At 30.4% G+C, this 72,089-nt stretch overlaps 1 protein-coding gene across 2 annotated transcripts; it reads left to right on the top strand.

Annotated features, from left to right (window-relative positions):
- The first annotated feature begins 15,857 nt into the window (after positions 1–15,857).
- On the top strand, positions 15,858–71,790 carry LOC129983569 (tudor domain-containing protein 5-like). Of its 2 annotated transcripts, XM_056093095.1 has the most exons (19): positions 15,858–16,134; positions 17,665–18,045; positions 19,291–19,413; positions 23,307–23,455; positions 24,416–24,594; positions 24,778–24,925; positions 26,184–26,245; positions 29,746–29,815; positions 29,919–30,005; positions 37,763–37,990; positions 42,780–42,994; positions 44,101–44,187; positions 45,657–45,780; positions 54,450–54,529; positions 58,913–58,978; positions 61,339–61,441; positions 61,975–62,096; positions 62,761–62,922; positions 65,370–71,790. In XM_056093095.1, the coding sequence occupies exons 4-18, from the start codon at positions 23,366–23,368 to the stop codon at positions 62,891–62,893; spliced, it is 1,794 nt and encodes a 597-aa protein (XP_055949070.1). In that variant the 5' UTR covers positions 15,858–16,134; positions 17,665–18,045; positions 19,291–19,413; positions 23,307–23,365; the 3' UTR covers positions 62,894–62,922; positions 65,370–71,790. The 2 variants fall into 2 exon arrangements, with proteins under 2 accessions (XP_055949070.1, XP_055949069.1); XM_056093094.1 differs by lacking the exon at positions 19,291–19,413.
- The last annotated feature ends 299 nt before the right edge of the window (positions 71,791–72,089 follow it).

Genomic DNA, 72,089 nt, shown 5'->3' with positions numbered 1-72,089 from the left:
TGATAACTAAGTTATTTCTTCTTTCTTTACAAATTGAACCCATTGAACCGAGTGAAGGCAGACAGACTTGAATTTGAAGAAAGGAAATTTATTCTAAAATGCTACTGGAAGTATTAAAATGCAGTAGAAGTGCAAAGACAATTTAAGAGGGAGTTTAACAAAGAACCACCTACACGAGTTACCATCACTCGAATTAGAGATAAGTTTGAAGCTGATGGAACGTTCAGGACGTCCATAAACCTGCAACAGTTGTTCAATTGAGGGCAACCATTGAACATGAATGTACGAATATCCCAAAGGGATCATGTGTGCTATTCCATCGCTTCGCGTTGTCAGCAGTGTCTGGAGCAGAACGGACATCAGTTTGAGAACATGCGATAACAAGACAATAGAATGATATTTGTAGAATCTTTTACATGTTGAAAATTATTCGAATTATAATAAACCCCAAATTTACAATTATTTAAAGTGTGTATACATTTTTTGGGACACCCTGTATATTCTTGATTTTATCTAATTCAGTTATTGTTATCGTTCGGTTAATATTATCAAAATGCGTAGGACCGAAGCTGCAATTAGTGAACTACGAGGAAAAATTGTGTTTCGTGTTGCCATCTATCGGCAATAATATGTACTAATATTAAAAGTTAATGTATGTCTGTTAAAACTCTATAGAATAGAGTATCGGATACAGAGATACATAGATAGATAAATTTTTGAGGAACTATACTGTTCGCTGATTAAATTTTAATTCAGGATTTAATTGATTAAAAATACAATTGAATATTCACATTTTCCTTCGGTAACTTCTAGAAATGTTATTATACAAATATTGTTGCATCATTTTAAAATCTTTACTTTTTTTTTTGGTGATAACATTTTACTTGCCTTGATTTTTTTTCTTTATATTTAATAATTTTTTTCATATTCTAAAGCATAATTTGCAACAATATGGTTCATTACTGCAAGAAAATTAAATCGCTTACATTGTATTTTGTAACATTTAATGCCGTGTTTTTCTTCCATTTTTGAAGGCTAATTATAAAAGATTATATTTATTCTTTAACTAGTTGTCAGGTTGTTCATTGTGCATAATCATGGACATAAAGTTATATTCCATTTCGATTAAAGCGTTTAAATATAACTTTATGTCCATGATTCTTCCATATTTCCAGATCCTAAAGCCGTGTTCTTTTAACTGTCTTTCTTAAGTTCTGTTTATTGTGAATATGCAACTTCCTAATGGAGGCCAGGCTCATAATATCATAATTCTAATTAAAACAAAAATGTCTGGTTCATGTATTTTCTAAATTTCAGTGTATTGTAACTTCACTTTTTCTATTCGACTTGTAAACGACCAAAATATTAAACAGAATCCTTCTCTTTTTCAACAATGGAAGAAATTCATGCGATTAAATATTTTATGAAACAATGATAACAGTTTGAATTTCAGGGCAACAATGTAATCAGTTGTTGAAGTTAGGCAAAAAAAATTAATTAATTACTAAATTTCAGAAAAAATACGCGCGATTCTTTAATTTTTACTATTAAAAAGAAAATTTTTAAATTCTGAAACGGTATAAAATTTATTTTTGTGCAGTAATGTTTCCTGATGTTATCATGGGAAAACGCCAAAATTCAGCATAATTTTTAATTAAATAATAATTTATAAATTTCAATTCTCTCTGAGCTGCGCCTTCCTACTCTCCGATCAAGAAATATGTGCCAAATTTTGTATCTCTATATTAAACAGTCTGGCCTATAGAGTGGCAGCACACATACAGACACACACATACACATATTTGCTCTTATTAGTAGTAAAGATAGAGATATCCTTTTTCAAATTCGAAAAGAATTTTTACTTTCTTGTATTCATATTATGTCAAATCTAATAACAAAGACTTTTGAGTAAATACTTTTCTGTACTTACTATTCATTTTTTTCCAAATATTTAAATACATATAGCATGCTGTTAGACGTGTTTCTACAGCTCGACATTTAACGTTGGAATCAGTAACGATAAAAAAGTGAAATAGCCTCACTGCGCAGGATAAAGGGGAGTTGTATGTTATGTAACACCGATAATTATATTTTTCATACAAATATGATTTCATGTTGCTTAAATCAATTCGGTAGATTCTTGTACACTATGATTTAACAGACATAAAGAGCTAATATATAACAAGGCTCAAATATCCAATTTAATTTAATGTTTATAAATATTACGTAGATAAAGCCACGAATATCAAGTTATATATACGATATTAAACTGAAATCAATTTTGACAATTAATCTTTAACTTTCGGAGTCATCACAAGGATGAAATGTAGATGATAAATGGCTCGATAAAATGAACTGGTTTCTCCTGAGTTGTAGTGATGACGGGACACTGTTAGAACCATTTTCGATGAAAAGACGTATCTCTTAACAGAAATACCTTTGCCGAGACCGTTGATTGTTAATATATCATAGACTTTAGTTTCAGAGTTATTTTAGCAGTGACTCTGCAAATATTTTGCGATTACAGTTCATTCTCGGATTCAAAACATTCTACGCTTCTGCGCATGCGTCAGGATGTATTTATTTAATCAGAATAGGGGTGAGAGGAAAGATGAGAACGGGAGATATTTACTTATAAAGGGAACTCGGATTATAAGCTGACTAAACAAATGTAAAATTCTGCATATAACTCGTAATATTGTCGAAAAAAGATGATAATTCACAATAAAATCTTTCAGAGCCATTTTTATTTACTTTAAGAGGTCTAAACATTAAATTGTAATGAATAAATGGAAGATTTCTGTTCTTAAAATGTACAGTTCACTTTTTCATAAAATAATAATATTTTAGACTAAAACATTTTTTAAACTTTGTTCTTGGATTTTTATAAGATTTTGAATTAACAAAAGTAGATCATCTCAGTTACATTCAATGGTATATAAAATATGTTTGATGCTAGCTCTGAAAGTGTCTTACCATTTGAACTAGCCATATAAGCAATCAGTATACTCAGTTTTGATTTACAGTAAAATACTATGAACAGAAACGACAAGGCACTCACATACACGCAGAGAAAAACAAAACGAAAAAGCATCTGCTGGTATTGAAATCAAAGTCAAAGAAAGAGGAACTCCGGTAAAGCGCTCGTCCTTGCGCCACTCCCCCCTTAGCTATGTAGAAACGTCGAAAAATAGTAGTCTCTAGATATTGAAATGAACAGTAGCTATTATCCCTGGCAAAGCAGACAAATCTTGATCAAATTTTAGAAGAAATCCATTTACACGAAGTATGCTTGTCTATCTGTCTGAGAGCAAGTGAATCTGATAGCCACGAAACATACGAGTTGAATAGCTAAAATGTGGCTTACAATTTTAGTATCTAAATTGTATGTTCATATTAAATTTTGAAAGAAATATGTTAACAAATGATCATCTATCTGTCTATATATTCGCATGCGTACCTCTAGTAACACACATATATTGTACAATATTGTATGTTTATCGTTTGCAATATTTTATAATATTGTTGAATATATAATAATATTATATAATATCGTACAATATTGTGCAATATTGTGTAACAGACGTTGCTACCAGTGATAGATACGTAACTTAAAAATGCTGCAACTTGAATAAATGAAATTTGATGCATAATATTGTGATTAAAATTGTTGTTTTGGGTCAAACTTAATTATGAATAGGACTACAAAAAGGTGCCCAAAGTGCATATTCGGTTTCCTTCAATATACTAAAAAGCATGAAACGCTCATGTGTGGGATTCTCAAAATAAAAATCAAAACATTCGTAGCGTTCATAGTCTTGCTCAAGGTCCACAATTTTTATACTGGGGAGTGGAAACTTCACTGGGTAATGCGAGAAAGATTTGAGAAGACTACCCGCGTTGGTTTATTCGGTCACCACATCAAAACACGAATTCTGCTTCAACATTAAAAATAAGCAGTATATTCTGATACTAAAATAAACTTAAATTACGTTCCTTCGTAACTGTTTCAAAAGTTAAAACAGTTTTTTGATACTTAAAGGGAAAAATATGGTGCCTGAGTAGACTGCTTTTTAAATCTTTTCGTCGGAAACAATATAGTTAGACATTATTTTTGAGTATTTTTTTATATTATTTATAAGAGCATTCGAGTATGCTTTTTTTATTTTGCCATACTTTTTTCCCTCATAAATTGATGAGAATTTATTTCCAAAAGGTATGCTTTTTTTTTCAATTCTATATCTTTCAAGTTTAATAAATTTTAAATGCCCAGTTTTTAAACCAAGCATTTCTTTTCTTATTTATTTTAATTTTTTTGTATTTACAAATTTTCTATATAAGCAGTTTTATAACCATTTTTTAGCAATAAATATTAAGTCAAACTGAAACAACAAATTTAAATGTGGATATTCCTCCATAAAATTTATTCAGCATTTTACGAATAAAAATATTTAGATGGATTATATTTTCAAAATTATTCTGTCAGGGTTTTTCGATGCGTTTATGCCAAATGCATGCATATTTTTTTAGTTTGTTCTAAATGAAATCCATCAAGATTTAAAGACAATATCCAACAAATTCAGCACAAAATTCATAACTGGTGCAATGCCTTACTATCAGACTTGATGAATGTATACGTTTATTTCGTAATAAATTTATTCGAAAAAGAAAACAACTGATAGGTAAACAAGAAGGTCAATCCATTCCTTGGAATTAGATTATTAATTCACATTTATGTAACTCAAAATGTATCTTTTAAACATCATTTCTTATATTTTTAAATAATAATTTTTCTTTTAAGCATCATCAATGAAAGAGGAAATTCTTCGTCAATCAAATGCCATTAAAACAACTCATGGGGAGGGGGGGGGAAGAGATCACATCGTCTTAAGATAGTGAATGTAGCAGTCAAAAATAAATTTGAAGTCACAAGGCAGTCAGAAATAAATTGGATTGTGAGAATCACATTTTCTCTTCAACAAGCAAATCCAGTCTTCTCCTCTGCACTTCCTACCGTCACGCACTTCATCTTTCCGAGGGGCTTACCAAAATGGATCTATCTCACTATTTTACCGTGAATCTGATCAGCCGCCTTTATTTTATAGATACAACATGGTTTTCCAGTTTCCAATCAGGCATATATACGTAGCTTTTGGTGTGAATTCAGTCTTCCTACTTCGACCTTTCTCAGCTGAAGAAGCTCCTTTTATTACAAAATTATTTTGAAGATCTTTGCAGAAATATCGATGCTCTTAATTCATCAATTATTTTTTATATTTCTCTCTAAAATGACCTTTATAAAATCATCTTTCACTTAACAATTTTCCTGTTCAAAGTAAAAAGTTTTCAAATACTTTTTTCAAAATCATGTTGTTGTGTTGTGACTTATGGAACTTTACAAGCCCGCTGACAGTTATCTGTCAGCGATTTAAGCCGAATGAGGGTCTCTTGTTTTCTCAGCAGTGCCAACTACGACCAAGTGTATGATTTAGCTACTTCATGCTTCGCATTCGCTTGCACAATCCTTTTTACAGGAGGAGGGGAGACATTCACACATCTCACAGACAGAACACAGAAGAAGAATAACCATGTTCAAACCGAGACTCCCAGATCACGGGTAAGACACACTATCCCCACGCCAGGACACCAGCATATTGTTACAAATCTGTAATTTTGCTGCCCAGTACGACTAGTGACATCGTAAAAAAGACAGGATGTACGATCTGTCCTGTGCATGCTGAGCGGGTGCCGTTTCAATGACCTCAGAGCTTGGCGGCAAACTTGGCGATCATTTGGCGACTTGGCGATGAACTTCGCTACTTTGGCGACAAAATGGATCATACTGGAAAGTTCAAGAAGTTTCACGATCCATCCAGTAGGAACCGAGATACCCTCAGAGACGTCTTGATTGGTCTGAAGATTCTAGCCCTGCCTCCCAGAACTATAAAAGACGTGCACTCTGAAGCTGAGGGGAAGAAGAAGAAGTGGTGTAAGTGAAGTCGTGTGAGAAGTAGCGAGTCGGAAGCTAAAGCGAGAAGGTCAGCCGTTGGCGAGACGGTAGAGCGAAGCTCCCAGGAACCCTCTCCTACTGGATTCTGTCTATCTGCTTCGTGTGCTGCTGTATACTGAAGTGTGCTACTGTGTTCGTCTCTGCTGTACATAGTTGTCGGCTTTGTGCTGTCCTGTCTTCGTGTAAATAAACGTCGTTGTTTTTTTCTACTGACGCCTGCTGATTGAGCGTTCTCCACACCATATCACTTCCACTATCCAAATGAACCCGGAAATTTCGTAACAATATTTTGCTGTTCAAACATAATTTAAGAGACAAAAACATGTTTAAATTATATCTGTTAATTTTCAATATGATTTTTATTATAATATGATATCAATATGATCTTGGAGACGTGCTATCCCTTTGCCAGGAAGCCGGCTTTCAGGATCACATATCTTTGTTTTGGAACAACAGTTGCAACAGGTATAGAAAAGAACAAAGAAATATATACTCTATCAGCAATCAACACGACTAGAAATCTGCAAACTTCTGGTATGATCTCAAAATAAAAAAAAAATTCAACGGGCTCACCATTATTCTAACAATTTTGGCGACGTCTTACCCACTTGGAGTCTTATTCACCTTAAAGGGATTGCCGATTATGGTAATTGCATTTTGGCTGGATATGAATATTGTGCTTCTACATCTGATTGTATATTGTAACTTAAATTTAATAACTACTTTAAACTATCGTGTTACGATTATGTGATTAAAAGCCAAAGAAGTAATGATTTCACTCGTGACTAAGATTTAATAAATTGCCGAAGTTTGCTTCAATATTAAGAAATTTTAAATATATTGGACATGAAAAAATTTTTCTGTAACTATTTACTACTTTTTTAGTTCATTAAAATTAAAATTTTAATATTGTTAGGAATCTCTGATGCGGCTTCCCAGCATAGTTGGTTCCATAGGAGGTCCCAGAGCTTGGCGACAAACTTGGCGACCATTTGGCGACTTGGCGACGAATTTGGCGACTTTGGAGCCAAAATAGATTATACCCGAAACATCGAAAATTTTCTCGTCCGTCCAGTAGGAACCGAGATACGCCTCGAACGTTCCTGATTGGTTGAGAGGCTTCTAGCTCCGCCTTCTGAGACCTATAAAAGGAGCAGCCTTCAGCTGCCGAGTAGTGGTAGTCGGAATCGGCGGTAAAGAACTGGCCTTCCAGAAATAAGTGGAGCAGCGACGGAGTCAAGCTAGTGCTGAACGAAGCTGTGCGCTACTGTCTGCAGTAGAGTTTTGTATGCTGCTGTGTATGCTGTTGTATGCTGCACGTCTCGACTGAAGATAATCGTCTCCTATGCTGTATATAGTTGTCGTCTTTGTGCTGTCCTGTGTGTCTTCGTGTAAATAAACGTCGTTGTTTTATTTTCTACTGCCGCCTGCTGATTGGCTTTCTCCACACCATATAACTCCTATTATCCAAACGAACCCTGGAAATTCCGTAACAATATTAATAAAAGAATAAAATAAAATTATCTTTAAAACAAGAGTTAAGCACAAAATTTTTCAGGGTTTGAGTAAACACAATGATTTGGGCATGTTTTATTTACAGTAAATATTTAATGAATAATTTTTCAAAATTAAAACTTGTTATATCTGTTGTGTTCGTGCATCAACAAAAATAAAATGCAGACAAACGTACTATAAAACTAAATATTACATATAGATAATATTATCAAATTTACATCAACTTATTTTCATTCAACATTCTAGCATCGTTTTTAAACAACAAGTTCCAAAAGTATCACTGTTGCCAATCTGAATTTTACAACTATTTACAAAATAAAATTTATAATTATTAAAATAATCGTTAGCTACTTTTAAATAAAATATTTACTATTTATGCCGCAACATATACTCCCCTACCAGTAACGAACGTTACGTTAGAAAGTAGGAAGTAAATATTTTAGTAGTAGCATAAAGGAGGAAAAAAAGTCAACATTTAAATTTTGAATCTCAATGGCGTCTTAATGATTCTACCAGTTCGAGATTGTCTTAAGGCTGGTTTAAGATCAGGTTGAGATACAGTTTCCTTGGTTTGAATCTTAGCTGGTTGGGACGCAGGTGTAATCTTCACACAAGTTGTAGTTGCAAGCTGCTCTTCAGGATTTTCTTGTGGTAGTAGATACGCTGGCTTTAATCTGTCTATAGTTACATTCACTTCTTTATTCTTTATCCTCAGAGTAAAATATTTTTGTGTACGGCTGATAACAAAATATGGACCTTCATAAGGGGGTTCGAGTGGCTTTCGTACTCTATTAATGCGAAGGAAAACGTGAGAAGTTGATTCTAAATCTTTGTGCACAAATATTTTTGGATGACTTTTTTGTTGAGTTTCTTTTGGTCTCATCAATTCCATAACATTTTGTAAATCATTTACAAATGTTCCTGGTGATATATGTGGTATATTTGCATCAAAGAATTCTCCGGGAAGTTTGATATTCTCTCCATACACCATTTCTGCTATTGTATAATTAGTATCGTCGTGGATCGCAGTTCGTAAACCCAAAAGTACTGTTGGTAACGTTTCACTCCAAGATATATTATTGTGGGCTTTTAAAGCAGCCTTTATCGATCTATGTAGTCTTTCTACCTTTCCGTTACACTGCGGGTGATAGACTGTAGTATGTGAAAGCTTAATGCCGCAGATTCTTGACAAATTTTGAAATATTTCGGATGAAAATTGGGTTCCACGATCAGTAATAAGTTTCCAAGGTACTCCAAATCTTGCTATCCAGTTGTTATAAAAAGCTTTTGATATTGTTTCCGCAGAGATGTTTTCCAGCGGAATAGCTTCCATCCAATTCGTGTATCTATCTATACATGTTAGACAGTAGGTGTTACCATTTGAAGGTGGTAGTGGACCTACAATATCGATATGTATTTCTCGAAATCTTCCTGATGGTTTTTGAAATTCACCCAATACTGATTTTGTATGGCGGGTTATTTTAGACTTTTGGCAAGGAATACACGACTTCGCCCACTGCTGGACATCTTTCTTAATATTTGGCCATATAAATTTTGAAGAAATTAATTTTACTGTTGATTTAATTCCTGGATGGGACAATCCGTGAAATTGATGAAATATCTTCATGCGAAAATGTTTTGGTATATAAGGTCTAATATGCTGTGTTGAAGTATCACACCATAAATATTTTCCAGATGGAAGGGGATATTTTTTAAATGACAAACTTGTAGATTTTTGACAGGTTCGAAATTCCTCATCTTGTACTTGTTCCTTGGCAATTAGTTCATAATCTATTAAGGCAATTTCCTCAATTCTTAATAAAGTATCCGCTACCACGTTACTTTCTCTGTAATGTATTTAATTTCTGTTGTGAATTCTGAAATATATTGAAGTTGTCTAATTTGGCGTGGAGATGCTTTATCGGATTTTTGCAAAAATGCGTAGATTAATGGCTTGTGGTCAGTATACACTGTGAATTTTCTTCCTTCTAGAATATGTTTGAAATATTTAATGGATAAATAAATTCCGAGAAGTTCCCGATCGTATGCACTGTAATTTTGTTGTGCGTTGTTAAGCTTCTTGGAAAAAAATCCAATTGGTTTCCATCTACCATTTTCAAGTTGTTGTAGAACTGCACCCACTGCTGTATTGGAAGCATCTGTGCACAATGAAAGAGGTAATTCTGGATTTGGGTGAGATAGCACAGCAACATTTGCCAAATTTTTTTTACATTTTTCAAACTGCTCAATGGCTTCCTTGTTCCAAGTTATTTTCCGATTATCTTTTTTCTTTGCTCCTTTTAAGTATTCGTGTAAAATGGCTTGAGTACTAGCGGCGTTCTTCAAAAAACGACGGTAGAAATTAACCATTCCAAGGAAAGTCCGTAGTTGATGAATAGTTTCTGGCAGTTTAATATTGAGAATTGCTTTAACTTTTTCAGGAAGAGGTTTTGATCCTTCACTTGTAATTAAAAATCCTAAAAATTCCATTTCTTTAACTCCAAAAATAGATTTAGAAATATTAAGTCTCAATCCATATTTTTGCAATCTATCAAAAACTAATTTTAAGTGTTTTACGTGTTCTTCTTCTGTAGTCGACGCAATTAAAACATCGTCTAAATATGGGAAAACAAAATTTAGTCCTCTAAATACCTCATTGATAAATCTTTGAAGGGTGGAAGGAGCATTACGCAAACCAAAACTCATTACATTAAATTCATACAAGCCGAAGGGTGTTATAATAGCAGCTTCATTAATCTTTTTTTTTTATCAGCTTCATTAATCGGAATTTGGAAATATGCTTTATGCAAATCAATTTTAGAAAATATTCGAGTATTCTTTAAAATGTGGTTGAAATCTTCAAATCGAGGTATAGGGTAACGATCTGGTATGGTTTGAGCGTTCAAACGTCGATAATCCCCACATGGTCGGAAGGAACCATCTTTCTTAGGCACCATGTGAAGAGGGCTGGACCATTGTGATTTAGATGGTCGAATAATATCATTGTCCAACATGTATTGAAATTCCTGTTTTGCTATATGTAATCGCTTGGAATCCAGTTGTCTAGCTTTGGAATAAGTAGGTTGTCCTTTTGTTGTGATAAAATGCTCAACATCATGTTCAAATTTAGATACTGTTAAATTAGGTTTAGTTAAATTTGGATATTGTTGTAACAAATTAGCATATTTAGAAGTTTTATCCAAAGTACTAATAACATCATCAACAGATATTGTTGTTACGTAGTGTCGAACGGACAGATTAGTTATTCCATCAATAAGTTGTTTGTTATGAATATCTATTAAAAGCTTAAATTTATTCAAAAAGTCAGATCCTATTATTGCTTTATCAACTTTAGCTAATATAAAAGGAAATTTAAATTCTCTTCTAAGTCCTAAATTTAAGTTCAAAATTTTAATTCCATAAGTAGGAATTTCTGTTCCATTCGCCGCATATAGTTTAAAATCATCTGTTGTTTTATTTCGATGAGTTGCAGGAATAAGACTAACATCAGCTCCTGAATCCACTAAGAACCGCAGTCCTGTGTTTTTGTCCTTTACAAATAAACGAAACTTGCGGCTTTCATTAATATCAGCAACAGCGGTAGCCGCTAATCCTGTTGCATCTTGGAGTTTCCCGCCTTTTCGCTCCAAGCACATGGCGAGTAACATTTATCAGGTCGGCAACGATCGCCAAATTTAAAATGATAAAAACAATATTTACCTTTCTGGTTAAATCGCTTAGTTGAACGACTGCGGCTTCGAGATATATTCCGGAGATGATTTATAAATTTGGATCTAGAACGGTCATTTATTTGCAGTGAATCAATTTTTTGTTCTAAAGCAGCTATTCTTGCAAATAAAACATCAGTATAGTTAACATTTGGCGAAATAGCACAAACTTCCTTTTCCGATTTCATCTCATGAATTTTATCAGCCATCGTAGCCAGTTTGTCTAAACCTTCTTCACTTACAAGAAGAATATTTCGAATAAAATCAGGCATTTTATCCAGCCATAAAGATTTCAACACTTTTTCTGAAAAATCGTCCGCTCCTAAATTTTTCATCTTCTGCAGAAGCTGACTTGGCTTGTTATCGCCAAGGTCTATTCCAGTAACTATGAGCTGAATTCTCTTGTTTTCACTTTCTTTGAACATATTTAAAAGTCTTTCTTTCGCCAGGGCATACTTATTAGGCTTAGTGTCCTTAATAATATCCCATATATGCTAAACATATTTCGGTTCAAGCTGGGAAACCAAATAGTTGAATTTAGTTTCTTCAGTAGAAATTTTATTTATTTCAAACTGAGCTTCAACTTGATAAAACCAAATGTCTGGTTTTTCACACCAAAATGGTGGAATTTTTATGCTTACTTTATTTGCTTCGGCATCCATAACAGTAGTTGTTTCAGTCGTAGGATGTTCGCTATCCGTTGTCATCGTAAAACCAGGGTCACCAATTGTTGGGTTCGTGCATCAACAAAAATAAAATGCAGACAAACGTACTATAAAACTAAATATTACATATAGATAATATTATCAAATTTACATCAACTTATTTTCATTCAACATTCTAGTATCGTTTTTAAACAACAAGTTCCAAAAGTATCACTGTTGCCAATCTGAATTTTACAACTATTTACAAAATAAAATTTATAATTATGAAAATAATCGTTAGCTACTTTTAAATAAAATATTTACGATTTATGCCGCAACATATCTATATTAGGGATGACGAATATTTTACGAGCAGTTATTACGCAATCAATATCAAAAAATCACAAATACCAATGATCAATACTTTTCAAAGAGGGGTATGATTCAAATCCTTGATGCGATCTTACTGGTGTTATTTCGATTACAAGTCTTGAATCATTTTCGAAAGTAATAATCGATACAATCTGTTCAATGGAAGCTCTCAAAGAAGATTTCAATCATGCAAAGGAAAAATCCCTTACCCACTGATGCACTTTCCAAGAACAGACCTTCCACAAATACTTGTGGCGGGCGGAGGGACCTATTGATCACATGCAGAGAGCTTCCTATTTCACAAAGAGTCAGATCCGAGCTCTCCCTATTCCTTCACATGATAACTATCATCGCTGGAAGCTATACCCATCTTGTCTCATTGTACGAAAACAAGATTTTCTTTCGCACTCAAGTCTCCACAGGAAAACATTTATTTGTGTTTTTAAACAAGTTTCTGCAGATGTTAATGCGCCAAACAAATTTCATATGTAATATCCTTAACTGAATATAAACACCACAACTACTAAATTTCCATGATTGAAACGATTTGATATTCGTATAATTAAATTTTCTGTGCCTGGTTAGCATAAGAATGCCACTGCTCTGAAATGATTGCTCAATTTTTTAAAAACAGATTTATGGCTTATTTTCAAGCTCTTTTAAAAATAAAAGGAATATTTTAAATAAATTGCCAATGATAAATTTCTTTTCATGGAGTTTTAAAAACATCTTTGGAAAGATGCACAGAAATTCATCCAAATGAAAATAATTTTTTTTAATGTATAACAGAAAATCTAAATGCTGGTATCAAGTATATATCAATACTTTTGTTTCATATCATCAATATTATGGTTGGCAATATGGTAAAGAAAAAAATGTTTCGTTTGTTAAAATTTCGTGGATTTCAGAATTTAGCTGGAAATAAACTATAATGTTCACATTTAAAATATTTATATATTCTTTTTGCTATAAGCTGATTTTCTGATATTGTTAACTGAAATGAAGTTAAATAAATTACCAATTAAAATAAAATTTCTTTTGCTTCCCCCTTTCCTTCTACAAAGTGCTTTAGAGATATATAAAAGAGAACTGAAATCATTAGACTCGAAAATATAATCGCATAAATTTGCAAAAAAGCCATTTCAAGGAAAAAAAAAGTAATGTTTACTGAGTCTCAATCAATCTAAACTAAAGATTTTAAAAAATCTAATCGAAACTTCTGAAAGTAAAGGAAAATAAATTGCTGAAAAAGTGTTGCAACCAGCTTTTCGATTGTCAGTCATGTATATTCTAAATTTTATTGTCTACACATTATTTTTATTGAAATTGTGTTTTATTTTTTCAGAGAAAGTTTTAATAAAAGAAATGCACTGAAGCTATATTAAAAAATCATAAATTCCATTAATTATAAAATATTGACTATCAAAACTAAAATACTTTCAAATTAACATTCTTATACGTTAAATTAAATTCTGCATTTTTTTAAAATATCTATTGTAAAATTTTTATCCATGTTTCATAGAAAACGTTTAAGAAATCGGTATCGTGTATGATACAGATAAATGCATGTTTGTGTCTGGAAAAACTATATATTTTTAGGAATTAAATATATATATATATATATATATATATTGTGCAAATGGAATACTTTGAAATATTATATTCTAAACATATAGGCGATAAAAATGTCTTAAAAATATTTCATAACGAAAATAGAATTTATAATGTAATGATTTAAAATTAGACAATTTCTACTGATTTAAAAAATTGTATACCTGAAACAATTACTGAGCCAAATATCAAATTTTCTGGATATTTTTTATTGAGAATTGCGCTTCTGAAAAAAGAGAAGGGGGTGGGGAATTCGCCTGAAAATTGACTAATATCTTCTCAGCACAAAATTAAGAATAATAGACACTGCTATTCTGTGTTGTGGCTTATTGCACCCGGTCGACAGTAACATCAAACCAGGTCAAAACATCAATTTCTGATGGAATTTATCCTGCTCAGTCTGCTGGCGCCATTTATCGGTAGAATATAGAACTAAAGTAAACTTTTAAAGAAATGACATTTATTTTTAATTCAACTTTTTCAAAAAATGCTTTACTCCAATAAATAAAAAGTTTTGAAAAAAATCAGATTTAAAAAGTAAGCTGAAATAGATAAATTCATTCTATCACACGTTACTTAAATTATTAAATTAAGTATTAGTTATAATTAATAATTTTTATATTTAATACTAACTAATAATTTTTAATTAATAATATGATTGAAATAACATATATTTAAAACAAATATTTAAAAATAACAAGAGCAAAATTATTTTTTATTCAAAAAATCGTAGATTATGCATCTTTAATCTATATTTAAATAATTATTTTTATTTTTTTTTAAATTTCCTTCATTATTTAGCATTTCCTAATATCAATTTATTTTTTCTTTAAATAAATAAAGGGTAAGCTTGAACATTTTATTAAGAATCGGATTTTTTTTTTAATCAGTGCAAAGAATCAAAATCGAGATATGAAAAATATAATGTATCCACGAAATCTGACTATTTCAGGTAAAGCACATAAAAAATAATAATAAGCTATTATATCGTTAAATTCATGATTCACAGTAGTATCCTAACAACCATGATAAATGCAAAATTTATAATATGGTTTTAACATCATTGAACAATATTATAAAATATTCGTTATTCAATAAAAAACTTGTTCCGATTAATTTTTGGTATAATATCTCAAATCAATGAATTATTAAGCTATAACTTATATTTTTGAAATAAAATTTTTCTTTATCAATGCTTTCAGAAATTTCCGTAACTTTTGATTATTGTTTTATATTTACAATATTGAGTACACGGTTTTCAGTATCTACCATTATTCACAATATTGATCAATATTTGTTAAATAGTGTGCAGTATTTTGATGCTTCTGGGAATGGATATGGATAGTATGGATACTTCTTATCTGTTTACCAAAAAATGAAATGGTCGATGATTAAGATATATACAGATAGATAGATGAAATAGAAACCATCCAAAGAAAAAGCGAATGTGGAAATAAAGATTTAAAAAATTATTATTCACATCTAGAAAGTATCAAAGCAAACCATCGTCAATGTCTACTTAGTTTTCAATGTTGTGTCATCACAATTTTTGAGCCTATGACTTTTTCCACTAACGAAAGATTTCATAGACTGATCAACGTAAACTGGAGCGCTGACTTTAAATGCAGCCTGTTCAACTTGTAACAAAGTTTTAAAATTTCAAACATATCCTTTTTTGCTCCAAAAATTTTCTCATGTGCAGAAAACAAAACCTAAAACATTTGAGAATTCTGCTTTCTTTCTCTTAGCTTTTTGATCTCAGAGATTATGCCGTAAAAAATTCTCACATACTTCCAAAAAACTTAAGACACATAAGCAGACCCGTGACACTATATTATTTTTACTCTTTTTTATAGAAAATATATAAATAAATTAAAATTCAAAGAAACTCGAGGTAAACGTGTGGAATGGCATGAATGTGTAAACAAACCTTTCAACTCAACTCAAAAGGAAATCAAAACTAGCATTTAGCTGAAAGAATCGGAGCCAGACGATGCGTAGGAGAACGAAAAATTCGGTCATGGAGCTTTGCGTGATATTTATCAACTCATCTATATTCCTCTTTGATATTATTTATGTTTCTAAAATTATATAGCTATTACAATAATTTATTTATTGCTTGTACAGACTTTTATTCCATTGACAAAGTTCTGAAATTTCGAAAATCGCGGGGAAATTTTCATTATTTTATGCACGTAGGGAGAATTTACTTGTGAATTCTGGACAGATTTGAATTCAAAATTTTTTGTTTAAGGTGTAGTAGTCATATATATAACCTTTCTTTTTAGTTGAAAATTTCTATAGTATATTAATTTAATTCCTGTATTATACTTATTCCTGTATGTATACTTGTCGATTTATTCTGTTACAATCAAACATTTTGCATTACTAGAAATTATTCTTTTTTATGTTTACTTCTTTTATTACAAAGTTTGTAAGATGAAAGCAAGTTTCTAACCCACAGTATATTGTAATATTGAAGTATTCTGTCAAAATGCATGGTTGAGATATCATGATTTTTTTTTTTTTTTCAGACATTGTACCACTTTTTCATTATATGTCTCGCTACTTTAAATTTAGTCTGTATTCATTGCTGTATCTATTATCTCATAGTAAAGGTTAAAATATTGATATACATTGATTGTGTCTTCTTTTATCTTCATACCTATCTTCTGAATTTTAATATTCATAAAAACTATTCATTTCATATAAAATATATGAATTGTAAAGCTTTTTTCAAACAATATTTCTCAAGATATTCTGTAAATATTATTTAATGAATGTGCTCTTGGTTTTAAAAATTTACGGAAATTTTGAAAATGTAATTCCCCCCCCCCCTCTTCTGCTGAATATTTTTCATTTTTTTTTTTTTTTTTCAATGACTTTTACTTTTTTTGGTATAACTTCTAAAACAAGCTTGTAGTATTTTTTGATATTTATTTCCTTTCTGAAAGCATTTATAAAATTTAAACAAATGTAGTATTTAATTAATAAAGAATTTTAATTAAAATTTCATAAGTCTTTACTAAGCAGTAAGTAGAATTTATAAAATAAAATAACTGTTGTTTTTAAAGCAGCTGGATAAAATTTTATTTATTCAAAATTTAAATACATTTATATCTGTATTCCTCTTCATTATATAAAACAATGTCATTAATAACATCTTGTAATATACATCTTGAATAAGTAAAGTTAATTGTATAAATTTACTCTATATATAGCTGTGTACCATTAACTATAACAATATGAATTTCTTTGTTAATGCTTAAGAATTATAAAATTTTATTTTATTGTAAAATACATAATAACCAATTTCGAAATTTGATATGGCAAATGGTAAATTTTGCTAATATAGTTTTTCCATTTTTATTACTTGGATAGTCTTGTACATCTGTGAATTCTGGACCATGATGCATTTTCATAAATTGTTTTAATCTATGCTTATGTATTATTTATTGTATTTATTTTATTATTTTTTTAATTAATTGTAACAAATGTTTGCTGATTAGTACTTTAAAAAGTTATTTGTCTCTGTATTGTATTAGAATTGCCACTTTTTTCTCATTAAAAAAAATTTAACTTTATTTGATAATTCTGCAATCTTTCTGAATCTTCTGATCTATAGTATACTGTCATCTATATTATTTTTAAATTAATGAATCAAGCATTTGTAAATAATACCTTTTAAATTTATTTTTTTCAACCACATAAATTTTAAAAAAAATCAGTTTCATTCATATTTCATGGTATCTTATCATCATGATATCTTATTTCGTTCATTTAGCTATGAATCATCCAGATGAATATGAGACTGTCAAAAAAGAAATCAGAAGTCTACTTATTACATTTAAAAATGGTTGCTCTCTTTTTGAATTCAAGAAACAGTACCAAATGATGATTGGCCAGGAATTACCCTTTATGCAATTTGGATTTAGAAATGAAATTGAATTCTTATATAGCATGCCTGATGTTATACAAATCAGTCCTAAAGGAAAAGACTATCACTTGATGGTTATTGCAGATATCAGCACAAAACATTTACAGAAGCTTGTTAGCAAGCAGAAATCTTTCAAGCATAATCCTGTAAGCCGTCCAAAACCCTTTCAATTAGTGGAAACACCTCCAAGATTCCGTAAGTTGCATTCTGCACAATGGGGAGCCAAAGGTAAATTATCTTCCTTTGTCCTAGATGAATGTGTCAACCTCATTTGCATATGTCATACTAGTTTGAATCTGCAAGAAATATCACTTTTATTATGAAAAAGTGCTCCAGATCTGCAAAATCCATATGTTTTATTATGACAACATGTGGATTTTTCAATTAAAAAGAATTTTTAGGAGAAATTCCACAACTAATCTTTAGGCAAATAAATAATAGCATTCTTGCATTTTGTCCTTCCTAAGAAGATGCTTATCCTAGATTATTAGAAATAGATATTTCAAGAAGTGAGAATTTTATTTTTTTAATTTTATATAATTCCTCTTTTCTTTCTTTCTTTATTTTTATGTTTAATACCTAAATAAAAAATTTTAAATCTGTTTGAAGTTATTACCAAGTTATGAGATTCACAAGAATAGAAGAGGAAGTATTTAACTTTTGCTGGAATCAAGCTAAATTATCAAATTGTCAAAGTAGGCAATTGCCTAAGAGACCTGCAACTTTGGGAGATTCCAAGGCCTTGATATTTTTCTGTTACATTTTTGAAGTATTTTATTTTTCATTTGATTTTAAAAAGGCATTGTACTTATACATATTCAATTTAAAAATCCATTACTATTTAAATTTCAGGCCATTATTTTCCCTTTAGTTGCTTGACTGAATCGCAACTCAACAATTCTGATAAATTTTGTGTTTGAGAAGCTAAAATACTTCAAAAAATTATGTAATTTTTCTTTATTATTTAAAATTGCTTTTAAATATTAGTTTTTATGTATATGGTATTAAAACCTTGAAGGTGACCTGCAATTAAATGTTCTGTAACTTTTTTTGTAATATTTTTATGCAAAAATTACTAAAATGGATATTATATTAATATCAGTAAATAATATGGAAGGAGAAAGGACCTCCCCACCCCTGCACATACAAAGCCTGCATTGCCTAAGGGCTCCTATAAAATTTAATTCTGCTCAAGAGCATGTAAATCTTACCATGTAATTCTATTCTCTTATGCTTTTCTTTTCATTTATCAACAGTGGGTCCTATATTGCCTGAGAGTAATTTTTTTGCTTTTCACCTAAAAAAAAAACCTGTCATTGAAAAAAAATTAAAGTAGTTAATATATTTGACCATAAATATCTAAGCTATTTTAAATTTGTACTGTTTTAATAAAGCATTCTTTTTATAGAGAATTCTAATTATAACTGAAAGAATTCTTTTCTCACTGGTTAATAAAACCCAAATTAATTTCAGAGTTCAGATGTGTTATATTGCTTATTTTTGAAAGCATGTTGGAAATTTAGACGTACTTTCCATCAATAGCATGGGAATAATTATGGAATTCTGATATATATAAATATGGAGCTCTGCTTCAAGGTTAGCATTTTTTTTTTTTTTTTTTCTATTTTAAAGATAAATTATTTTTATTTTACTTTTACCTATCTTGACTACTTTTATTCATTCATTGTTAATGATGTTTTATCTTTCTAAAGCATTAAAAGTTTTTGAATTTGGATTTATCACAAATTTTTTTGTAGTTTGAAAAAATTGCAAGGGGTGGGTAGAAAAAATTTTACTTTTCCTTGCATGACTCCAAAATATGTTTAATATCAAAAGTATACAAGCTACATTTCTTTAACCTTCTAAATGGTATTTGTTGATCTTTTAGTTAAGATCTAAATAGTGAATATTTAAAGTTTATGTATATGTATATACATGTATATAATATTCCATGAAATTGTTATTTTGGAATCTGAAATTTTTCACTATGAAATTTTTTTGATATATAAATAAATGCTGTTTATATTCTTGAATATGCTGGAGGAGGGGAAAGTATGACTTTTGGAAGGATTAATATTTAAAACTCGTCCTATTCCTAAAAGAGAATTTGTTTAGTATATCAAAAGCATATTTCTCATTAAATTTTAGAATCTGATTTATTATTATTATTATTATGATAAGTATTTTTATTCATTATTTTTGATATTTACAAGCCTCCATTATAAAATGGTAACAAATGGAACCATAATGCAATCATTTTGGTAAAATTTCGATAATGAATAATCAAATCTAATCAGAAAATTGCCAAATGAAATTGGAGCCATTTTTATTAATAAATATCTTTTTATTTCTGAAAAAAATATTATCATTCTGTAGAAATTTTAATTGTGAATTTTGTTTTGATTTTAATTTCATCATTTGAATTGGTGTACTAGTATTTCAAACATTTTAAGTTTTAGTTTGTTAGCTTATAAGTTGATTTTTTTTTTTTGGGGGGGGGGGTATTTTGTTTGTATTTGGTAATATATTGTAAAGGTAGAGCTTTTAGAAAGTTTTGGAAATGTCTATAATTCGAAGAAATTAAATTTGCAAATAATACAATTTTATTGATTTCTTAATAAAGCAGAGGATTTAAAAAGTTTGAATCTAAAAAAATAAATTTAAAATCTTAATTTCACTAATAGTTTCTAAATTAGTTAATTTTGAAATGTAAAGGATTTGAAAAATAAAAATTGCTATTCTCTACAGAATTTAACAGATACTTTTAATTTTTTTGTTGAATCTTTATTTCATGTAGTCAAGTTACCACCTAGAATGATAAATATTAAATTTTAGTAAATCTTAACAGTTTTTGGAGAGGTAAATCTTATTTCAATTGTGCATTTACAAATTAACTAGTATAGTTTACTATTTATTATGCCAATTCTCAAAATCTTTTGTACTGCAGCCCATAACAGGCCATAACCATTCCAGTTAGCTTGTGCTATTTTTTCCTATCCAACACCACAGATTTCTGGTCTCTGATACCCAGCAGATTGAGGTCTTTTTAACATTGTCAAGCCACATAAACTATGGCCGACCCTTTTCCTGGCACCTGTAGACGTGCTAAATTTAAATGTTTTTTGCTGGTTTGGTGTCCTCTAATCTTTGTAAGTGTCCAAACCACCTGGTATGATAAGCTTTAATGCTAGTGGGCTCTTTGAATATTTTGTATAGTTTAGGGTTGTAAAGTATTCACCATACAAAATAAGTGATCGAATCAAAGTCTTATAAATGTTGATTTTTTTGTTGTTTAGTTCAGAAATTTTGATTTAAGAATTCTTAGCTGGTAAAAACTTCTGTTTGCCACTGTAATGCAGCTATTGATTTCTGAAATTATTCCATTATTTCCATTAACTGCTCTTCCAAGGCATTTGAATTCTGTGACCTTTTTGAACTTGTAATCATTTATTTCTCAAGACATTTGAGGTTAGTTTTTCTAAACATTTGGTTTTTGCTCCATTTATTGTCAGGCTCATGTCCCTAGCAGCTGACTCAAGAGTTACAAATGTTTAAATTGTGTTCTGTTTTGTTCTGCCAATGATGTCAATACTATATGCATGTGCTAGGATATGATTAGATTAGTAAAAAAAATATATCCATTAGTATCAATCCCTGTATTTCTCATGGCGTTTTTGAGAGCAAAGCACCTTTTTTTTAAAGGTAGGCATGATAGTGCATCACCCTGTCATAATCCTTTATCAGTGTTGAAGGGTTCCGATAGTGCATTCTGTATTTTGATCCTGCATTTTAGTTATTTTAGTTTTGCTAGACCAATATAGTTAATTTTGCAGAATTCCAAGTTTGTTCATTGTATCAGGTAACTGATACTTGTGTTTCTTCTGATGCTATCATACACAGCTTTAAAATCTGTGAAAAGATTACAGGTGACTGTATTAAACTCATTTTTTTAACGATCATTCTGAAGGAATGCATTTTGATCCATAATGGATCTTTCTTGCATGAAATTACTGTGATATGGTGCAATAATTTTTGTTACAAAAGATAGTAAAATGGTTGAATAATATATTGGAAAATATTTTAAATGTGGTATTAAACAAGGTAATACCAACAGGGAATAGTTCCCACATTCCACTTTGTCTCTTTTTTTAAATATTGGGCATATAGAGCCTTTATTCCATTCAATGAACATCCTCTCCTCATCTCATGTAAAACAAATAATTTCATGTATGACTTTTATTAGCTCAGGTTTATTTTTAACGATACTGTTTAGACCTGCAAATCAGTTGCAATTAAGTTTTCCAATCACCTTCCTAATCTCACCTTTGGCAGATTAATCTTCAAGAGTAGATTAGTTAGTAATAACTTCAGGAGGTAAGTACATATTCTCATTATCATTGATGTCTCTGTATCTGTTAATTCTTTAAAGTGTTCTCTCCATCTTTCCAGTATTTCTGGTATCCAGTATGTCAGTTTTCCATCTTTTTTCTACACTTTTCCGTTGAATTCCTTTTTAATGTTAATGATCAATCAATAATACTTTTTATATTCTGTAAATTGAGTGTTTCAATATCGTTAAATTGTTCTTTTATAAACTCTATTTTTCTTCATGTGTATTTGCTTTTCTTGTTTTATCAATTCTCTGTATACATCTTCAGTATGTCTGGTATTGTGATTCTGCATCATGTTCCTATAAACCTTAATCTTTTTCTCTTCAATGGCCTTTCTCAAAATAAAAGGCAGAAAATGTGCAAATATATTGAAACTTCATCACTTTTTGCATATTTGTCTTAAAACAAAACAAAAAAAATCATTATTTATTACTTGTCTTTTTTTTTTCTTTTTTCTATAGAATTTATGTTTTTGTTCTTTTTGTGCATAAATGGAAAAAAAAGTTGAATACCACTTTTGTTTTATTATTTTTGTAGAATACTTAATGTTATTGATGTAATATTTTATAATAATTTAAAATAAACCGCAGGATATATTAGAATATAAAATATTAGGAGACTTATGTTTTTATACATTCAAAATCATTGGAATATATTTGAGTTATTCTAAACTCTTGTGGTATCTGCTTGAGTTATAATAAGTAAGAATCTTTTATTTAAATATAAAAAATTAATATAATGTTAATTTTGAATTTCTATGTTCATTTTTGAGAATCAATACTAATTACCCATTGATGTTTTGGGGAACTTTATCTTGTGATCAGTGCTATTGTATCATTCTCTGTTCATTCATATCCTGAGTAAAAATAGATGTTGCTATTCCTTTTTATGTGTATGTGCATGTTTTTTTTATTATTATTATCTATCTGTTCAAGGATTCAAGAGCTCATTTGCTGATCATGAAAACATAAGATAAAAACATCCTAGCTAATTTAACCTTTTAGCAATGCATTTGATTTTAACCTATAGCTTTTGTGTAGTTTTTACTGTTTTGAAAAAAAGAACAATGAACATAAAATGCTTTTGTGCTTATTTTAGACAAATCAAGACTCAAACAATTGCCTCCAAAAGGAAATTATGGTTGTTTTAAGCAGAAAATGGATTGTTTGGATGACTTTGACTTAAGTAGAAGCAAAAATCCAGAAGCACGCAGAAGCTCTGAAAAAATGAAAAATTATCCAATAGAAGTAAATATATGGATGTTTTTTTTTTTATGGTATGACAATATTACTATTAATTATTGCTATTGGTATATTTCATAACTCAGGTTTTAATAAAATTATGTATAATTGGCATAAAAAAAGTTTTTTACTTGAAATTTAAACTAACTTAAACTTTGCATGTGCTAATTTCCTTTTTTTTTTTTTAAATTTTTTACTGTCCTTATTAGTCAGAATCATTCTGAATAATAAGTCTGTTTTGTTTTGGCATTTATCTTATATTTAAAATATAATTTTGATTTAATGCAGAAAATTGCATACAGCACAGTTCAAATCACAACTTGAAATATGAATGAATTTAGATGTTTACAACTAGGCCATGTAATTTTTTTTTCCTTTGTAGCCATTTAATACTTCAAGTGATATGCCTATTATTCAATAATATAAATGGCAGATAATAATAATATAAATGATAATCATATAAATGACAGAAATATGCTAATGTAATTTGTAATTTATATGCTATATTTATAATAAAATGACACCATTTTTTTTTTTAATTTAATACCATATTATTCTTAGCAACCTACTGAGAATCCTTCCTAATAATTCAGAAGGAAAACTTTGGTTATCTGTTTTATTCTAAACTTTAATTGAGAGTTTATTACTATCAAGCACTAAGTAATTAATTTGCAAATATCTATTTCTTTAAAGAATTTTCACTGCATACATTAAATTAATAATTTAGAAATTTGATTCTGTTTTGCAGTTTGTTCAAACAAAGTCAAAATATGTTCCATGTGAGCTGTGTCTATGGCCCAGCCTATAACTTTCAAAAGATATTTCTCATCAGTATTTATGTTTGGCAATTACTTTTGTGAATCAAAATTTAATAGAAAAATACATTTTAAAAAAACTTTGATTTACTTTAAATAATGACGAAAATAATATTTGTGATCTTGGATTAATTGAAACTATTACTTTCAGTTTTTTCCACCCAAAGCTGTTTCTCCACTTAGTCAGTACAATCAACAGAGACTCCCCGCTCAATTAGTTTTGGGTTCATTTTTTCCTGCATATGTTGCTACAATCCTCAACCCAAGCCATATGTATATTCAATTAGGAGATGTGGAGCAGGCTCTCAGTGATATGAATCATTCCCTTGAGTAAATTGACTTTTTATGTTTTACATAAATTATTTATAAAGCCATTAAGCTGTTTTGTGAAGATGCAAACCTATTTACTCCTCTTGTAACTCTTAAAATAAATTTAACGAAGAAGAATGTATATGAAGCATTTGTATTTGTAGCTTTCTTAATTACATTTTGAATTATTAATTTCTTTTATAGGAAATTTTATTCTGACCCTGAAAGTAGAGTTTTCATGATGAAAAATGTTCATATATTGCCTGGATCTATTGGCGTTGCTCAGTGGCCTTTAGACATGCATTGGTATCGCATAAAAGTGATGTCCTTAGAAACAAATGAATCAGTTAAAGTAAGAGTAAATTGTTAATGGTGATCTTTCTGTTATTTATTACCATTACATGATTTATTGATGAAACTTTGCTATATTATTGATTTCTACTCATCTTTTTAGAAAGGTTAAGTGTTCAATGAAGTATAAAAAATAGATTTCATAAAATACATTTTTATTAGTGTACTTAAAAGAAGAAATATTGTTTGAACTAATTATTTTCCATTTTCTGACCTAAATTTGTAATGTATCATTATATGAATATGTAACATTTTTGCAGATGTCAGGCCTACAAGAAAACAAATTTGGGATTTAACTTCAAATCATTTTTCCGTGAGAGAGAGCATGATTTATACATGGGATAACCATTGAAACACGTCTGTCTGCATTGGACACGAGAAAATGTATGAGAGGTTTTTCTCTCAGCATTTTACTGAGAGATTTTTATGGGAATTTCTTTGGCACATTTCGATTCAGAAAAGGGAATATTGAGTATCATTGGAAGAAATATGCCATGGGCATTAGGGATTTTTGTCCTTTCTCTTGCATTAGGAAAACTGTATAATCCGCATTTTTTTTAAGTGTATGTTAAAATTGATTAAATAAAAAAAAAATGGGATTTGAGACAGGAAAAAAAAAGAAAATTCTAGAATAAATTAGTATGGGTTAATTTAAGATTTTAAAAAAAATAGGAAATTAAATTGGACTTAGATTAAGATATACATGATTGAATCTTCATCAAAAATGCATGATTTTGCAGAATTTCATAACTAAGTACATCAGGAAGTGCATAAAAAATCAATTATTAACTTCCATGCTCACAAACAGAAAATAAGTCAAGTTAGATTAAAAGAAAGTGTGAAAATTTACTGACTGCATTTGTTTCTAAAGTTTTCAATTATCTTGGTCTTGTATACCTATAAAATTCTTCACATGGTATATTATCCCAAACATGAATTCCTTTATTTTCAAGACAAATATTCTTATATGTGTTCTTATATTATTCATTTACTAGTCTATAAATTTTAAAGAGATTTTAATCTTGTAAAAAAGGATTAAATACTGGTCTCTTAGAATAATTGTGTATAAATGCTTAATGTATAAATTAATAAGATATATTGCAATAAGAGCTTTTCCATGGTTATATATTTATAAATATAGGGGAATTTTTAAAGAAAGATAAAATATTTTATAACATATCTAAACATTTTATTAGCTAGTTTTAAATATCAATGCATTTTTTAAGAACTTATTGCTTAATAAGTAATTCATTCTTTAGGTGTTCTTCGTAGATTATGGCACCGTGGATATCATTTCCAAAACTCTTCTGAGATATATCAGGTAAAAATTAGTCTTATAGTTATAGCTTTTTTTTTAATACAGAGATTGATGGTTAAAGCGCATAATCCATTCAAAGCCAATATTTATAACCCATATTAGTTGTTAACTAATCAATATAATTTGTTTAATGAAAACTTACTATTTTGTTCTAGAAACCCATATAATTTCTGAAATTGATAATTTCTTATATAATTATTCATGGAATCAAAAATTGCAAAAGAGAATAAAACTTAAAACTGCATATTGAGTAGTATAAAATTAAACCTCTTCCCCCCCCCCCCCCCAATCAAACGTTTATGAGATTCTTTCCATTAACTGACTATATCTATGCTTTGTAATAATTAAAAATTAGAACTGTTTCTATTTTTCAAAAATATTAGTAATATAATGCATGAAATTTATTTCCATATTACCCTTCACTTTCATTGTCAACCACAGTTGTTACAATAGTTCTTATTAACACTTTATAAAAAAAAGTTTTTTTGTCTTCATGTGTAACACTTACCCTACTTTGAGTCTTGTATTGGAATTTTATCGTTATGGAGCTTTTTTTTTTCCCTTGATGAAATCTAGGGTATTTTTTTATTTGGTTTCTATAATAAAAGTATTTTTTTCACCAAATCATGAATTTACATTATTCCTTAGTTAGATGACCGTTTAGTAAGCAGTATTCTAATTTGCACTTAGAAATTTAAAAAATTGACTTTCCTGGGAAATGGATATTTTATTTACTTTTAAAACAAGCACCTAGCAAAGTTCTTTCACTTTTAAACTTAATCATTCAGAACCTTAAATATTTACAAGAATTACTATTAATATTATTTAACTAAGTGGCCAGTCATACTCCTGAAACCTTTGTAAAAGATTTTTAATCAGTTAATACAAACTTCATGTCAATTCCAACTCAAACTAAACTGAGGACTTATAAATAAAAACTGAATAACAGATATAAATATCAGCTTTTCAAAATTGTGATCACAGTCTTATTATTAAATAATCTGTTTCAATTGGAAGAAACAAAACTGAAATTATTTCCCTTCCTCAAATTAACAGATATTTCTATGTCCAATTACATAGCATGATTAGTCATGCTATGTAATAACTAATCAGTTTTATGTCACTTTTAGCCAAAAATGAACCTATATGTAATTACATAAGCTTAATGCAAAAAGAAAAAAAAATGAAAATTGATATTTTTATACATCCTTCCTTTTCCAAACTGCTTATTCAATTTATATGTTTTATAATGTCTACACTCGCATTGTTGTATTTTTATTTATAATGGATATTTGGCTTTTTCTGTGTTAAATAATTTATCGAATATTTACAGCTTTTCTTACTTATTCCAGATTTCTTTAGAAATCATTGATAATATTATATCATTCTAGAGCAAAGCCAATTCATCTGAATTTGGTCTAGTTCTTATTCTAAACCATTTTTATTATATTCACTCTAAATTTTTAAGAATAATTTGTTTATTGATCCTTTTTACAGTTTTTTGAAAATATTTTTTGGTAATTTTCTTGGTATTTTTCATTTAAATTGGTTCTTTTGTCATAAAATCATTTTCATATTCCATCATGAGTACTTCCCTATTATTTTCATTTACTTCCAATTGTAATTGGCCAGTAATGTCAGTTTCATTCATAATTGCTGGCACATAATCTTCTGCAATTGCTGTCTGTTATCCAGGATGAGCATAGCTTCTTCCCTTAGACAAAATTAAAATGTTGGATGAGCCTGAGCTATTAAAAAATATTGAAAAATATTCTTTCTCTAAGAAAACTTAATATATTCTTTTTAAAAAAATGTTAATGTTTGCCTTAAGGAGAACTTATTTAAATGCACCATTAAAACTGTTTGCAAGTCTGCCATTATTTGAAATATGCTGTAATTTCTTAATGGATTGATTAAATAATAAAGTATTGTCTGCAAGCAAAAATTAGCAATAGATAAAAATCTTATCAGTAACTTATTCCCAATATTTTCATGGTATTTTGTTTAATAGCAGCAATGCTTTCAATAATAATTCATCTTAAACTTAATAATTTATATTATTTTTTTAATATATATATTTGAACCATGCTTTGTCAATCAAACTCCACATTACTAGTCATATTTCTTTAATTGTTTCTTTTGGTGCTAATTGGCATATATTGTTTCTGTAGTATTATCTAGACAATGGTGTTATGTCAAATAATGCTTTTCTAATCTTGTGTTTTAATGTAAATATGGTTCTGAATGTGCATATAAAATAAATTTGTCTCATCACAAGCTGAACATTTGTTATTGTTAAAAGTGTTGGAAGATACTTCCGATATATGCGAGAATATTATCCCTTTATTTTTGTAATGGATTTCTGATATTTGCAACTGGTCTTCATAATTTTTTTTTATTTGCATTAGCAGGCTCATGCCATATAAATAATGGCAAGTTTCCAAAGGTATAACATATATGGAAATGCAATTTATTTTTTCCCAGATCAACCGTGAATTCCGAAACTCATAGGAGAAGTGTAAAATGTTTCTTTTTCACTTGATTAAAAAAATTTCCATGCTTCCTTTGAATAATAGTTTTATTAGGTAAATCTTTTCATGTTTGTTTCTTTTAATCAACTTAACCATAATCTTTCTCCAACCCCATAAATGACTTATATTTTCTTCATATATAATGTTGCTTCTTTAGTTACTTAGGCCTTCTTAAATATATCAATTTTAGTAGTCTATCTAGCTTTCTAGCTAGCTTTTAGTAGTCTTGTTCTTTCTCTTTGTATAATGCTTCTTATTCCTTTTTTTTTTTTTAATATGTCATTCCAAAATTGTTTTCTCTACTTCTGCTGCATACTGATTTATTAACTTATATTTCGTTTTCATGGCTAAACTTAATGCAGTCTATTGTCCTTCTTTTGTTTTGTCTAACAAATAAATATGTACTTCCAAAATTCTTAATTTTTCAACTGATATATACGATAACAGATTGTGAAGCCAAAGTATTGACATTTTGAAAAAAAAAAATCTTATAGTTTTTAAGATAATATGAGGAAATCAAAAGTAATCTCTATTATATATATATATATATATATATATATATATATATATATATATTAATTATTTTTAAAATCTTTATATATTTTTTTTAATTATTTCTGCCATTTTTGAATAATTTTTCTAAAAATAAAAGAGAAAGAAAAAAATCAGTTTAATTTTATTTCAGTTATCTTAATTTTAATATTTTTAACCTAGCTTAAAGGGAATTTATTTTAATATGTGCTTTAAATTAAGTTGGGTACTAAGAAGTCAAGCAAATTTACTTAGTTAATATGCTTGAACTAAATATATGTTTATCATAATTATTTATTAATCTATAAATATTCGTTTTCCCTTTAAATTAATATTAAAAAAGATTAATCCATTAATTAACTCGCATCTCTACAATTTTAATTTATTTGTCAATATTAAAAGAAGTGCTTATTTCTCTTCATGGGTTTCTTTTCTTTTTAGAGAGGATTTTTTCAATTTTCCTGCTCAAGCCATGAAGGCCTCCTTAGCTTATGTAAAGTCACCTAGAGGTGTATGTATTAAAAAGATAATTAATAACAGCTTAGTGTGTGTGTGTTTGTGTATAATTTCTTGAACTGAATTTCCCTTGATGTTTTACCTTTTGTATTTTTCAGTTCAACATTTGGAGTCAGAAAGCAACCGAGAGAATTTTGGAATTAAGTTTAGATGAGTCTGTCAGAGCTAAAGTAGAAGATATAGAAGTATAAATTAATTTTTACTTTTCTCTTCATGCTTAAAACAGTTTTTATTATCTGTATCTTTGATTTATTAGTTCATTATAATTTAGTAATTTTGTTTATAAGATCTTCTCTTCTTCTATAATATCTATATATTGGTTTGCAGTTACTTGTTAATTAGAATTCTAAAAAGTAACCTGGCCATTACTTCCACTCAGAATTGCTCATGATGTTTCTGTGAGCATATGTTATATTCCATAAAGTTTTGGTAAAGTGGCAAAGTCAGGTTGTAAGCCAGAGGATTACATGGCATTTACAATTCCTGTTTTGACAATAGAGATTATGAGATTCTGTAGAACTATATAAGGAATTATACATAACTTATAATACATTGTGCAAAGAATTTTATTTTCCAAGATTCAAGATTAATTTTAAAATTAATAAATAGTTATATTTGTTAAAGAATTAAATAATTAATTTATGGTCATCACAACCAATTAAATGCTTGTGGTTAACTTTTCTTAGCATTATGAATTGGGGAAAAGAATTCTTTCTGTGCTGATTGAAAATAATAGTTTGCACAATTAATTGGTGGCCTTTAATTATTATTTTTCAAGATTTATTGGGCATTATTTTAATAAACATTTATAGGCTGAAATAGTATCTATAAATAGTGTAATACATGAAGCTCTGTATTTAAATTATCTTTAAATAAGAACATTTTAAAAATCATTTAAAATGTTCTGTAGCTCACACCATTCATTTTAGAGTTCCAAAATTTGCATGTACTTTTTTGTGGATAATAAGTGCTCTTTAAGGAAGGTTTATTCAATGACTTCAGAACACATTATTACATAGAAACAATTTTTATGTTGCTTCAAAAAAACATTTTAAAAATTAGCTTTATAATATTATCAATATTTCTGTGTACTTTTTCTATTTTAAAATTTTCCAAATAATTTTTTAACTCATTTTATAGTTATGATGCTTAAAAATTATTTGGAAAAACATTTTCCTCATAGTTATATTTTTCCATATATAACTGTGAGCAATATTTATGCGAGTGGCATGCAAATAAGTAAAAATAAATTTAATTTTTCAATTTATTATCAAAAAATGCTTTCATGTATTTCAAAACATTTTAATAATGTTTTTATTCAAGCAATCTTTTGGTAAATTTATGTGATTCAAAAATTATTATAAAAACAAAACAAAAAAAAATTTGAAGCATTAATATTGTTACGAATTCTGTAAATTGGTGTAATTTGTCTTATGATAATGAATGTTATATGTATCCCATTGTATTTCAATAGCAAGTCGCCAAATTGGCGAGATATTGGCTCATTGGCGATGTTTTAGGCAACTAATTTTTGTCGCCAAATTTGGCGACATTTCGCCAAGTTTGGCGACGGAAGTTGGAAACCTTGGCGACAGAGAGAATTTTCTAGAGGGATCCTGATTTCTTGAATTCTCTCCAAGGTTCTGGATTTTTCTAATATGACATAACTTCCTGTTAGTGACGTCACTTCCGGCAGAGATCATATAAAAACAAGCGCGAAAGATTAGGAGGGGTATTGGAGCCTTAGACAGGAAGCAAGCTGTAGGCTGGTGACTGAGCTATTGAATGCAGTCTTCGTTAAATAAATAGCTTTATTTATTTTTTTTAAACGGATTCTGCTTATTGAATTTACTCTAAGCACATCGCAGGAAATTCGTAACAAATCGGTGTCAGAAGTGGGATCGAATAGTGAAGATAAAGGAAAATGGCTGATCTTCATCGAGAATCTCTGTCGAAACTCACTGTGGCCGCATTGAAAGACGAACTGTCGGCGAGGAATTTGCCCACATCAGGACTGAAAGATGACTTGATCGAACGTCTTCGAGAAGCTCTTGAAAGAGAGCAAAGTTGTGGTGGTATATCCGACAACGTTGGTGAAACGAATGAGCAGAGTAAGAAAGCTGCGGAAGAAAAGCAGAAGGAAGAATCCGCATTGGAAGACAAATTAACGCAACTTTTGTCATTCATGACAGAAATGAAAGCTGGACAAGTTGAAATGAAAACAGAAATGAAAGCAGGACAAGTCGAAATGAAAGCAGGACAAGCAGAAATGAAATCTGAGATGAAGGAAATTAATAACGCCGTGAAGGTAGCCAATGCTAAAGTAGAGGAATTTGAAGGAAGATTAGAAGAAATGGAAAAGAAATTTGAGAAATTGAAGCAAGAAATGGAAGTCCAAGTTACTGAAGAATCAAGAGAGTCCTATGAAACTCCTCAAGAATTTGGATTGGCTGCTGCAAATCAATCTCAAAATGCTCGATATATGCCTATTGTCAACAGACCCTGTATGAAATTACTGCCGTATGACGGACAAACATCTTGGCAGGTGTATAAGACGCAGTTCGCCATTGTCGCAGAAGCTAATGGCTGGGATCCAATTACCAAAGCTCGCCAATTGGCTTCTTCTCTCCGAGCCGAAGCTGCAGATATACTGAGGACCATTCCCGATAATGAACAGTTAAATTTTGATGCTCTTTCAAGTGCCCTAGAGTTGCGTTTTGGCGAGAAATGCCTGAAGGATTATAGCCGACTTCAGTTAAAGACTCGCCAACAAAAACCCAACGAAACCCTTCAAGAGCTCGCAATGGACATTGAAAAGCTGTCCCACCTCGCCTTCTCCGATTGTCCTACTGAAGTAAGAGAGACTTTAGCTGTGCAGTATTTCGTCGATGGCGTCAGAGACGTAGAAATACAAAAGGCACTACGAATGGCGGAAACTAAGGATCTGAAGTCCGCTTTAGTCTACGCGATCAAGTTTGAAGCGGCACAACAAGCATCGAGAAGGGATCGTCACTTTATCAGAGGTGCGGAGGTGAAACGAGATGAGGATCCTTTACTCAAAGTTATGACACAACTGTTAGAGGAGTTCCGGGGGGTGAAGCAGAGGTCTGGAGAGGAGACAGGCAAATTTAAAAGAAACAACGCCCGTTGCTGGAAATGTGGAGCAGAAGGCCATCTCCAAAGGCAATGCCAGGCTCGCCAAGATCAACGGCCTAGGAGCCTGTCGAGGAATAATACTCAGGAACTAGGTAGTGGCGGTCTCGCGGGGCGGATGTTGCCAGAGAATGAAAAGCCCCATTTTGAAGTGTTACAAATTTCATCAAGCAGCGTGAATGGACTGTTTATTGAAGCGAATGTAAATGGATTTCCGTGTCGAATGGTCGTTGACACAGGGGCCAATGTCACCATTTTGCGCCAAGATTTAGCACAACAACTTGGCGTAAAAATTCTTCGGACACCGCCCTGCGTTACCCTTCAGACCGTGAAAGGGGATAAAATCCCCATTATTGGCAAGATGCATATAACAATTAAGTTTGGAAATGTGTTATATGGCCATACCGTGTTTGTAGCCGAAATCACCGACATTTTTATACTCGGTTTGGACTTCTTAACAAAACATAATTTTGTAATTGACTTTGAGAATAATGTGCTACGCTCAAATTCGGAAGATGTAGCGTTATTCCAGTTAGGAGCTGTTGAAAGAGAACCGTGTCATCGAATAACTTGTAAAAGTGATATTACTATTCCAGCTCGAATTGAGATGCTTGTAAGAGGGGCCGCTGAGAAAAGTCAAAACTTTCGACATGGTCTAACTGAATTTCCGGACTCTGAAAATTTTCCAAAAGGTGTATTGGTTGCTTCCGCACTGGTAGATCTTTCGAAGGAAACTGTACCAGTCAGAGTTGTTAATCTAACTGGTAATCCTAAAACAATCAGGAAAGGCGACGTATTAGCAACATGTGCTCCAGTCACCTGTATACAGAAACATCCCGAAATCATGTCGAAAAAGCCTTCTAAAGAACTCGAACTGAATCTGTTGAAGCCCACTGAATTGAATGAGGAACAGAAAAGTGTAGCATGGATGCTTATTGACGAATACGAGGAACTGTTTTCCTGTACATCTGGTGACCTCGGGAGAACGAAATTGGCTCAACATCGAATTGAAACTGGGAATCACTCTCCTATTAAACAGAATCCCCGAAGACTACCAATTGCTAAGACAACAGAAGTTAAAGATCTACTAAGGGACATGCAGGAACGAGATGTCATCGAGCCTTCGTCGAGTCCCTGGGCTTCTCCCATCGTGTTAGCCCGAAAGAAAGATGGATCTACGAGATTTTGTGTAGACTATCGACGGCTCAATGATGTCACAAAAAAGGACAGTTATCCACTTCCACGAATCGATGACACGTTAGACATTCTTAGCGGAAACAAGTGGTTCTCTACCTTGGATTTGAAAAGCGGTTATTGGCAAATAGAGATACATCCTGAAGACCGTGAAAAGACAGCATTCACGACAGGAGGACAAGGACTTTGGCAGTTTAAGGTCATGCCGTTTGGTCTCTGTAATGCACCAGCTACCTTCGAACGCCTCATGGAGACAGTGTTGAACGGACTCACTCCTGAAGCTTGCCTTGTTTATTTAGACGACATCATCATTGTGGAGAAAAGTTTCGAGGAACACCTCAGCAACCTAAGGAGAGTATTTGAAAAATTGAAAGAGGCCAAATTGAAGCTAAACCCCTCCAAATGCAACTTATTCCGTCACGAGGTGAATTATCTGGGTCATATAATTTCTGCTGATGGTGTTAGAACTGATCCACAGAAAGTGTCAGCTGTAAAAGACTGGAGGCGCCCTAAAAATGTGCATGAGCTTAGAAGTTTTCTCGGTCTGTGCACATATTACAGAAGATTTGTTAAAGGATTTTCTTCAATCGCGAGACCTCTCCACAGGCTGACTGAAAACAAACAGAAGTTCTTGTGGACAGACGAATGCGAGGAAGCATTTAATAGCTTGAAGGCGGCTCTAACATCGTCTCCCATTCTAGTTTATCCGGATCCCGAAAAGCAATTCATTCTTGACACGGACGCAAGCCATGAAAGTGTCGGAGCAGTTTTATCCCAAGAAATTAACGGCCAAGAACATGTCATCGCATACTAGAGCAAGTGTCTTTCAAAGCCTGAAAGAAATTACTGCGTCACCAGAAAAGAATTACTGGCCATTGTAAAAGCTGTTGAGAACTTTCATAGTTATCTTTACGGTCGGAAGTTTCTGCTCCGAACGGATCATGCGTCCCTGACATGGCTTTTAAATTTTAAGAACACCGAAGGCCAGATAGCTAGATGGATTCAGAAACTTGAAGAGTACGATTTCGAGATCAAACATCGCAAGGGGTCCCTTCATGGTAATGCTGACGCCTTATCAAGAAGACCATGCTCGAATGCTTGTTCTTACTGCACTACAGTCGAGAAGAAATATGACATGATAACACCTGTCATTCGTCAAATAAAGGATTCGGTATCGACACAAATAGACCGTTGGAGCGATAAAGAAGTCAGAGAAGCTCAACTTACAGATCCCGACATAAAACCTATCTTGGAACTTCTTGAATCATCTAGCACTAGACCCAGTTGGCAAGATATCTCCAGCTATCGTCCGGATAGCAAACGCTATTGGGCTCTCTGGGATTCACTCCATATTCGTAATGGTGTATTATACAGAAAATGGGAGTCTGAGGATGGCAAAACATCAAAATGGCAATTAGTACTCCCACGATCAAGAATACCCGAAGTGTTGGAACAATTACACAGTAGTCCAACCGGAGGTCATTTTGGAATATTGAAGACCATCCAAAAGGTTCGGGAGCGGTTTTTCTGGAGCAAAGTAAGAGATGACGTAGAAAGATGGTGCAAGACCTGCGATGCATGTGGGGCCCGAAAAGGACGCAAAACACGATGCCGTGGAAAATTACGGCGCTATAATGTAGGGGCACCATTTGAAAGAATCGCGTTGGACATCTTAGGGCCTCTCCCACGTTCAAATGATGGCTACAAATACATCTTAGTTGTCAAGGATTATTTTACCAAGTGGCCCGAGGCTTACCCGATCGCTGATCAAGAAGCTACAACAGTTGCCGAAGTATTACTGCAGAACTGGATTTCTCGCTATGGGACGCCCCTTCAGATGCACTCTGATCAAGGCAGAAATTTCACTTCTGCTGTATTCAAGGCACTTTGTGTCCTTCTTAAGATTGATAAGACACAAACTACCCCCTTACATCCCCAGTCAGACGGCATGGTTGAGAGATTTAATAGAACGATCTTAAACCATCTCTCTATCCACGTTTCCATGAATCAACAAGACTGGGATCGGAAGCTTCCTATGTTCCTGCTTGCCTATCGAAGTGCCGTCCATGAAACCACTGGATTCACTCCCTCCCAGATGCTCTTCGGTCGTGAACTCCGTCTGCCCTGTGATCTCCTGTTTGGGCGCCCTCCTGATGTGCCGCCTTCTTCTCCTGAAGAATATGTCCATGAACTACAGGAACGTTTAGAAAGTGTGCACGAGTTCGCCCGTAATCGGATCGACATCGCAACGGAAAAGAGGAAGACCAGGTACGACACGAGAGCTACAGGACATGAATTTCACGAAGGTGACAAGGTTTGGTTTTGGAACCCGATTCGACGAAAAGGACTTTCTCCAAAGTTACAGACAAATTGGGACGGTCCATATACAGTCCTAAAAAGACTAAATGACGTTGTGATTCGTATCCAAAAATCTAAGAACTCAAGGCCTAGGGTAGTGCATTGTGATCGGCTTGCCCCTTATTTTTGTAACTCTAGGGACGAAACTAGCTGATCGAAAGAGCCACTTATATGCTTGTATGTAACTGTGTACTGTCGACCATTGTATATACTTGTAAATAATTTTTACCTATTCAAGGATTGTACTGCCCGGGACGTGCAGTCCTTCAGAGGGGGGCAATGTTACGAATTCTGTAAATTGGTGTAATTTGTCTTATGATAATGAATGTTATATGTATCCCATTGTATTTCAATAGCAAGTCGCCAAATTGGCGAGATATTGCCTCATTGGCGATGTTTTAGGCAACTAATTTTTGTCGCCAAGTTTGGCGACGGAAGTTGGAAACCTTGGCGACAGAGAGAATTTTCTAGAGGGATCCTGATTTCTTGAATTCTCTCCAAGGTTCTGGATTTTTCTAATATGACATAACTTCCTGTTAGTGACGTCACTTCCGGCAGAGATCATATAAAAACAAGCACGAAAGATTAGGAGGGGTATTGGAGCCTTAGACAGGAAGCAAGCTGTAGGCTGGTGACTGAGCTATTGAATGCAGTCTTCGTTAAATAAATAGCTTTATTTATTTTTTTTAAACGGATTCTGCTTATTGAATTTACTCTAAGCACATCGCAGGAAATTCGTAACAATATATTACAAGATTTTAGAAACATAAGAAACATATTCATTCAGATTTATATTAATTAGAAAGAATTACAAATAAGGAAACTGGATTGCACAGCTTTAAGTTTCCATTTGATTTTTACTAATGATGCTATATTAAAATCTCATGATAGAGTTTAATAGATTTATTGTTTTATTCTATGTATTCATAACCAAACCTATTAGCTCAAGATATTGTACAACATTCCCACAATATAATTCGATGTTTTGAATGTTGGCCAGTGTTGAGAAGATATCTAATAATGTTGTTTGGTATTTTGTGCCAATAGGGAAGTTTGCTTATACTTTTGTAACTGTATCCAATTATACTTTTTAAACCAACTTTTTCAATTCAATCATAAATAAATTTCAAAAATTAACTATGTGAGAATTATCACAATGTATTTCATGGTGGTAAGAATTAACTGTTGTTGTTTTTCCTTCAATTAGATTGTTAAAACATTTGCATTTTAATTACAGGATGATGTACTGTCTGTGATCCTTTACAGCAAACATAACATTTATATCAATGGTGCTTTGTTGGATGAGAATTTAGCTCAATCAACTTCTGTTGACTCTAATTATCCAGAGCTAGAAGATGTTTCTCGTGCAGTTTCTTTTGACTGCAATAAATCTTTATGTGAATTACCAGCTGCAACATCTTCACCTTCTGCCAAAGCAAAGCAATCTGTGATTTCTACAAGCCAGGTGAGTTGAAATGAAAACATATTTAAGCTCTTAAATTTAGTCTTGTAAATACAAATATTTTATGAATATTTAAATAAGAACATTATATATTTCTAGAAGTTCTAAAAACCAAATGGAATTTTTAGAATATTTAGGATGTTGCTGTAATTGACTAATATTTTCATATATACATATAAAAATGATTTTTAAAGATATGCATACATAATTAGTTTCTTAAATTGAATGAGATTAAATTTCTTTATGTAATGATATTTTAGCACTTAGTTAGTAGTTTTACTTAATGCTACTTTATATGTAAAAATGTTGGAAGCAAATAAATTGACAGTGTAAAAATTAATTTTCTGCCATCAATTTTTTCAAAATATTTTTTTTAATAAAGTAGTAATTTAGTTCAGAGTATGTATATGGGATTAATGTGTACACCAATTAATATACTAACATGTACAATTGCAGGAGAAAAATGGAGCCATCCATCTTTTTTCATATACTCTTAATAAAGGTATCATTTTAGAGAAATTAGCATATTTTAAAGATTTTTGGATTAAAAATTTCATAAGGTCCATATTTATATGGAATATAACATTTTCTCATTAAAATTTCAAAACTGTACCAAATGTTTTTCCCAGAAACCAAATTTTATTAGCCTAGGCCTATTTGTAACAAAATTTTGATTTCTGAAGTTACAATAAAGTTTTGAACTTTATTGAAATATTAGCCGCTTTTGGTGACCAGCCGGTTCGCCAATCTTAATGCTCGTTAGAATTTTAATAATTAAATATTTTATGCAATTTCTACTTTAATAGCTTCTTCATCAAAATATTTTAAAACTTCAAATTGGTTAATCTGCAATTAATATAGTAATATTTTTTTTATTGAAACAAAGCATTTTTTTTTATATAATGATTACTGAAAACAGAGTCACTGAGCATTTAAACCTTATGGGCACTAAAGAATATCTTTCTTAATTTATGAAATATCTCGAGAATTTGTCAACAAAATTTTCTCAGATTGATCATGAGCAGATTGATTAATTAACAATGTCTAATTTTAAATGCATCAAACACTAAGAAAATAAACAGAATCGTTTAAAATAATCGGTCGAAAACAGGTTAAAAAAAACTTAAAACAAAAATAAACTACTAATAACTAAAGTTTTAAAAAGTTTAAGTGTAAAAGTTAAGTTAAAAGTAATTTAAATGAAATCCGCATCCATTAAAAATAGTTATCAACAATCAGAACTCAATGCGCATGCTTGAATTTTCAACGCGTTTTGGTAACGCAAATGTGTGAATTTTGCTACGCCAGTTGGGGTAACGCTATGCCGATTAGAACATTTTTATTTGCTTTATTTTAATTCAAAAGTACTTCAGAATGAATCTGAAAGATCGATTGATTAACAATATGTAATTTTAAATGCATCAAACACTAAAAAAATAAACAGAATCGTTTGAAATAATCGGCCGAAAATATGTTAAGCCTATCCTTATTAGCTTGGTGAAAAAAACAAGCCTTACTCATTTGGCGGTGGGAAAATGAAAATAATTTTTTTGGTGGGAAAGTTAGTTTTTAATTAATAATTAAAATTAAAAATTCAAAAAAAGGGACCCCAGGTGCACATTCCCGACCTCCAAGGTATGCATGTTCCAAATTTGTTAGTTGTAGGGCGAACGATCTGGTATGTAGAGCTCCAACTCACACACATTGAGCTTTATATACAAAAGTATTAAAATCAAGTTAATAGGAAAATCAAAAAAACCAAATACAAATTAAACCAAAAAAATATAAAAAAGATTCTTTTTTATATTTTTTTTTGGTTTTTTTTTTTATTATTATTTTTTTTTTTTCCTATTAACTTGATTTTAATACTTTTGTATCAATTCATCTGTGTTTTAGAAGTAGCTGCAGTTGCGCTCTCTAAATACTATGAAGTTCTTTTTTGGTTTTAGTTTGAATAGGTAATAAATTTTAGTTGCGATTTCGAAACTGTTTTGTTTCGTTTTCATTTTAGTTTCATTTTCAAACTATTTCTTACTTTAGATTGGTTACTTGAGCTTTATATAAGTATAGATAAATCTTAATCGTATCTTTTAAAAAATAATATAGCTATTGTCTTAAACTCTTTTTCTTATGAAAGATATTCTACATGTTTACATTCTTATTTATCATTAAAAAGTAATTTTATATATCAAAAAATAAAAATTAGAGGGTGTGTGTTTTTAACATTTAGTAACTTAATTTAAATAAAGCTATTTTATGAGGGCAGGGAAAATTCCAACTCATTACTATGAATAGATTTCTGTTACATAAAATTTTCGGAATTGCCTCTGATATAATTGATGCATTTAGAGGCAATTGCATTTCATTTTGCATTCAAATGCTATTAATCCTGCATTTCTTGTATCAAATATCATTTTTCACTGTATTGTAATATTAGAATATGTATAAAAAATTATCAGTGGTAAAAAATATGAGATCAAAGTTTAAAAAAAAAATGCTTTTCATTGCTGTAATATTTTATCAAAAGTCACTTTTAAATGTGGAGGATAATCTTTCTGGCAAACTATAATTTTTAATTATGTATTGTCTCTTGCAGCATATATGAAATAAGTGAAAAAATGGAAATTTTACTTCCTAATAAATATTTTATAAGATTTTAATTATTAAATTTGTTTTCTCATTATAATTAATGCATAATAAATGTATTTTCTAAAATGAGCCATTTGCATTTGTTTAAATTCATCGACACTTGGGCATTCAACACTTCATACAAAATTCCAAATTTCATAAAAATAATCTGCTATAATTATAATTATTATAATATTGTATATAATCAGAAATGCAATAAAAAAGTGCAGTCATCAAAACTTTATTAGATAGCACCTTTTTTTTTATGCAAAATAATCTTATATTCTTTTCTTATACTTACAAACACGAAGAATTTCAAATAATTTTAATGATTTAGAATCAATCACTAAAATATTAATAGATTAATATTTTAATTTAACATTTTTTTTTTTTTTTTTTTTTTTTTTTGTCTGGGTAAAATTGCAAATTTTTTTACTTAATATTTTAGTAAAGGGCAGAAACAAATCAAAATTATAAAAAATAAATTTCAGTGAACTTGGATGTTAAAACGAACAAATTTCTTGGGAAAATAAAGCTTTGATAAGCAATTGATTTTTTAACAATGGTATTACACAAAATTTTTAATATTAATTTTTAAGTTTTTATATTTTTAAAAAAGATTTGATATTTGCAGAGAAGAAAAAAAATTATGTGACTTTGTCTTATAAAATATTTGCAGCCATTTTTTATTTGATCTAAATTACATTATTAATCACGATTTGCTAAATAATTGTGTTTAAGTTCATTAAATCATTCTTTTATCCTTTTGAAAAGAATTTTAAATTTTTTAAGAGTCATTACAAAAATTAAAAATTTTATCAAACTTTTAAGTATAATTATGTTGTTTTTGATAAATTACTTTTAAATATATCATTACAATTTATAACTTTTTTCATTAATTTTATCAACCATGTATATTAAATGGAGTAATAAATGTAAATTTAATGCAATGCACTTTGTTATGTTTAATCCAAAAACTTCTAATACTTTATTTTTGGTTATTAAGCTAGATACTTTTTAAATATAACTTATGGAATAATTCTTCTCATAATTATATACATTATAATTCCTTTAATTATATTGGCTTTCACATTTGTATTCATATTAAGGATGAGTTATAGCCTTAAAAAAGTAGAACAATAATGTGTAAAAAAATAAATGAATATTTAGAATATGTTCTATAATTTGTGTCCCATGTTTGTAACAAGCATGGGACATATCCTGCATACATATCTTCATATAATGACTTCTTTCGCATAAAAATGCATTTTTTTTTTTTTTTTGTGCTTAAGAAATAAAGTGTTAAATCATTTCATGCTTATTTATTAGCAGTAAGCAATATTAACAAAAATGGCTTATACTGATAATAAAATGCAAAATATTTTTAAAAAATTCTTTTTACTTTTTTTTTCCTCCTTAACCAAGTTATTAATTTTAGCTTTAAAATTAATATTTCTTTTAAACAATAAATAATATGTTCAATTTTATTATTGTCACTCATACAATAAAATGTTCATTTTGATGCTTTTAATATAATGCAGTTACTGTTCAGGTGCAATTTAATAAAACATTTGAATGCTTTTGAATATTTCTTTGCAGATAAAAATCAAACTTCACCCAGAAATTTTCAATATATATATATTATCATGCAAGAAATAGAAAAGATTTTAACATGTCGATTTGAAATTTTAGAGATGCTTCTATAGTATCACAAAAATAAAAAACACCATTGTCGATGCCCCACATTTAAATATGGAAACAACCATTTAACAGAAAATATCAAATATCTCCTGATGCAATAATTATTAATCAAAATGATCACTTTATGTAATTTTCTGATGAAGAATTTATTTGAAATCAAAAATTCTATTGCCATTGGAAATTTTGAAGTTTGTATAATTTTAAATATGTAAATAATCCTCTTTAAACATTTTAGACACAGCATCTTTTAGTACACATTACTAGCTTTAAAATAGTATTTTTGGTCTGTATATACTATGAATGGCATTAGTAAAAGATGCATGGCATTTTTTCTCCTATGACTGTACATCTGATCCAGTAACAAGTTTTCTGTATGCTGTTTTTAATAAAAAAGGTTTTATATTATTATAATACTTAAATATATATTTTTAAAACTTTTTTTTAATATTGAGTTTTTACACAGGCTTCCCAAAGTTTTTATGAGAACCCATCTATTGATGAATCTCTCCAGCCAGTGAATTTTTCCAAATCATTTGAGGTTGATTCAACATCAACTACTGCTCCTATTACTTATCCCAAACCTCAAATAGCTGAAACTGAGCTATTTTTGAATAAAACTTCTAATCTACCAATATATGATGATACAAATTCCAACAACTCCTCCCCTTCCAACAGCAGGTGAGAACTTTCTTAATGTGTGCTATATGTTATCTTGTAGAAAAACTACAAAGCTAAAGTCTATCTTTCCCGGAAACTAAACAAAAAAAAATGTGACTTTAAAAAAAAAAAAGTTTGTCAGCTTATTTTATCAGATAATTGATGTGTGGTTTACTTCACATGAGCTTTCATTGTGAACCAGTAATAGCTAAATTTGGGCTCATGAGTCTATAGAATCATCTATTTGTCTCTGTTCTAATATAGATGCTCCCTATCCTATGCTAAATGGATTCTTCTGTGCATCTATAACTGCTGCCAATTACAAGAATAAGATCTTAGAAAATTTGCCCCTTCAGTGTTGCAGTTTGCCCTTTGAAATTGCAATGGGCAAATTTGGAATCATTCTTGTTCTTAAAGTTGGCAAAATGCATTTTGCCAATTTTAAGAACAATAATGATAGTTACTTAGGACTCAATTGGTCATTGAATTTCTAGAAAGTGGTTATATTTGGCATATTGATTTTTTAACATAAAAATATTCTAAAGCACTCTCAGAAGACTGAGTCGAACTTGATTCCTGCATGCAGAACCATCCAGGACCCGAAAATAATAGCATTTCTAGATGAATGGGAGTAACTGCTTTATTTCCAGTTTGAATTTATGTGATGAAGCTTGTATTATAGAAAAAGAGACCATACTTCTTAACAAACTTTTTTTTCATCTTTTCATACCTGTTTTATACTCTCCATATACATAAATATGCATATGAATCATAACTGCTATATAGTATTTATTTTTGTATTATATTATGTCAGTTTATTTACATATCTAATTTTATTGTTTCTTATAGATAAATAAGATATTTGATTAAAAATAAAAACCTTAATTCCAAGCACTAATGTATGTACATTCTTGGATAACAAGGACTCTTTGTTATTTGCATTACACTTTAAGTTATTATTCATAGTATTTTAACCTGTTTAAAAAGCATTTTATGCTATTACTTATTGTCATCTTTCCTTCAGTGTCTTTAAAGCATTTTATTCTGGTAGTTAATTTGGTTCTTTTTATATCAGTGGTATAATTCATTTATAGTTCTAGTAATATAATCTTATCTCTTGTTTTTAGCAATGAAATTTTTGATGATGATGACGATGCATTTTTTGAAGAATTTTGCCAAAAGGTATCTTTAGTTACCAAGAGATATGCAAAAAGGTAAATTTTTAAATAAATTTTTATTTCATAAGAATTATTATTTGAATAATTGTGACCTTAAATGTTTGTGTTTGTAAATATTGAGTATATTTCAGTTTTACAATTAATATTTGTATTTTATTTCTTAGAAAAGGATATTTCAAACTTGGTTTTACAAAATAATATTCAGAAAAAAATATTTCTGACTTTGTTTTCAGCTATAATATTTTTTAAAAGAAAATTATTATTCATACTACTGAATGCTTGAGTAGTTAATAAATGATAATTTAAAAAAAAATCCCCAAAAGCAAGAATATTAAAAGAATTAATGAAGAAATTAAAGAAGCTGAGATGCAGTTTGTATTATGTTTTCTTTTAATATATACATTGTATATTTCTGACTTAATTGATCTATACATCAGGAAAATTTGAAAAGTAGTTTTATTTGCATTTTAAGATGTTTATTTACACTGTGATTTATTTTTACAAGATATTTTGACTAATAAGAAACACAGTTTCTGGTTTGAGATTCATGTAAAGCCATTATTTTCTAATCTTTCACAAAAAATGTAACACAATTGAGACTAATCAGTTTTGGACTACTTATGAATTTCATATTGTTGGTAAGTGATTAAAAAACAATATAAAGTCTAAACCAACAAACAAAATGACTTTCATAAAAAATTTTAATTTTTTGAAATTATACACATTTTGATTACAAATACTTCACAGAGCAAGCACTAGAAATGTTTTTCTGCAATCTATTGCCTCTACCATAGGAATGATGAACACATGATATGGGATACTAAATGATTACTAAGATTAGCAGCAAATTTACTTTTTAAACAAAGGGGAATAGCTGACAAAATGAAAAGGCAAAAAAGGCAAGATGGAAGGCAAAAAAAAAGGGGGAGGGAGGGATTTTAATACATTTAAGAATAATTTCTGGAATGGAATACTGACAATTGCATGGATGTAGCTTATATAATGAATTGCTGTTTTCTGAATTTTTTATTTATATTTTATATTTCTCAATTTTTGTTTCAAAAAAATAAAAAATAATTTAAGACATTAAAAGAGAAGTTTAAGAACTATGCACATCATAGAAATCAAACACAAAAATTGACATTATAATTTCTACATATAAATAAAAATAGTTTTTAATAAATAAAGTTTAATAAAAAGTTTTTAATATAAAATAAAAATAAAAAGTTTTTAATAATTTAAATAAAAAAACTTTTAATTTTATTTGTTGTCTATTCAGAAATGATCAACCAAATTTTTACAAAATTTTGTAGTAAATGTATAGCAAATAAATTGATAATTTTGTTAACAGATTATTTTTATATATATTTTGTTCATTATTTTATCATCCAATCTAAATTTTTACTTAATAATATAGGATTAATGAATGGAAGTTTTATCTAGAAACATTGTTCTTTCCTATTAAGATTTTATTTTTTAAAAAAATTGTCTTGATTTACTTGCAGAATAAAGACTTGTGATGGCTATGTATTTCATATCTTAATATATAAATCTAAGCCTTTTGTCTCATGTGGAGATATTTCTCATCTCATCTGGAGCAACAAGGACTCTGATTTTTTGCAACAACGAGTGAGTTTCTGAGTGAAAATATCTTTGCTTTTATAAATCATTACATTGGACTTCCTCAATAATATTAATCAATAAATTAATTTTTCCTTATGTTTATTAGATAATCCTGAATAAAAGACATTGTATGTATGATACCATTCATAAAAACTACGAGTTTTGCATCCTGGGCACAATTGCAATTGCTTCTTTTGGCAGTCATTGCCAAATACTTGTCTCATTCGGCATTATAACTCAGGGGCGACATGTTCCATAATGTCTACTGACATTTTTATCATCTTGGCGTCATTGCAAAAGCCTAGAGATGCCATTTTGGACGATGCCAAGTTCCTCGGAAACTTCCACTTGAGAAGCCCACATTCCAGACGGCCGATAATTCTACCAAGTAAAAAAAATCATCTACATGCCTCTTCTATGTCATAACTTTCTGTTTTGGCACTGAGCGGCTTACAGAACGCTTGTGAACAGTTTTACTTTGTGTGCGTGAACAGCTTTTGGGAGCATCCGCCCTCGGAGCAGAGAACTATCAACTTAATTATAATAAACTGTTGAAGTAGCATGACTTTTTGATGAAGTAGTTGACATGAACTGTGAGGTGCATGATGGATGAATGTGCTAAATTGAACTGAAATCCGCTGGTTGAAGTGCTTGAGACAGGGTGAGAGGGAGCATTGTCACGGCCACTCACATAGCAGGATCTCAGGGGAGTAGGAGCGGGTGAGGCAGGAACATTTTCTCCGATTTTCTTTTATTCGTTATTTGCCAATCAGGAATGAGTGAATTTACAATGGATTAAAGTGGGAAAAGAGGCTTGAACTTAGTCCATGAAAGCAATCAGGATTTCTTCTTTTCCTCCTTACTGCTGGTTTTATTTGTTAGCTAGTATCTCGCAAAGTTCTCTCAAAACTTCTAGGGTTTCTCTGATTGAGATGATATCTTTTATTCGTAGCAAAGATAAGGTTGAAATCCTGGTGTTTTGGGTTTTTCTCAAGTTGAGGGGCTGTTTTTTTTTAGAATCTTTCCTTGTCATCTCTGCGCAGATGAGCCTTCTTTGTTTATTTTGCAATTTCGGGAATTTCTTGCACCCTTTCCAGGTTGCCATGTGTCTGGTTTCAAGGCAATTTACGCAGACTGGTTCTTGAATTTATTTTTTTTTTCCTTTATTTTGCTGCTTGTTATTGGATGTTCTCCGCAGCATTTAATGCACTTTGGTTTAAGTCTGCAATTCCTCGCTAAGTCATGAAACTTTGCGCAGTTGTAATATATGCTGTGGCCTTTATTCTGTAGTTTTCAATTTTAAGTTGCTGTAGAAATTTTTCATTATAGATATTCTGTGTGCTTCTTGATTTTTCAATTTCAAGGAGGAATTTTGGGTAGAGGGTTTTTACGTTCTAGTTTTTAAGTTGGGATATTTTATTTATTTTGTAATTTTTTGCTTCAAGTTCTTGGACGATATTATTATCTGTCTCCTGGGAACTTTTTTATAATGATCTTGAGAGGCCTTTCCTCATAGTTTTCGTTTATGAATTCTTCTTTTCTCTCATCCTGCTTTTCTATATATATATATGTGGGAAAAGGCAACGACCAGCATTAATATTTGAAATATATTTATTAAGATTAAAGTACAAAGGACAAAACATTACTACATAGAACATAAAAGATACATGAGCGTGAGCTACACGTCTTGCAGTCTCACTGCCCAACTCTCGTCTGCCAATAATGGCGGGAAAGCATCACGTGATTAATGACGTGACGCAACATGGCCAGCATGGCGCCATACAGGATACGGGATCTGTCAGCGCTTCCCACATCGGCCATCATGACAGGATAGGCGACCTCGCCTTATGGTATACAGTACAATGAAGTAAATATATAAAACAAACAGCAAATACAGGAAAATAATTTGTAAAATTGAAATATTCATAAGATAAAACAAATAAAATAGTCATACCATCCGTGACAGCATAAGTATATAGCAATACAATAGCGTGCACTGGAAATATCGAATAACTAACTAAAAATAAAAATAATATTAGTGTTGAACATATAAAAATATAAAAACACAAAATAAACAGAGAAAAAAAATCAAAATCTATATGGTCCAAATATACACACACAAAAAGAAGGAAAATAGTTCTCTTGTGTTTTCTTTTGAAACACAATTCAAGTGATATGTTCTATATCGCTGGACCATGGTTTCATATATTCTGCACAAGTTGAAGTTTTTGATGGTCCATCGAAGAAATCACACTTTTCAACATCGTATGTGTCGTTTGCTTTAATTTTGATCACTTTATATGGTCCGAGAAATTTTTGTTTCAATTTCAGACCAGGGCCAAATTGAGTGCGCTTGATTGCGACGAGATCATTCAATTGAAATTTTTGAGCATGTTTCCTACGCAGATTGTAGGTACGGCGATTTTCTTCTTGGATTTTGAGGATTTGTTGTTTTGCATCTTTACGGAGCTCATCACGCTGTTGGAGAAATGCAGACTGGATCTCTTCGTTGACGATTTCGAGGATTTTTATATCATGCTCAGATTTCATTTTAGTTCCAAACAGAATTTCGAATGGAGTAGAATTGATACTTCGTTGAAATGTAGAATTAATAATTTGCTGAACGGAAGCAACATGGCTATACCATTTCTCAGGGTTTTCTATGGATAGCTTGGAGAGTACAGATATGATAGTAGAATTAAGTCTTTCTACCTGACCGTTTGATCTAGGAAGTCCAGCTGTAATAGCAATGTGGGTGATATGCTGATGTTCACAATATTCTTTGAATGACGTAGATGTGAAAGCGGTACCTCTGTCCGTAATAATCCTTGAAGGATTACCGAAAACTGATCTTTGGCATTCGAGCTTATTGAGAACTTCAGCGGTGTCGGTGGACTTGGTCGGGTAAAGCCACACAAACTTCGTAAAGGAATCGATGATTGCCAGAATATGCTTATATTTCTTAGAAGTGCTGGGAAGAGGACCCAAATGATCAATATGGTATGTATAAAGGGAGTATCGTCTTTGTCAAGTGGATGCAAAGTGCCATCTAATTTGCCACGTTTTCTGTTATTTTGAATGCATGTTACACAGTTGCGTATGCATCGTTCAATTTTCTCTTTCAAGTTCGGAATAAAGAATTCTTTGTTTAACATTTCCTGCGTGCGTTTTACTGCAAAATGGCCTCGTTCATGACAGGATTTAATAATGTTGGCCTGCATATCATCAGGTACGACAAATAAATCGATTCCGTCTAAGTTCTTATATAAAATATTGTTCTTGACTATGTAGTTCTCGTAAGGTGCATTTTGAAGTAATGCTTTTATAGCTGTAATATGCTCATCTGTCTGTTGAGCTTTGAAAATTTGAAGATTGACACAGTCTTGAATGATCATGCAGCATGGGCTTCGGCTAAGAGCGTCGACATGAGTCATCTTTGAACCGGTTCGATGCTCTATTTCGTAGTCAAAATCCTGAAGGTATAATGCCCATCGCGAAATGCGGGAATTCATTTCTTTTTTATTTAACGTTTTGACGAATGCATTACAGTCAGTGATAATTTTAAAGTGTGATCCGAGGATGTAAATTCGGAATTTTTTAAGAGCTTCTACAATGGCGAGTACCTCCAGTTCATAGCTGGTGTATTTTCTTTCGCTGTCAGACGTTTTCTTGGACATATAATACACTGGATGGAATTTGTTATCATCTTTGGATTTTTGTAGTAGGACTGCCCCCAAGCCATCAATTGACGCGTCTGTATGAATTTCAATGGGACTGCCTTGATTAAAAATAGTTAAAACGGGTTTATCAGAAAGTAACTGTTTTAAGCGTAAAAACGCAATTTTTTGCTGAGCTTGAAATAGAAAGGGGCTGTCCTTACGAAGAAGATCACTAAGTGGTTTTGCTATAGTAGAGTATGAGGGAATAAATTTTCTAAAGTATCCCGTAAGACCTAGAAAACGTTGTACGTCTTTTGCATTTTTTAACTCAGGATAATTAAGAACGGCTTTAGTTTTGGAGGGTGAAGGGAGCAATTTGCCGTGTTCTACTACGTGACCCAAAAATTCAATCTGACTATGCAAAAATTGACATTTTTTAAAGTTTATATCTAGTCCATAATCGCGAGCTACTTTTAGAACAGTGTTAAGGCGTTCGAGAGCCTCAGATTCATTATTTGCGGGAATGACGATGTCATCCGTATACGGGAGGACAATGCCTTTTGCAATAAGATCACGAAAAACGGCATTTATGTATCGCATAAAGACAGGAGGACATGAACTTAAACCGAATGGCATATAACGGAATTGAAATTGACCTGTATTTGTGACGAAACTGGTGTAACAACGACTTTTTTCTTTTACCGGCACATGAAAAAATCCGTTACGCAAATCGAGAGTACTGAAAATTTTAGCATTTTGAAGACGATCTAAAATGTCATCAATTAATGGTAGTGGATAATGGTCTTTAACTAATTTACGATTTAATTTTCTATAATCTATACAGACTCTATGTTTTCCATCTTTCTTACGAACTACGACAACTTGACTAGCATAGGGTGAAGAACATGGTTCTATAATTCCATTTTTTAACCACTCGTCTATCTGCGCATTTACTATATCACGTTCGGCAAAGGGTAAACGTCGAGGAGAGTGGGAAATTGGCTCATCGTCAGTAAGCGTTATATCAAGTGCGATGTTCGTGGTTTTGGTTTTGTTAGGTTTATAGGCTAACAAAATCTGTTCAACCTCATTGCGAGTTTGTTTAGAAATATTCGGACCTATATCAAACGTGGGAGTTTCGGCAGAAATAGCCATTATAAAACTGTCAGTTTCAACAGGATCATCAGATTTAGAAATTTTGGAAAATTCAACACCGTCAGGTTTAATTGTCAAATTTGCCTGATTTATTACGTCGCAACCTATTATTAGGTCATAAGTAGTACAATTATTAGGTACCACAGAAATAAAAACAGGAAAACTTTGTTTGTCAATAATAATTTCAGATTCAAAGGAACCTATTATTTTAGTTTGGGAAAAACCGAATCCAGTTAGTGTCATCTTGTTATTCGTCAACGGCGGCGATCCTAGTTTAATCCATGCAGAATGTTTGAGAAGTGTCGAAAAACTACCAGTATCGACTAATCCGGAAAGTGTATTATTAAGAATAACAACCTCTTTATGCATATTCGACGGAGAATGCAATAAATGTAAAGTGTTGACATTATCCCGTGGGGTAGAACTGTCATTCCGAGTAGTACGATGACAATCGGAAGATTTATGTCCGAAAAAATTACAAGAAAGACATTTAGGACCACGATTACGATTAGGGCAAGACTTTGCGATATGTCCAAAATCGTTACAGTTAAAACAACGCGTCTTACTGTTAGTCGGATTACTAAGATTCAATTTTGATTCTCTTTGTTGGACAGGGATTTTATGTATTGTATCACGTCTTTGGCCGTCATTAGCATATCTAGAATACGACATCTTTGAATTATTTGCGTTCATTGCACTTACGATAGTTTCGAAAATTCGTAATTTTTCTTTAAACTCAGAATAACATTTTGCACCATAAAGAATAATTTTATCAGAAGGAGAACCCTGTATCCCATTTATTGTGTATTGAATAACAGAACATTCATCAATAAGGGTTTCAGACTGATTCGCAATTTCACGCATGGCAATAAAATATTGCATAAAAGTTTCATTCGAGCGCATTTTACGTCTTTCTAGTTGTTTATGTATTTCAATCGAAGTTACTTTATCGGAAAATTCATTAATGAATGCACTTTTAAAAGCATGATAGGAATTTAGATTTCTTTGAGAGAATAAAAAAGATTTAGCTGCGCCGGAAACTAATCTCTTTACAAAGATTAATTTTTGTTGTTCGCTTAAAGAAGGAAAAAGAGAAAAATTCTCTTCAACATCATAAAAAAAACTTTTAATCGAATAGGAATCATTTCCTGTGAAGTTTCTGCTACTGCCACAGAGATCGCGTAATAAAAAACAAAACTGAAGGTTTATTTCATTCATCGTTTGTTTATTCGAGGGATCATTTTCGAGTGATTCCCTTTTGGCGCCAGTAATTAATGCCTGACTGTTATTTATTAATGTTTCGTCTGAAGTTACGGGGATGGGGAAGGAAGAATTATTACCCGTATTACTCATAGAGCTGTTATTAATAGATGAAGTTTCGGTTTGAGAAACCTTTTGAGGAGACAAAGGTTTTTCTTCTGTTTCCGATAAAAAACTAATATCTAGCGAGTTCTGAAATTCATTTAAATTTGTTAGGGCTTTAAAAATATTTTCACACATAGCATCTTTGTCGGTCTCAGTTACTTCTAAGTGTAATAAATTAGAAACGGAGATAAAATCAGATAAAGAAAAAATCTTCAGCAATTCTTGTTTATGTTTTTCTACATCTAAATTTTCAAATCTTTCTAAATTTCTCATTCTTTTTCGAGAAGAATGGTCAAAATTACTGTAACCTAACACAGAGTTAAGCAATTTTACGGAATTAGTTTTTGCATATTTAAGGGAGTTAGCGATTAATTCAATATCGCCTAGTTTTAAAGACATTGTAATGAATTAAAACAGAACTAATGCACATTCACTCGGGATTAAAATTTAAAGGGAGAATGGAATAAAGTAACGTACATTTATTTAAAGGGGAAAAAATTGCGCCTACCTGGTTGGGAGCAGTCGAATTATTCACTCTTAAAAGTTCCTTTTTTTTTAAAGCAGCCAGTATATGTCAGCACAGTTGCACAAGAACACGAAGTAATTGAACCTTTAACGTTTTCACTTGAATCATATCCATCCAAAACGTGCACTAACGTCCATTCACCAGTCCAGTAAAATATCCACGGCAAAAATCCACTCTTATCAAAATTCTTAGCATCAATTTAACGTCTTAAATTGTACTAACGTCCACAGCTTTTTCAACAATTTGGCGGGATTTGCTAGGGGTATTCACGAGAAAGGCCGAGCCCCCAAAAATGTGGGAAAAGGCAACGACCAGCATTAATATTTGAAATATATTTATTAAGATTAAAGTACAAAGAACAAAACATTACTACATAGAACATAAAAGATACATGAGCGTGAGCTACACGTCTTGCAGTCTCACTGCCCAACTCTCGTCTGCCAATAATGGCGGGAAAGCATCACGTGATTAATGACGTGACGCAACATGGCCAGCATGGCGCCATACAGGATACGGGATCTGTCAGCGCTTCCCACATATATATATAATATTTATCTTTCTTCTTCATAGGCGAGGTAAATGGCAATCATATTCCTTATTTGTCTGTTTTCCGTAATGGGCTAGTCTTTGTTGATAGTTTACAGTGAGATGTTACAATTACTGGTTAATTTCAAGTGGATAGTTGCCTGTTTGTTGATGTTTTCTGGCTTGTTTTCTTTCATTTCCCGCAAGTAATTCGAATTTATTGACTGTGTTCATCTCTATGGGTGCTTCATATGTTTTCTTGAGGGCTGCTTTCTAAGACTGACAATCTGAAAATCATCAGTATCAGGTTCTGGTTGACTTCGTCTTTCTGGAGTAGAGATGTCGATTTCCATAGCCATCGTCTTAGGGATGGGGGTTGAAGGTAATCTCGAAATTGATATAATGGTCTTGTTTTTTTTATAGCTTGCTCAACTCTATCAGCCCAACCTGCTTTTACTTTACCTAAGATATTTTTATTTTCTTTATTGGCTATAGAGGACGCCAGCTATATTGGTGGAAAACATTTATTTTTATCTTTGTTTTCAGTTACTTTGGGTTGAAATCCATTAGAGCTGCATCTCGAGCGAACTGCGTTGCGAACTCAAACATCTGTCGAAGTAGTTCAACATTTTATCAGGATTTGAAGATTCATCAGTACTTAACTTGCTGCTATTTCCCCTGATATCTCTATAGATGTGGTAGTAGAGAGCTTCTCGCGGAGCTATTTGTTCCATTCCTTACCTGAAGAAAACCCAAACGCTACAATTTTTGGTGCCTTTTGTTCCATAGTTGTGCTACATAACGCTCAGCCTGTGATAGAAATTTTGAATTTTTTTTTTTATAAGGAATTTAACTTCTTTGCTAGCACACCTTATATACCCCTCTCTTACACTGTCGCCAATGTGCCACGCTATCAGCATCGTCTGGTAGCATCCTGTAATTTGCATATTTTTCTTGAAAATATGTGTAATTCTATAAGTGAAGTTTTTTCTTTAGGGTTCGGTTTTCATATGATTCTGAATGATCCTTCGTTTATGAGCATGAATGTAGATTTATTATTACAAAAAAAATCTAGTTTGGAAAGCTTTTCAAAGGTATAAAATAACTGTATAATGCTTTATGTTAGTTAAACTAAAATATTACTAAATTCCCTGAAATATGCCATTTTATATATGTCTTTCCGTTATTTCTTTTGCAGTTTAAAGCACTCAAAATAAATTCGGTGCATAGGCAACCTTTAGACTAGGATTTCTGGAACTTATAGTCCCAAACAAATTCTGCCTAGTAATTAAATATATTTATATCGAACAAATCTTTAGAGAACGGAAGTAATTATATCATTTAATATTTGATAATAAACCAATTATTTCTGTTTAATTGTGTTTGGCATTATAGAATAACTTTCATAGACAAGTTAGTATATTTTTTTCCCTCTGTATTTTCAGCTAGAAAATAGTGGATCATTTCAATCCAATGTATTGCTATGGAAGGATGAAAACGTAGATATGTTTAATCAGTTAAAAAGGTTTGTGAGTGTTTTTTATTGTTGAAAATAACTGCAATATTTTAATAGATTTTAAAGGGATAGTGGCGAGACAAATTGATTTCAAATTGATGCAGATTCATTAATTAAGTCTAAATTATATTTTTTTAAGGTATACCATCATAGTTTGATTTAATGTCATGAACCTAGTTGAACACAAGCTATAAAGTTAGTATTATCAAATGCATATTATTCAGTTTTATAAACGTCTAAAAAAATCAGATCCCTTCAGTTGTAGGCAGTGAGAATATAATCCCAGCATTTTTATTCTGATATCAAATGATAATGATTCACTTAAGCTATAAAAAAAAAAAAAAAAAAAAAAAAAACGTGTTCCCTGTCTATGACTGTGTCGATTTCCGATTTATCGAAAAAAAAATCGCTTGTTTCCAAAATTCGATTTTTCAATACCAATTTTTGAGAAATATCGATTTATTGATATCATGACCATGAAGCATGGTTCACGATGAATCGCGATGCAATAAATCGATACTCAAAATTAATTTTCATATTCGGTTTCGTTTCAGATAGTGTTTATTTTTGTCGTTCATTCTTAAATTTGTACATATTTTTTGTTAATAATTCCATAAAAATTGTCATATTTTAATATATAAAAATATTTGCTTTAAGCTTGTCATTTTGAAATAAATTGTTTCCTGTTCCCTGAACTGAAAGATACCGACTATGGGTTTCTATTTAAATATAATTAAAAATCATACAAGTAACTGAACTCCAACCGCATCGTTTCGACAATAGATGTTAAACGTTATTTAATTTTAAATACATTTTATAGTTTTTATCTAATTTAGATATTATGGTCCAAGTTAGTTATTAAATACGGCATGAATTATTATTATTAAAAATTACGCTTATTTAAATTTAGAATTTGGAACAAATATGCTTAACGAAGTATTTGAATGTTGCCATCATTTTTCAAGCTTTTTTTTAAAGTTAATTCCTTTTATGCAAGTTTTTATAAATCTAAATTCCGTAATATATTTAAAAAAATTTACTTATGTATATACATTATAAAGCACAAAGCTAAATTGGTTATAAAATTTAATTTAAATTAATTTTTATTTGTTTCTTAAAACTCCAAAAAGTTTTAATTTTCTATAATTTTTTTTTAACATTTTCACTGTAAATATTGATTTTTATCCTTATATTATTTCTCTAATCAGCCATAGGAAAGGAAATATTAAAATATATATAATTTTTCTTGTTTTATATCTTTATAAAATACTCTTTGTTTCATAATACATTTTTTTATTAAATTGTTTCATTTTACATTTAAGATAAAGATTATTTTTAATTGATAAATGTTTGTCATTCCAATTTATGATTGGAATTTGTGCTGCACTTTTTTTTAAACTTTCATGCACTTTAAAAATGATTTCTTTTCTTCCCCTTTTTTTGTAGGCTATATTTTTTATTTCAAATATACAGTATTTTATTTTGATTTCAAGTTTTTGATTTCACTTTGAATTTCATAATATGTTAAAATGCTGATAGAATAATTAGAAATAGTAGACAGATAATTACAGAATTTTAATATTGAGAAACATAGCATTATAAGTGTTGACTTTTTTTAATTGTTGTTGTTGAGTTTATGTTATTGATAACATATAATAATGTATTGTTCTTTTATCTGACCATGTTTCATAAATGAATGAAAATTGGAAGGCCCTTTCTAAAATTTTTATTATATTGCATCATTTTTCTGTAAATAAACTTGCACTCCATGATATTTGTTTTTCTTGTTATACTTATTTCAGAATTACTTTTTCCATCTCTTTTCGATTTTTAAAATAATAAATTATATGAAAGTCTCTTTAATTTTACATATTGTTAAAATTCTAGTGCATATTTAAATTAAATCTGCCAATAATACTTGTGAAATGAGAATAAAAATTTATAAAATTCATATATAGAATTAATTTTTATAGACATCAGATTTCAAATTTGAGTTTTAATTAAATTATTTAATTTTCCCTGCTAGAGGTATTATGTCTTTTTCTTTTGAGAAGAATGAAATAAATTGATTTTTCCAAAATCAGCAGTAAAAAAGGTAAAATTTTAATAATTATTATATTATTGATAAAAACAAAATATGATCAATATTTTATTCAATATAGATGTTACTTTGACACTGACACACTTTATTGAATTCAAATTCATTATTTTATAATTATTTTTATTGAAAAAAACTAATATTTTTATTACAACAAAATGAATGTTCCTTTTTTTTGGAGTCATTCTTATTAGTCAGTATGTTAATGGATGCTATTTATAATTTATATGAAGCAATAAATAAATAGTGAAATCATGATATATTGAAAAATATTGTTATATGTTAGACAATATATCACGATGATGAAGTTCGGTCATCGCTCAGCCCTAACCTTGTCTGTTTATTTTGATTATTTTCCGGTAATCAGATTTTGAAAAGAAAATAAATCAATCATTTTTTTTTATTTAATTCCATTGAATCATTAATAGAAGGTACTGTAACTCAGTTTTTAAATTTCTGGAAACTATGAAAGAGTAAAACTGGCAAAATTTAAAAGAATTCAGAATATTAATGTTATATGTACAAATATATATTTTTTCTAGCAATTTTAATTGCAAAGCAAAAAGTTTATATTAAAAAAAAAAATTATTAAAATTTTTACATTGTTCAAGGTTTTATTTTGATTTGTTTTCTCAGTATTCTTTTAAAATTAGCTTAAAATTAATTTAATTATTATTAGCTTAATTTTTTTCTAAAGTAATTGCTGTGTCTATTTTTCTGTACTAACAGAAAGTTTGGTATTATCAGCTAGACCATTTGATGCATGCAATATTTCAAGAGAAATATACAAACATTTAATATCTTTTTAGTATATATTTAACTATTTTATCAAAATTAAAGACTTAACAGCATATTTATAAACCTTTGAGATCTAGAATGATTTTCTGGAAGAGAATGGCTCGCAAATGTAAATTTTCATTAATTGCCCACATATTAATTAATAATATGCTATCTTTATCCTAGAAGTTATCCCTAGAAGAATCCTAGATGCAATTTTCTAACCCTATTTTTGATAGTTTTGTTATTTAGCAATTTTCTAACTCTATTTTTGATAGTTTTGTTATTTAGCAATTTTCTAACCCTATTTTTGAAGAATACCTCTGTATAATCCTACCTAGAAGCAATTTTCTAACCCTATATTTGATAGTTCATTAATTGCCTATAATTTTCTAACCCTATTTTTGATAGTTTTGTTATCAGGGCCTTTTCCTAATAATAGGTCATACCTCTGTATGAGTAGTTGACTCATGGGCTGCTCTTATTGGTGGCAGTTTTATGTCAACCACAGTATCTGATGTTATATGTTATAATAGCAAAGTCATTCAATTCTTACGGAACATTATGGCAGGATTGGGATTTTCTCTTTATGATCTTAAAACTTGCGTATGTTTGTTTATTAAAGATAAATAACATTTTACAATTGTATAGTGCAGTATTTGATACATTTATATGTCCAAATTCTGTAGCAATGTCATCTATACAAATGAGCTTCATGAAAATAAAATATCGACTTTTAGCTACATTTAAATCTTTATTAAATAAATTGTGGTATTCTAATATGTAGGATGTCTTCTCTAATCTTGGCCTGATAGCTAACTTCTAAGCCATTAGAGACTGACATACACTTCCAGTTAAGAAAATATTGTAAAGAATTGTATTTCATGTTGGTTGAATCATTGCTAGCAATATTATGAAATGTAGATTTTATTACTAATGTTAAATTATTCTTGATACTTTAGCAAGTTAAAAAAAACAAGTTCCACTCTTGTGTGACTAAAACTGATTGTGAGACTCTGAATTTCTCTATTTGATATAAGCCACATAGAAAGCAACCTTGACTGACAAATTTTGACAATAACTAAAACAGTAATTAAAATTATTTTAAGTTATTATATTCTGAATTTTGTAACTCTGACAGTTTTAATCACTGAGCAATTTTTTATTTCAAATGTTAATGCCACAAGAATATTTTGATTGACAAATCTAGAGATTGTATAAAATTTATTTCTTAATTTTTTTTCAGCAGAAAATATATTGATTCAATCAAAATAAAATATAATCCTTTGGGTCATTTAAAACATTTTTCCAATTGGAGGAGTATGTCTGGCAATTTAGAAATTAGCTATTGAATCATAATTTAGTTATGATGCCATTTTCTCTTGCAATTTCTTAATTAATAATAATTTCCTGCTCACTTTAAGAGCATTTCAATTTCCCATTAGAAAAAGAATTTAACACATAATTCCTAATTACAAGATATCAGAAATGCTTATGCATGACTCTTATGCTTTCAGGTTCCATGTTAAAGGATTCAAGGTTGTGAATGATAGAACTTGCCTTTTAATCTTTTATCTAAATGAGTGAGTTATTCCTTTAAATGCTATGTATTTTTTAATGTATGTGTTACTGTTGAGACTTATAATTCACTTATTTTATTAAATAGAAAGTGATTTTGTGATGTAATGAATGAAATCAATTAAGTATTAATAAATTAATAATGTCACACATTAATTATTTATTTTATAAATTACTTATTGATAGGTAGTTGAATTGTAAAAACTACTTTTCATTTGTGAGCATGGGTGGTTCTCTTTTGTATCATATTAATTCAATAAAGATTTTAACTTTCATTAAATCTTTCTAATTAATAATCAATCAAATCAATTTAATAATTAAAATATTTTAGTCTTTCGTAAAGAAAAAAAAATATCTGAACCTACAAAATTAAGTTATCATAGTTATTAAGTTAATCACAGAACACAATTATATTTGATACTTTAACTTTATTTATTACTATTCATCTCGGGTGGCTATCTTGTTCACCAGGAATCTTGGTTATATTTGTTTTCAAGTAAATTGTTTAAATATAATTAATAAATATATAACTATAAATATAACGATTCCACTATATTGTTTAATATTAAAGCCGTGTTATTTTAATTGTCTTACTTACTCTCTATATTGTGTACATGTATGTTTCTTTCTGCTGGAGGCTATCCTGTAACATCATAAGACTTATTAAAAATGCAAATATCCAGTTCATTTATCTTAATTTCATGGCATCTTAATTTCATTTTTTTTTAATGTCTTGTAAATTATGTAAATATTAAACAGAATCCTTCTTCCTTAGCTTTCAACAATAGTGGAAATTTGCATGATAATTTGATGAAACGATGCATTTTTTTTGAATTTAAGGCAGTAGTTCTTCTATTGTGAATCTGTTGTTAAAAATATATTGTTGGAAATTGAAAAATATATATATATATTTCTAAAAATTGCTACATTGCAGCAAAAATTCGCATAATTGATAAATTAATATCATTAAAAGGTGATTTTTTTAAATTTAAAAATTTATTATTGTCTAGTGATATTTTCGAAAGTTATAGTGAAAGAAATAAAATCTAATTTAATTTTTAATTAAAATTTCGGAAAAAAATTGTTTTCAGGTGCATATTTCCAACCTCCTAAGAATACATGTGCCAAATTTATAGCTATATTTCAAGCGGTCTTGCCTGTAAAACTCCTATACTCATACACACATTCATCTTTATTATTAGTGTAGACCAGTCGTTGCAGGGACCAGCTGATTTGATTGAAATATTTTATTTCGGATAAATCGTTTGGATGTCCACGATTCTGCAAATTGTCTTAAGCCTTGTTTTGTTTGAGTTCTGTTTATTGTGCACATTAACCTTACTAATGGAGACAGAACATCATAACACTATTAGTAATTTAATGTCTAACATCATAACACTAACTTTAATGTCTTCCTAATCTATTTTCAAGATTTTGCATTGTTACTTTCCTTTTTATTTGTCTTGTAAATTACACAGATCCTTCCAACAGAATCCTTCTTTAGCTTTCAACAGTGTAAGAAAACTATTTAAATATTTGATGAAACAATGAAAACGGTTTGAATTTCAGGGCAACAATGTAATCTATTGTTGGGAATTAGAAAAAAAAATTTTTTTTTTATTTTTTTTCAAAATGCAGCAAAAATTTGCTTGGCTATTAAATTTCTTTCATTGAAAAAATTTCTGAGCTTTAAAATGATGTGAAATTCATTTTAATATTTGCAGAAGTTATTGTGGGAAAAGCACAAAAATTTGCTTAATTTTTCCTTTTTAATTGTAAGACTTAAATTTTAATAATTTTTTTTTAATGTGTACTGAGGTGCACATTCCCGCCCTCTAAGATATATATGTGCCATATTTGATATCTATAGATTTAACTGCCTGGCTTGTAGAGTTCTCACTCAAACACACACATCTTCATCTTTATTAATTAACAGATTTTCTAGAATAATAATATTGTATTAAATGGTGTGTTTTATGCTTTAATGGTAATATGTAAAATAAATGTGTACTTAAATCTAAAATTTTCATGTACACTTAATTTTGACACTGTTGAATGATGAAATAGCTTTTATTATGCGGATGCCATTCCTCATAACTTAATTAAAAGACCTTATTGCAAAGTATTATTATTCTCTTAAAACTGAAATTCATAAAATTTTCATAAAGGGAAATTTATTTCTAAATATTTACTTCTATCTGAGGGTAGTAAGAAATGAAACACTAAAAATTATCTTGTTAATAAATTTTATGTGGCTGTGATTTTATATATGTCATTTTCAATATAAATTCAGTAGATTTCAGGAAACTGAAATTAAAAAATATGTTCAAAATATTTATTCTTTAATTAACAAATTTTTTTACAGTCTGATCAAGATTCTCAATACATTTGGTCATCCATCTATTGAACTGAGAAAGAAAATCATTCATGAATATTCTGCTTTTAATCCTGATCATCCAATGTGGCAGGTAAATTATTTTTTGAAATGATTTTATTTACAGTTTAGTATAATTTTGAATATAGCTATTCACTAGACAGTTTAAATAAATATAAAATTGAATTAGAATAAATATTTGGCCAGATTGATATGGAGAAAATTTCTATTATTTGATATATAGGTTAATTGGCATGAATTGTATTTTGTGGAGCAGATTATCATGAGTAATTTTGAACTTTTTTTAAAAAAAAAATTCAAATTATGTTATTGTGTAATTATTATACTGTGTTATTATTTTAAGGGAACAGTAATTTGATTGCTCATTATTCCCCTGGTATTATATATTTTTGAGTTGCAAGAGACCTTTTCTGTTCTAGGTCTGTAGTTATTTATTGATACAAATTTTTGCATTGTCATGGATTCATTAGTTTCTAAATTTTCATAGTGACTATTTCTTCAATAATTTATTTGTCTAGAATAAATTCTTAAAACTGTAGGTAATTTGCATTTTTTAAAATTTAATAATGGATGCTTTTGAGCTTATTTTGTGAATATGTATTTCAGGAACTGTCTGGATTTGAATTTTCTGATAGTGAGGAAGAATTTTTTCATGAGACAGAAGAAGATAAACTGAATCGTCTTTGCTTAAATGACCTTCAAGTTATGAAACAGAACATCCGTATCCGGTATCAAAATTAATAATTCTTTAATATTATTCATTTTTGATTTAAAGAAAAATCATTTAAATGATGTTTTTGCTGTTACCAAAAAGAAGTTATTGCAGTTTAATCATTAGTAATGTTTATTTTAAATGTGTTCTGAAAAAAATATTGATTAACATATAAAGTTTTGAATTTTAACATAATTAATATTTTTTTTAAAAAAATTGTCATTTGTTGAATATTTATTTCACAAAAATTTTGCTGGATGCTTAACCAGTTTTTTAAGGCTAATTGTAACTTTAAAACATTAACTTTAAAAAAAAAAAAAAGATTAACTCAGACTATTCAAATTTGAGCTCAACTTGATCAAATTTGGTTAAAAATTGGAATAAAATCTTCTTCTATTTAAAGATCAATTAAAAACTCTTAGTCACATATTTTTGATGGTTGGTAGGATTTCCTACTATATGGTTATCATTTATTTGTTAAATTTTACAAATTCTTATTTTTGATCATTCCAATTTTTTTTTTAAATATGTGCTAATTTGATGCATTCGTGAATACAAATAAAAGATTCTTGAATAGGCCATTCACCTTTAACTAAGACATTGTATTATATCTTTAAAACAATAAATTTTTGCATCTTATTTATTAATTTACACATAATAATCGATTTCTGTTGTTACAGGTTACAGTTACAACAGACTGGCAGTCCTGAGAATGTATTATATGAAAAGCAGAAGCTTCATTTGCTGCATGAGAAAATTGTGATGAGAATGAAAGAAATTCAGCTGATCTGCAGTAATTTTTCTGATGCATAATATATTAGACTTCTCAAAGCAGCTGTGATGTAAGTTTATTGCTATTTAAGTCAGCAAATTATTGCAAACTTGTTTTATTTTAGTTCTCTTCTTGTTTGGTTTAATTTATTAAATCTGCCAAAAAAAAAAGTACCTTCATTTTAAATATTTCCTAGGAGGATGTAATTTATTTATCATTATTAATTTTTTATAATTATAATGGAATTTTTTTATGCTGAATTAAGGTTTTCTTTTCAGTATGACAAGTCATGGTATTGCATTGTTGTAAAATTATTTAGTCATGAAAAAAATATATTAGGTGAGAAAGTCGGTTATTTACCAATCTTCATAAAGGCTTTCTATAAACCAAATATTTGACTCATTTCCTTTTCTTTTTTAAAAAAAATCTCTTGTCTTGTATAGAGTTCAGTGAATAAGGTGATCATATTTCTAATTTCAAAATGAATAAGTAAATAGAATTAGAAAGTAGAATTATGTTTTAAGTTGTCTGTATCATTAAATGTGACTCTTGGAAGAATTCTGTTGGGTAAAAAGGCTGCATAAAAATACATATTATAGTATTTCTATGTAGTCCTCTTGTCTTATTTTTCCAGTTCAGTGTAACGTTTCCCTATTTCCCTCACATAGTTAAGAGCATCCAAATCAGATGTAATGACTCCCGTTTCCTACACTTAGTTAAATGCATACGGACCTCCAAATGTGGATCCTTTTCACTAGGAGAGTCATTGTGTCTGGTCAGTTGTTATTATATCCAGGTGTGAGAAAACAGATGTGTATCCCGTCGTTTAAAATCGATCCATCATGTCTTCAAGGGAGAAGAAAGTCAAAACATCTAGATGCTAAACTTTTTTCCCTTTATAAAGAGACTCCTTAAGTCATCAAGAAACCGATCAATCATCAGCAACCGTTGTCATTAAGTGTCAAACCCAAATTCCCTTCAGTTCGCATTAGCTGCGAATTGACATGTGCAAGAGGCGGTCGGTCACAAAGATGGTTTCTTAACAGACACTTCCTCTGTCGAGTTTAGACCATTGAGGAAGCATTGCTGAGCAACTATTGGGTGATAGGGAATTCACGTTCACCAATGGGAAACCGGGAGCGGGTATCATATAAAAATAAAATGCAAGTGTTTTTTTTTTTTTTTTTTTTTTTACCCTCCCTATCGAGAAGGGCGGATTAGAGTTCGGAGAAACTTCAGTGTGGAAAAGTTGTTATCCTGGTGTTTTTGAGAAGCTCCGTGTGATTCTTCTGTGTTAGGGTCCACCCGATAAGGATCGGTGGATTTCTGAAGCTGCCCTGTGGTAGCCGTTTAGAGCTAACAGCCTTTTAGCGGTTTTTTGATGACTTATTCTCCAATTCGATCAAGGAACTATTTCGTGATTGAACTGTCATTTGACTTTTGTAAATATATGAGGCTGTAAATAAAGGAATTACGCTACTCTCTTATTTGATCAATCTTGGCTAAGATATTACATTAATAACTACCTTTCAAAACTCCGCAAAAATTTATACTTTCCTGCAACCAAAATAGAGCTATGAAGCTTTGAATTCCGGTATTTTGGGAGAATCAATTGTCCTCAAAAATGATTATTAAAATGGAAACTTAAAAGCTATGGCATTTGTTTTCTAGAGAAAGTTTTTCTAAAGTTTTCTACATAAAAAAAATCATTAAAATAAAGGTTTTTAGAGAGGACTAATGGGTTCAGATTTCATTTGGATGAGGAATTTAAGATAAATTGTGAGTTTTAGCTTTAAGCTGTCTTCTTTATCAACATTATTCAAAAAGTAATGGACTGATATGCTCAGTAACAATTTCTTACTTGCTGTAGTTGGGTCATTTATTGTAGGTTCCCTTTTAGGCAAACACACAAGTGGATCAGTTATATTGCGAAGAACTGATATATTGGATTTAAAGTCAGATTTCTTCCTCCAATGTTCAAACCAATCTCCCTTAGATAAATAGAAGATATTGTGGCATTGGCAACAGGGGCTCAAATACATTATTTTTAAAAAATAAAATGTCTTATGGAACATTGTCAATGTTGTTATTTCTATTTGATTTTTCTACAGTTCACGCTTTGGATTTCGTTGATCATAGATGTGCAACGCTTATTACTTCACTAAGTAGTAGAAGGGCTTTAAGTGTTGTTAATTAAATTTATGATTTTTAATGGATTAAGTTGTGTGTTTGTTCACCATTGCCAAAGTGCTATCTTTCGTTGTCATGAAATTTCAACTAATGGACTTGATTGGTCATTCTAAGTCAAATAGAATTAGTCATTACACAAGTGGTATGTTGAGAATGATGCATAAAAATAGTGCTGATCACTCTTTTAAATTTGTTTTTGGCATTAAATTTATTTACAAGTTACTTAGAGTAATCATTGCTTACTTCATAGTGGGATTAATATAATTGTATTTTTTTTCTGAAGCTTTCAGAATTTTATAATATTGATAAATGTATCTTTATTTTCAGATTTTACTATCCAGACGATTTCATCAGAATCATCTTTTTACATGAAAACGTTTTTACACGCACATGTTCCTTTGAAGATGCTCAAGAAGTGTGCATTTAACTATTTCAACCGATTTATTATCTTTTAATGTAGCGTTTTATGTTATAAACATTTTTGGTGAGGAATTGTCTTTGCTTAGATAAGATTTTATTATCTGTTATCACCTTAATTTACCTCACTATAAATGTATTAAACTTTTGTGTTTTATTTTGTTGTCCTTAAAATGCATTCATTGGTTTAAAAATGAAACACTAAACAGATGTTATACATTGTACTGTAAAACAATGAGAGATAATTAGAATTGTGCTGTGTGAAATTATTTTAATGAGAAAAAAAAGAAACACTTTAAAAAAATATTTGGATTATTATAATTAGTACACCACCATTATAAGTGTGGAACTTTTTTAAAAATAATTATTTTAAGCTTTTTAGAAATGGTCTATGTTGAGAGACGTTAGTATAATATATATTTATTTTCTTAATGATACATAGACGTTACAAGTCAAAAAGGTAATTAATAGAATAACAACAATATCAAGGGTGATGCCACTCAAGCTAAAGTTAATTATGCTAAAATGTTTGCTTACTTGATGCAACATCCTCCACACCCTGGTCAACCTCTAGAGGTATTACCAGTTGAATTGGACAGGGTATCTCTTTTCTTTCGCCACGAAGGATGCAGGTACGAATTTTTCCGTCATGACCATCGATTAATTTCATCACGAGAGCTTTCTTACACATATACTGTAGTTGTAGATCTTCTTGCAGTAGGGCCAAGTCCCCTACTCATATTCATAGTGACTGCTTGACATTTCTTACTTGACAAAATGAATATAATTCCCACAAATATTCTTTGGACCATCTTTTCCAAAACATATCCAATAAGTCTTGCTGTTGCTTGTAAATATTTGTGAGCTTGTTATTTCTAGGTTCAGTTCCAGATGGGACAGTGGTCAACTTTCGACCAGTTAGGTCGAGTTGGAGTGAAAGATAGCTCTATATCATTCTCACCACGTTCATAAATCATAGGTCTACTGTTGAGTGAAGCTTCTATTCCCACTAATACCGTATTTAAAGCCTCCTTATCTAGTAATGTGCGACCAAGTGATTTTCGAAGGCCGTTCCCATCATCCTCCCCACCAAGCTGCTTGTGGTGCAATAAACTTCCACTTTATAGCATTGTGAGTATATAATTGCTGCACTTTCGCTGAAATCAATGTATTTCAAAGGAAAATGAGTTTCTTGTTTGCGGCATGAAAGGTTGTGGTGTTGTCAGTGTATGTGATGTATGGAAGTCTTCTACTGATAAATCGTTGTAAGGCCAAGAGAAACTTGACTACAGAAAGGTCAGAAACAAGTTCGATATGCAAAGCCCTAGTAATTGATCAAGTGAATAACGCGATGTAAGCTGTGTTTGAAGGTTTAAAGGTCTTAATATAAACTGGGCCTGCAAAGTCTATCCCATTAGTACCGAAAGGTATGCAAGGAGTAAGTGCCAGCTGGAAGGGGTGCTTCTATTTCATTAGAGCTTAAAGCATGGGACAGTTAGCACAGTAATCAAGTTTCATTCACTCACTTGATGGCTTGACGACCTCAAAGTATCCAAAATTCGGTGCCTAATTCTGAAAGAACTACACACACATCCAAGTGATGTAGACGAATGTGCATATGTGTAATCAATAACTGCACAAAATACTGAAATCCTACAAGTAATATTGGATGTCGCTGTTCAAATGATATCCATGCGAATTGTAGTCTACCATTAAGTCGTAAAATATTATCTTTTAGAAATGGATGAAGACGAGGAATTTTTGAGTATTTAGGTAAGGAAATAGTTAAGAGGTAGTTATTCTCTAGCGCGTTAATTTGTACAAAAAAACGCTATTTTCTTAGAACTGAAATCCAATAATTTCTTGTCTTATTCATCTCATTAGTTGTTAATTCTAAAGCAAAATATTTTCGAGATTTACAATTGAGCAGAAAGTAATAAATCCAAGCTGTTATTCTCAAGAGTTTTGTGTATGAACTGAAGCGGAATATATCGACTAGGATAGTTGATAGCACAATGTTTGTCTTTACTTAACAAGTTTCTATATTCATTAATAATTTTTTCGTCACTTGTTGAAATATTTTGTACTGGCCAGACGTCTTGAATTTACGCTAACGAACTTGGGCCGTTTCATTAAATTTCTAGGTATGGTAATTCTGCTGGGAACTCTCCACGAGGACGATGAGCTGCTGGGTTTTGTGTTCTTGGACAATGCCGCCACTGCATTAGAGGAGTGTATTGAAAATCTTCAATGACTTGGTTGCATAAGAATGTGTTCCAGAGATTTGGATCACTTCTTATCCAGCTTAATATGGCACTTGAATCACTCCAAAGTGTAGATATTTGGTTATCTAAATCAGTTTCTTTGCAAATATAGTGAAGTAAGCGAGCTTCTAATAAGGCTGCCAAGAATTTACCCGTGGAAGTGTCACCTTTTTAAGTGATGAAAGTCTGTTGCGACTGCAAACTAGTTGAACCTTAGTTTCGTTAAGCTCAATAAAACAATGTATAATGAGGCACCATAGACCTTTTCAGAAGCATCACAACATACATGAAAACTCATCTGAGAAATAGCATACATTCCAATCCAGCGAGGATACGTATATTGTTTAGAGATGATATTTCAGATACTCATCTGTTAAAATTTGAGGCGATGACTGGTGGAAGAATGTCGTCCCACTGAACTCCATTGAGACAGTGATTTGAAAAAGAATTTTTTCAACCACTAATGCTGGTGTATAGAGACCTAAAGGATCTTACAGGTTTAAGAAGTAAACGTTTTGTTGCAAGAACAGCAAACTGATAAAAACTTTCGTTTATTTCTGTATGAAACACGTCTTCCTTAGTATTCCAGCTATAATGCCCAATACTTGCGTATTGCTGTTGAAGGTGATATTCTTTTGTTCCCAAACAATCTGTAGGTTCTTGGAGTTTGTACTCCGTTTAGCTATGGTAAAGTTATCTGTACCATTAAATCTTGCATTCCTTTGTAAAGAGTTGTAGCTTGCTCGACAGTATCTACTCCCATAACAAAGTCGTCGATAAAAATATTATTCTCCAGGTATTTAGCTGCAGTAGGGTAGGTATCATAGCGCATATTAGCTAATTCACGAAGAATGACGGAAAGCAGAAAGGGACTAGAAAACAATCCAAAAAGTAGATGGGGAAAGCGATAAATAAGCATTTTTATTTCGCAGGAGTATTTTTCCGTTTACATCCTTCTCTGTCTTAAACCACAGGAACCTAGTACAATTTCTATCTACTTCAGCCAAAATAAGTTGCAAGAATTCTTCATCCATCACTCGTGAGTACGAATTTGTGAAGTCAAAATCGTAATAATGTTGCAGATATTTCTGGGAGCAAATTTGGACTCTGTTCAAGCACATTATTTAAGAAAGGATATCCTGGTATCAAGAAGTGTCAAATACAATTCGCCCTTTATTTTCGTTATTCCTTTGTTTATTTACTTTGATGAGGCAAATAAAATAGTTTTGATTCGTTACAAGGGCTATTATCGGCAGGCTCAACATGTTGGTTATCAATATAATTTTGCATCTGTTCTTTAAATATCTGTTGTTTCCGAATGTGTGAAAAGTTTGTTATGGAGTATTTGAAATCGTTTGAGTGGTATTTCGTAATTTTCAAGTGAAAGAATCACCTCTGGTTATCTTGCATAGTTTTAATGTCAATTGTTTCCAAGTCCAAAAACTGTCACACGTGATTGTCCAGACCGCGTACCAAAGTTTCTGCGCTAGTGTTGAAAACTGAAGAAACAGAAGAATATGCTATGGTAGTAAATGAACGGTTGCCGAAACGAATCCATCCGAACTCAGTAGATATTAACACATGAGTTGTAGAAAATCTAATAGGAGAATGAATATGCATTATAGTCCAATAAAAACCAGCATCTATTAGAATTTCTATAAGTAAATTATTTAAACTGTTTGATTGATCAGCAAGTTACAACTTTTGACTATGGGCAAAAGAAGAGACAGGATGGAGAAGTAGATGGATGAAAAGCATAAATATTTGAACTTTCAAATGCTTGTATATTTACTGTTGAGTTGTTCCAAATGCTTGACATGATAAATTTGACTCTTCGTCTTTTCTCAGTGTTTGTTGGAATGGACTCGAATGCCTGAAGGTTCAGTTTTTCTGAGCTAATGATTTCCATTTGCAAGAAGTCGATGAAACGAGGATGATGGAAGCTAGACTGACGTCCACCATCTAAAAGACACTGTGTTATTTTTGTTTTACCGTTTGGACCAATTACATATACTCGAGTAGTTTGCAGATGAGTAAATTTGGAAGTTATAATGTCAACATTATTAGTAGAAGTAACTGGATTGATTCTCAGTAACAGTTTAACAGATAGAAATGTGATGTTTTAGCATTTATAGCAACCGACTTTCTCTTTCCGGGGTTATTATTTACGTTATGCCCACGGTTTGTACATAAAAAAAAGCGATTACTAGTTTTAAACTTTTGATTACGAGTGTCTATATCAGTTACAATGTTACAGCGACCAGTATTCATTAGTATCACTGTAAGGACAAAATGGAAAACGTTTTTTAACTGACGTAGTGTTTTTGAAATTAACATAACAGTGAGCCATGGAACGTTTAAATCGTATTGAACAGGATGCTCAACTCTAATTTTCAGAGTTGTAAGTGTGCCTTCTACCTCTTCCAAAAGAAATTGTATTAATGTTGTTATGTCACCCTCCGAAATTTTCTGCTGTTCTGATTTTGTTTGAAATTATAAAAATGAAAGCACTACAACGTAATAGCATTTAAACAAACTTTTTTATTAGTTATCAAACTTTTTAATACGTTTTTTGAAACATTGTTTTTTTATAAGAGGATTTGTAATTATTCCCCATTTTCTCTGTTTATTTTGCATTTTCCCAATGATAATTTAAAGTTATCGAAAGAATATCCCCTCTCCCCTTTCACAACAACACGAAATTTTGGACATATTTTCAGTGTTATTTGGTGCTGAAAAGGTATGGAATTTGTTCATATCACTGCTGAATTGCTTAAGAATGAAATTTTATTTCATTTGCGTACCCTTTAAATAACTTGTTTAAAATCAGTAATGCTCTCAATAATGACTAAATTTTTACATCGTAGGTATCGGTTCTAATTTTATCTTGGGAACTTCTTTTATTTTTTCTGAAAAGTTTCGTGGCTTATATATATAAGAGAGAGAGACTGATTTTCTGGTAATGGCTTGGTTGATAGAAACCTGGGTAATCGAGCTCTGTTTATAAATAAAGAAAGCTATTTTCAATGAACTAACTATTTTTCAGGATAAGTGTGTTCTCTATATTTGCTGGCAATCGTAGCTCATTCATTGGAACTGCAAGTCCTGCAAATGAAATAAATTCAAAATCTCGTTTTTCAATTTCAAAACACTTTGATTTTTCCTTTTTGTCAGTTCATGTTCGTATATAAATAATTTGTTTATAAATCTAACCTTAATTTTATTGTGAAAATCTATGAAATGCATCGCTACAAAGGAAATTAAAAGCTTGGTTTACCACAGAAAAAAGTTTTAAAATCCACATTTCATTTTTGATACATAGAATTTTATCATTTGTTCGTGATTCCAGTCATATGATTGGCTCAGCACTATCAAATGTGGCCCGTGTGCTATAAAACCCAAAGTAAAAACAGCGATTAGTATTCAGAATATTTATTTGTGGACAACTTAGAGCTTCAGTAACCTACAATCAACAATAAAAAAAGTATTTTACACTCAAATAATTGTTTTTATTTTTAATCGTGTTTATATGAAATTCCAGATTTAATTATATTATTAGAATTTGTTCTATTTATTTAATAAAAGTTTGATCTCCTGAACAATTTCTTGTTAATATAGGATAAAACTAATATCGGAGAATTTTAGAGTTTCATGCTTTTACTTAAAATATTTATGTATAAAAATCTAAAAATTAGGTTTAAAGATTCTAATTGTTTTTAAGGATTGTAATTATTTAAAATAACATAAATTTGTGACTGTTATGTGCATTATCATAGTTTTGTTTATTTTATTTTTAATTTTGGATCCTTATCATAGTTCAACCTAATAGGATTCCTTATTCCCCAAGTAAAATGCTGCCATAAGCTAACAAACAATATAAATTTCTCAAGTCAAAATAAGATACTATTCCTAATTCTCCAGGCAAAATGTTGCCATAAGCTACTTAACAATAAAAATTGTCTTAAGTCAAACAATCATTTGTTACAAGTTCAAGTTTTTGTAATACATATGGTTTTGTGTGTATGCCATCTGTAATTATATGGTTGTTTAAATAGATTTCAATTTCATGAAAGCAAAATTTGATAATCTAATAAAAAAAATTTATTTACCTGTTCTGTATAAGATTTAATGATTGAAATAGTGAGATTGTAGTGGTAACATTATAAGCCAGATAACTTCCGGAGAAGAGAGTACTCTTTTGTCTAGTGGTTATGTTACTCGGCTATGAACCCTAACGTTGCGAGTTCGAACCTCAACCTGCACATTGGTGACCCTGGTTCTGAACAACCGCATCCTTCATTCAGCTGTCGTGGCTCCATCTACCGGCAGCAACCACTCACACACACTCGCCGTCGCCCGCCATAAC

This window comes from Argiope bruennichi, chromosome 9, assembly GCF_947563725.1.
Source record: "Argiope bruennichi chromosome 9, qqArgBrue1.1, whole genome shotgun sequence".
In the NCBI taxonomy this organism is placed as follows: domain Eukaryota; kingdom Metazoa; phylum Arthropoda; class Arachnida; order Araneae; family Araneidae; genus Argiope; species Argiope bruennichi.
The sequence above is the reverse complement of the archived record's forward strand: the minus strand, read 5'-3'. Positions and strand labels throughout refer to the sequence as shown.

Bases quoted from the DNA above. Each gene is read 5' to 3' on its own strand.
- LOC129983569 (XM_056093094.1), top strand. From the start codon at position 17,667: ATGAATCATCCAGATGAATATGAGACTGTCAAAAAAGAAATCAGAAGT. The intron at 26,246-29,745 runs GTAAAAATTAGT...TTTTCTTTTTAG, and splicing joins ACTCTTCTGAGATATATCAG to AGAGGATTTTTTCAATTTTC. The intron at 58,979-61,338 runs GTGAGTTATTCC...ATTTTTTTACAG, and splicing joins TTAATCTTTTATCTAAATGA to TCTGATCAAGATTCTCAATA.